Raw genomic sequence first — 72,089 nt, 5'->3', positions numbered from 1 at the left:
ATATGCTCACAGAATTAGGGAAGACAGATATGGTATTTTATAAATAATAAATATTGTTGACACCTAAATCCACATACTATATAACAATTTTGATGATTTTTTGACATGTGAATTTTTCTAGATTACAATCTCATTATTCCATCAAACATGCATCTAGATCTTACTCAGATGGCCTTTAATAGATACAATAAATTTGTATAATATATCAACTTAAAGAAAAGAAATTTCTCTAGAAAATCTGGATATCAGTTACCCAGAAACACAAGAGTATAAAAGACAGACTGAATTAGTCTGATTACCCTATATTAGAAAATAAAAATTAAGCCATCATGAAATCCAATACAAACTTCTGATAGTCCTTAATTACCCAAGATTGAATATGGGTGAAGGATTGAGTAACTGTTCATGAGTGTTTTGGGGACATAGATGTTCATTCTTTGAGATTATCAAAAAAAAAGTTCTTGACTCAAAAAAGAATCACTGTATATTTTTCACTTGTCCTCTGCAAATGGCTTTATCACATTAGGCTACATTGAGCTGAATTGCTATAATTGTACACGTTTGTAAAGTGCCTATGATATACTCTAAATATTCCGTGTCCTTCTTTATACTCTAATTCCAAGAGAGTCATTCATTTATTTCCAAACTTGTAATTTACCTCTACATTGTAACACATAATTGTATGTACCCTGATATGAAGTTGAATAAGATAAACTAAATAATCATTTACTAGCCAGTGAAAATATAGACAAAGAAAAAAGAGCACATTGCATTTCTTTCTAATCCTTTGTCTTTCCACACAATGTTTATGGTATTAACAAAACCATCAGCAACGGTGACAATAATTCTCACTTCAGACTCTTAAATGGACTATACATTGGTAACATGGAATTAAGCTCAATGGTAATTCTCCTGTCTAGTCCTTATAACTATTGTTCAGTTGCTGCTCGCTGATTTCTGCCTTTCTGACTTCAACTGACTAGGGCATTTATGCATATAGAAGGGATTTTTAAATTCAGTTTTGACAACATATTTTCAAAAATCTATCCTACTATAGTTCAGCTCTCCCAACATGTTGGGTGGGGCATGGAGTAGGGGTTGATCTTATTACTAAATTTCCAGGTGAACCATATTCCTCTTCATACCCATCACTGCCATTTTCACAGTTAACAGAAAAATTCTGTGTGTACACTCAGTTCTCCGGTTACAATCACTCATTAATTTTTAGAAGTTGATAATCCAAAGTGATCTCCAAACATGTTTTAGTCCTTAAGTTTACCCCGACTTTGAGTAATAGTTCCACCAAATATAATCAATATGTCATGGCTATGACTTTTAAATATATATTTTCAGACTTAAAAGCAGATACTAATTTTCTCCCCTTGGCTTTTGAATGTACATTTGACTCACACAATAAACCTGTGATATAAGAAAGTGGTACAGTTCTACCAAATAAAGACATGTATTTCTATTAAATATTGTATATATATATATATATATATATATATATATATATATATATATATTGTGTGTTATGTCAAATAGTTATACCATGGTGTCTTCAGAAAAAAAAAACTCTCTACATGAAAATCATAAAACTCAAAATGAGGTGGCTTATTGTAGGCAGTTCACTCAAGATATACAATGTGTCAATTGTAAAGTATTAGAAATTGCACACATTTTTACAATCTCTCCTGTAAGTAAAAGGTAGAAGAGGTTATATTTTTATTAAAACTACTTGAGAAAAATTAAGTTTTATAAAAGAACTATGATATTGTTATTTAAGTCTTTTATTTCTTATTTAGAACAGCATTCCTTTTTTTATTTCATTTTATTTTTTGTAGTTTTTAAGAAAAACAGGGAAAACTCTTGGAAAAAAATCTTGATCAGGAATTTGAGATTTCTTTTGAAGTCTATAATTTATAGAGGAAAAATCTGTACTTGAAAATAAAACAGATGATAAAAAACTTATTTTTTAAAATAAAATAAAAATATAAACAGTATACAAGTCTTTCATTTTTTAAAGTCCTTCAAATGACTCTTTGTTATTGTATTTTCTGTAGTTTATAAAGTATCTTTCCTCCATGGACACAAAACATTCTTGCTTTGGCTATACTTCCTTCTAAAAGAACACAGTCTGCTGGGTAGAATTCATGACCATCATTCCTTGAACTCTGCCATTATACCTTTAATAAGATTACACTCAAGTTTCCCAATATTGAATTTTACCTCATAATTCAGGCAAATCTTCAAATTAAGTGATTTACAATAATTCCTTACATCCTAACATGAAACTCACCTTACGTTTAAAAGGTCTTTCCTATATTTCCCTACTTGTTGACATAGGATTAAACTAATACTTAATACTTCACACTGCATTGGTATTTTAAATTTTAGAATGAAATAGATCACAGTCTTTTGTTACTATGTACACTCTGTCATTTTTGATGGTCTATTCTTTCTCTAGAGATTCAATCTTTCAATATTTTTCGTTGGACACTCCTTTTACCATTCAGTGAATGATGGTTTAATGAGGGGAAACCATGGGAAATGTTTTAGTACAACTTATCAATACTTGCTTGGGAACAGTTTCAGATGTCTCAGTCCAAAAGGAGCCAGTTACATTGCTCAGGACTGTACGTAAGGCAGAACTTCATGATGGAACAATGTGATGGACATGTCCACAAAGAAGAACCCAGAAAGAGAGGTTCCACTTACCAGATGCAAAGTATAAACCCAAAGGCATGCCCTCAATGAGCTCTGTCCTCCAGATACACCCTACCTGCCTTCAGTTACCACTCAGTTCATTTCTATCAGGGATTAATTTACTGATTGGGTTAAATCTCTTAATACAATCATTTCATGCATAAACCTTCTTGCATTGTCTCACACAGGAGCTTTTGGAGGACACCTAATATATAAACAATAGCACAGTCAGAGAGACATGACTTGCAATTTTTTTCTAGAAAAACTCAGCAGAAAATGGTAGACACTATTGAGACCACATTTTATCAGTAATACTAAATACTCAAAGTATAGTAGAATATGCTTAATGTAAATAGTAATACTGAAAACAGTATTTATTACCAAACATACACATATACCTAATACATGTGCTAAACGTCTTTTTTAAAGAGAGAGAGAGAGAGAGAGAGAGAGAGAGAGAGAGAGAGAGAGAGAGAGAGAGAATTTTTTAAAAATATTTATTCCCTAGTTTTCGGCGGACACAACATTGTTGTTTGTATGTGGTACTGAGGATCAAATCCGGGCCGCACGCATGCCAGATGAGGGAGCTACTGCTTGAGCCACATCCCCAGCCCATGCTAAACATTTTTAAACAGAATGAAACTTTTTTTTTAAATGAGCAGAAACCTGGGAACAATATTTCTCCCGTGATGCTTCCCACACTGCTCTAAACTCTGTCTTCTGGACAGTGTCTCCAAACTGTATCATTTTACTGTAAAAACAAGCAGATTTTCTTTCCAGGACACAATCAGCCTAGTGGTCTTCCATAGTATAGTAATGATAGGCTGGTTAGAAATTAAGATAAGGATTTTTCCAACTGCATCAATAAAACATGAAAGTGTAATAAAAAATATTGGGACAATATAGCCCAATTCAAACGTTTCAATTTTCAGTTTTCTGGGTTAAGATTTTCAAATTCATACCTCAAAGTCAAAGGTTGATCTAAAAACAGTTCAATCAGCATGGTATGTGCAACATTATTGCCAGATGTGATAACCAGTTAAACTGAATGCATAAACTACTTACAGATACTCTTAGGTAAAGGTTAAAAATATAAGCCCAAATTTTCATTTCCTCTTATCCAAATAATTCTGAAAGTTTGCTAATCTGGGAAGTCAGGTCTATGCCAATGGATTTACTTAACACATTTGGTCTTGATTGATTGCTCCTTTAGTTAATGTCATAGGGCACACTGAAGTACCAAACAGATTTCCACTGCAAGTATCACTACTATCCTTGTTACTATCATGAATAGGTCTTGTTTTTCTAGGTTCTACATGCTGGTTTGTCCTTTTCTGTCAAATGTTCCTTTTGGCTCTCTGCCTTTCTCTTTGCTTTCTGCCATGACCTTCTTCTTTTCCCTGATTTTCTTCAAACTCATCTGTTATCACCTTATTTCTCTTTATTTTCTCTTGAACTAATTCCCGCATGCCCATGTTCCCTGTCCCTACACCCTTTCACATTTCAAGGAATGTGTTGTCTGCTCAAGTTCTTTCACATATTTTTCTTCTTCTCAGCTTGGTAGGAGGGTGTACTTACCTCCCTTTTAGGAAACCACCATCAGGGCACTTTGGAAGAAAAGAGGCTATTGCCACCAAGAGGGAAATTATTGCTAAGTATCAATACAAATCTTCTACACTGTTTTCTATTTCTTTCAGTATAAAGCATTTCCCAGTAGAATAAAAGCCACATATCAAATGTGATAGCCTCATGGAACAGCAGAAAGTGGGTTCAGTGCATTTGAATCATGGCAATTACTCTTTTATATTTCTCCTCTTTAGTCTATTTTTACCTTCAATTCTCCTTGACATTCACTTTTGACAATTAGCTGTAAAAGTGCATTGACACAGAAACATATACTCTGCTTTATCTGTAAGTGGAGGTGAAATGGAGAAGGTGGCGTTGAGATAAGGAAATGCTAGTATAGATAACCCGATACAGGGTTGAAAATCCTTTCAGTAATCCCAATGTGACTAGTAGTTACTGATATGTACAAGTCAGAAACACCTGCCTGGTTTCATTGAAGAATCTTAGATAAGTTGATAAGGGAGCAGAAGATAAAATCTCTAATAGGTAGAGTTCATATGAGTAACTAGGAGTTAATGGGAGCATTAATGGTGGGGGCATGGAGGAGGATAAAGGGGAAGCAGATGACACAAGGGCAGACATGGAAGCAGTCAAGTACTCTGATTATTTTCCTAATTCTGAACTGTTTCCGTATTACCAACACTATGTTCCATGAATTGATTTCACTGAGGCAATGGGATCTCTCAAAGAAGGTAATTTGACTTGGCCATTTGTAAGTAAAATTCTTTTTGTGTCTCAGAGAAAAAGGAGGAAGCTAGGATACAAATAGGCCAGGACTTGCAAAAATGCTTACATATTGTTGTATTAGAAAAGAAAAAAAAGGAATGATTCCAATGCTAGTTCTGCAAATTACTGGTATATAAACTTAGAAAAGTTAGTTAACACCAGACATTATGAGTCCCTCAAATACAGAATAAGAAATCTCCACAATATTAAATTCCACATGCATAAAAGAACTTCATAAAGTATGTTTAATGATAAAAATAATTATTAATATTTATTAAGATTTTATGTCAGTCTTTTTGGTAAGTAATTTACATACCTTGTTTCATTTAATCCTTACCATTTATCAATATTTTGAGCTCTATAAAGTATTCTAATTTTATATATAAAGAAATAGAGGAACTGAATAACTTGGACAATATTATATATTTGGACCTTCAAATCTGCCCTTGTCCAAAGTCCAGAATAGTAACCATTAGAATATAAATATTCTACTATGCTTGTCTCTTCTTCAGATTGTCCTTCAAAAACAATACATTAATGGCAATCAAACTTTCCACTACAATATGTTCATGAAATTTGGATTATTTTAATATTTTGGAGATATCTTTGGTGTTCATAAGAAAATTATCTAATCCCTATAGAATTGGATTTGTATTACTTATGAATATTATTATGTTATATATTATTTTATATTATCTGATGAAATTATGCTTATAAAGATAGGAAGCTTAAGTTGCTGCAAGTCATTTTGCCACCAAGAAGCTAGACTATGAGGGAGGGAGGAAGAAGATAGAGTTAAATTGGATCTCAATGATTATGTGTGTGCATGTGTAGGAAGCTACATCTAAAATCAAACCTTCCCCTAGATAATTTAATCACATGAGCCTGTGCATTCTGGGTAGCCCACAACTTGAATAGAAAGTCATGGCTGATACATTTCTCCCTCTGGATAATCAACAATGAATACAATACAAATCCCAAACTGTTTATGAATATAATACAAGTCCCAAACAAATATGTTCATGAATAGGAAAGCATATAAACAAATTATCATCTATTTATATGACAGAAAATTACTCAGCAATAAAACAATAAACTATATCATTCTGTTCATATGTATAACTATATTTATTTGTATATAAATGTAAATGAACATTAAATGCTTTATGTTTTATGAAAGAATCCAGACAGCAATGAGAAAATATTACATGAATCTATTTTTAAAAAGCTAAAAATTGTCTGCTCTCAGACTTAGGAAGAGGATAAATTTGATGGGACATAAAAATATTTTGGATTGATAAAAATTTCTGTGTCTACTTTTGGGTGGTAGTTTTATGGGATTATTCAGTTCTTAAAACTTAACAAATTAGACTTTTAAGACTTAAGGATTGAGGGCTGGGTATGTGGCTCAAGTGGTAGAGTGCTTGTCTGCCATGAGTGTGGCCCGGGTTTGATCCTCAGTACCACATACAAACAAAGATGTCGTATCCACCGAAAACTAAAAAATTAATATTAAAAAATTCTTTCTCTTTCTCTCTCTCTCTTTAAGAAAATACTTAAGGATTTTACTCTGTATTAATTTTCAATTTCAAAAGATGATGATTGTTGTTGTTTTGATAGTGTCCACCAAAGACCTGTATATTAAAGGCTAGGTCCCCAGCTTGGTGCTATTGAAATGGGGTGGAACAGCCAGACATAGTGGGGCACACCTGTAATCCCAGCAGCTCAGGAGTGTGAGGCAAGATAATTGCAAGTTCAAGGCCAGCATCAGCAATTTAGCAAGGCCTAAGCAATTTATCAAGACCTGCCTCAAAATTTATAAAATAAATAAGTAAATTAAATAAAAATAACTAGGGATGTAACTCAATGGTAAAGTCCATGGATTCAATTACCTGAACTAAAAAATAAATAAACAAATAAATAAATAAATAAATAAATATCAGCAGTGGAAACATTAAGAGTTAGGATCTTGGGGGTCATCCTCAGATCACTGGGGACATACCTTTGAAAGGGTGTTTATTGCTGTTTTGAACAAAGACTCTATAAGAACAATTTTAGAGAAGAAAAAATTTATCTGCAGCTTAAGGTTTCAGAGGTTGCAGTCCATAGAGCACTGATTCTGTTGCTCTGAGTCTGAAGTAAGGTGAAACACCATAATAGAAAGTTTGAGAGGAGTAATGCAGCTCAGAACAGGGCAATCTGGAAGCAGAGAGAGACTTCACCCACTAGGGACAAAATATAAACCCTAAATCCATGGCCCCAGAGCCCCACCTTCTCCACCCACACCCTATATACCTAGGATTCCCACCCAGTTAATCCATTCAATAACCCATCCATTAATGCACTGGTTAGGTTAAGGTTGTCATAAACCAATTGTCTCACGTATAAATCTTTCATTTGCTCTCACATGAGCTTCTGGGGGACACCTCCTATCTAAACAATAATAATGGGACTGTGTCAGTTGTTCTCTTCCTCTTGCTTTTGTTCCTGGCCATGATATGAGTGATTTTACTCTTCCACATATGCTTGCCATTGTGTGCTCCAACAGACCCAAAGGAACAGGTCAATTGAAAATGTATCGGAACCCCTAAAACTGTGAACCAAAATAAATATTTTCTCTTTATAAGTTGATTATCTTACATATTTTTATAGTGCCCAAAATATGACTAATTCAACATTTTTTTCTTCTCCTGTTTATATTGGTAATATCTAGATCTGCTATTCAAAAGAGCAGATATGAATCACATGTGGGTATACACTTTAATATCAAATGAAATTTAACATCAGTTCCTTAGTTGCACCTAGCCATAATTTCAGTACTCAGTAAGCACAAACAGCTACTGACTGTAAATACAGAACATTTCCATTATCATGGAATGCTCTATAAGGCAGTGCTAATAAAAAATAATGTTGTATACTTAGCAATTGAGCAATAACCATTATTTTTTGATGATTGATTTAGTTGATTCCACTGATCCTTCTGACTACCTCTTCTTTCCTTTCTTTTAATAACCAATTTCTCATGCTGTTTTCAAGTCTATCATTCATTTTCTCCTTTATTTATTCTTAACTCAGTATGACCCAGATATTCTCTAAAATCCCTTCTCTAATCATAGCCTTGACTTTGAACTTCCACTTTCATTCTAGCACAAGCTTATAATGACTGATTACTCTCTTACTCAAACTGGCATTTGAGTTTTAGTCCCACCTCTTCAAATGGACACTTTTTTTATATCTTTATCAACCTCTGTTATCTGAAAAGGGCCTGTCCTGCAGCAACTGTTATAATGTTTTTTTTTTTTTTTTTTTTTTTTTTTACAAAATGGATCTCCATGTAGCTTCTCTATTTTTATCCTCTATTTATTGCTACCTACTTATCAATAAAGATAGTGATAATAATCTTAGCCTTTTATTCAATGTCCTACCACTTTGACTAACATTATAGTTTCCACTCTCATAACAATATCAGCACCTGTTTTGGAACCAGGTATAGCCATTGAATTTTAAAGTTTACTGCATCCTTTAAAAAAGAAAGAAAAGTATTTGAATTAGCAGCTACCTGAATTATAATGTACACCAAAAATGTTAGTTGTTATTATTATGTATATACCCTGCCTTGACACCTGGCCAGAGAGCCCTTAATAATAGAAAAATATATCCCATAATTTTAGTATATATCATCAATGCCTAGAAGCATTTTATACACATATTATCTCTCTGTGCAGCTTATATAGATTAAAAATGATAACTTGTTTTATTCATATTGGTAATCAGTAAACTTCAAAAACTTTAATCACAACATATGCAAGTAATTTGAATGCAAATATGAACAATAGAGTATAATCCTCTTCTAGATGAAAGAAAGAGGTAAAGGAAATCAGCTCTAAATTTCTTAACATCAATGCCTATTGTTTATTTGATGTTTAACTCCCATGTAAACAATATTTTAAAAAAAACATAAGAGCTCATTGTCAAATCAAACATAGTTTCTTGAAACAAAGAGCCAGAACACAATGACACACTGAGCAGCTTGTCCTACAAACCAACTGCTCCAAGTGGCCTTCTCTCTCCCCTTTGGCAGATTGTACTTGTTATGATTGCTCTCAAATGAGAGAGTGGATTGAAGCAGGCTTGTATTTACAATTAGTGCACTCACATAAGGAGGTTTACTAGGGTTCTAAAGCTAATTAACTCTGTCCACATCTCAATATTTTTGGTTCTTCTAGCTCACAACCATTTTGTGAGATGAGATTTTTATAACGTGTTCTTCTTTTAAATATTTTAGGGGAAAGAATAATAGTGCAAGCATAGCAATAGTTATGAAGTCATGACAATTCAAGATAAAGAACTCGAATATTTATACACAATGATAAATATAAGAAAAGCACAAATTTTAAATTTAATTTTAGTGTTGTGACAGCCATATTAGAAATGAGGCTTGAAAGAATATATCCACTGACAGTTCCTTAAGTGCAGAAAGCTGGAATTCAGATAGGGATGATTTAACTGCTGTATAACTGATAGAAAACTTCTTTTCTTTTTTTAAGTTTAAAACATAAGTAATCCAGAATAAAATGTTGTTATAAAATCCTAAGAGTAGGGTTGGGGTTGTAGCTCAGTGCTAAAGCATTTGTCTTGCATTCGTGAGGCACTGGGATAGATCCTTAGCACCTCATAAAAATAAATAAATAAAGATATTGTGTCAATCTACAACTAAAAAAGTATTTTAAAAAAATCCTAAGAGGGTAAAGACAGGAGAAATAAGTGGAGGCTGACTTAAGTTGTACACATTAAAGCAAAAGTCTTGGGAAAAATAAAGCTAGTGAGCTGGATGTGGAGGCACACAGCTGTAATCCCAGCTGCTTGGGAGGCTGAGGCAGGAGGATTGCAAGTTCAAAGCCAGCTACAGCAAACGGGAGGTAATAAGCAACTCAGTGAGACCTTATTTCTGAGTAAAATACAAAATAAGGCTGGGATGTGGCTCAGTAGTTGAGTGCCCCTGATTTCAATCCATGGAACCTACCCAAAAATAAATATATATAATAAAAAAATAAAGCTAGTGAGCCGGTGACCATCCATCTTCATATAAAATTTAATCAAAAGCAGAAGTATGCTAAAAAATACGTTACTAATTTTAGTTCTTTTGGAAAAAAATACTTAGTAAAAATAACTGGGTCATATGGTAGGTAGTTCTATTCCTAGTCTTTTGTGCACTCTCCATATTGTTTTCCAAAGTTGCTGTACTAATTGCAGTCCCACCAATATTGTATGAGTGTTGTTTTTTCCCCACATACTCACCAACAGTTATTATTATTTGTATCCTTAATGATTTCCATTTGAACTGGAGTAAGATAAAATCTCATTGTTGCCTTGATATGCATTTCCTTTTGCTAAGGTTTTTGAACATTTTTTTTTATATATTTGTTAGTCATATGTGTTTCTTGTTTTGAGAGGAGCATGTTTAGTCCTTTTGTCCATTTATAATTGGGTTGTTTTGTGATACAGGCATATCAGTGTTTTTAGCAACATAATTCACAATAGCCAAATGATGAAAACAGTCCAATGGATGAAAACAGTCAACAGATGAATGGATAAAATAAAATGTGGTATATATCCACAATGAAGTTTTACTCAGCCATAAATAAGAATGAAATTATGATGTTTGCTAGTAAATTGGTGGAACTGGAGAATATTATGAAATAAGTCAGACTCAGAAAGTCAAAGTCCAATGTTTTCTTTCATATGCTGACACTAGACCAAAAAAGCAGAGACAAAAATAGAAGGGAGATCAATGGAGCAGGCAAAGGGAAGAGGAACAGGAAGAGAGAAAAAGTAGAATGAAATTGACTAACTTGTATTATGTGCATACATGAATAAACCACAGTGAATTTCACCTTTATGTATACCTATAAAGATATGATTAAAAAAATAAAAACTTTACATAAATAGAGGAAGGATGGATAGAATGAAGGAAGTGTAACAGGGGAGGAGGAAGAGAAGGGAAAGGGGACTGAAGTGGAGCAAATTATAATCCATGCTTGTATGATTGTGAAAATGAACTCTGATATTATTCATAGTTATAATGCCCTAATAAAACATAAACATGAGTTAATACATTCTGTTGATTATTAATAATTGTCATAGAAATAAAATTCATGTAACCAAATACAATAGATACTCTCTGGCAGATTCACAAAAAAGAAGTTTCAAACAAAATACTTATATCAATTAAAGTATGGCACTTGGCCTTCTGAATTTCAGTATCTCCCATATCTCCCTCTACCCATTCTCTAGTCTGCATTCATAAACTTTCATTACTATCTCTTCCAAAAGGAAGTCTTTATATTTAATATTTAACTTTTTGAGTCCACATACCAATCAAAAGTGTTTAAACAAAAAAAGAATGCTTTGTAACAAACATTCCATGGTGTAATAATTAGCTTTATGTTTTCATTATATTAAAAATTTTTTAAACTAAAGCACTCTTCAGTATATTTTATCTCCTCTTTTCCTCCTTCCTGATTTATTTTGATAACACTAAGCAACATTTTACTTTCTAAGTAATTCCTAATGCTCCATATTGAACTCTTAGATACTATTCTGATTCTTAACTTATAGATTTTGTTTTTCAATAAGATGATAAAAATTTGAAAGAGCAAACATATGAGTTTTCAATGATTTGTTCTTTGTCTTTCAGTCTTTAATATTCAAATGCCAAGATTTCTGGAAACAACATTCAGTACTCACACAAAATAAAAATAATGTTCACTATAAAAAGAAAATGACAGTAAGTAGAAAAGGTGTGCTCTCCAAACTTTCACCAATATGCTCACTCAAGTTTAAGGGACTTCAGGAGTATCACAAATCAAAAATCTTACTTTCTGTAGAACAAACATTTATGTCTTGTCCATACCACAATTTGTAGTCATTTTCTTAAGAATGCAACCCCATTTGTTATGAGCAAGGGTGTACTCCTATTATCTCAGTGATTTGGGAACTTCAGGCACAATGATCCCAAGTTCAAAACAAGCCTCAGCAAGTTAAGGAGATCCTGTCTCAAATTAAAAAATGAAATAAAGAGTGGGGGGCTCAGGATGTGGCTTGATGATTAAGTGCCCCTAGGTTCAATCCTTGGTACATAAATAAGTAAATAATGAATAAATAATAAACAAAGAGCTAAGGATGTAACTCATTGGTAAAGCACCCTGAGTTAGATCCCTAATCTGAAAGTAAAAAGAAGATGAAACCAAAAAAGAATATAACTCCCTAGCCCCCTAGACATCAGCTTGGTCTGTAGAAAATCTGGTCCTGCTGAGTATTTCTCAATTGCCAAAAAAAAAAAAAAAATGCTTCAGATAAAGAAATGGAGAAGATTTAGTCAAACTAGAAGTTACAAAATAAGTACAAATATTGCAATAAAGTGGTTATTTCACAGATAAAAAAGTATTATTTTGGGATTTTGGTCCATTGATAAAACTGGAAGACTTAAGCTTTGAGAATTGACTGAAAATGTTATAGACATATTATTTCAAAAACTTATAAAACACTCAACTAAATGTCAATTTGAATTTCAAAGCTCTAAACATAAATAATAGATAAAATCTAGATGATTAAGATGGTTAAAAATCTAGGATTGTGTAAAGCTGAAACTAAGAAATTCCTTAAGATACATTCTGGTTGATTTGGAATTGCCATATACCACTATTTATTAAATTGGTGGTGGTGCTATTGATTACAAACTTTAACATGACTATGCATTCCCATAATATATGGCTAATATTTGAAAAGCTAGAAATACTTATTACCTTGATTTGATTATTGTGCATATATATCAAATTATAACATCCTGCATAGAGATATAAAAAACAATGTCTCAATAAAAACTACATTGCAATTCAGCACTTCTCGATTAATTTGATCTGAATCTGACATATTTTAAATAATACTTTATAATTTTAAAGCTATCTGCAATAATCTAAACTTTGCAAATATTGTTTAACCAAATTACTGATTAACCAAATACATTAAATACCTAGTGTATAATCCAGTCCTCAATACGATAACTTCATAGTACTTCATCTTTTTAGAAAATAGCTGAGTTTTTTGCTTTCTAAAATGCTAACTTCAATGTGTTTTACTACAATAAATGCAACAATAATATGATTATTAAATTGCAAAAACATGAATTTCAGAATAAACTATCAACTTAATAAAAATCTTCTTGTATCATTACTATGAGATTTATTAGAAGGAGCAAAAATTTTTGTTTAAAGAGTTTGGATAGCTTAACAAATGTGCACAGGCCATAATAATCTCTTGAGTTAAATGATCTAAGTAAAACACTGGAAGTATCTTTAGGTGGCTCTAACTTCATAAATGAGTTCATGATGTTATAAAAGAGCTTGAATGAATATCTACTTCCTTTTGTCCTTCCATCCCTAATGTCTCATTAGGATACCTACAGAGTACTAACTATAACGAATGGAATTCCCAAAGACATTACACTTGATGGAGACTTAATCTTGGCCTTCTCCTTCTTTAATACTGTAAAAATGTAAATTTCAATTGTTTATAAATTACCAAGTCTAGGCATTTTGTTATAACAGCATAATTGGCCTAAGACATGCGGTTTCCTAAGGTGTCCTTCTATCTGGAGAGGTTTGATAGTATAATTTCAACTACTTGTGTCTGAATATCACATGGAGTCTAAAGCCAGGGAAACTATTTGCCAATTTTATGTATATGAAATCTTGAAATTAGCCAGGTGCAATACCTTGAGTCTATAAATGGTTTATTGTTATCATATAAAGGAAAGAATTTAGACCCCACAGGTTTCAATCTCATTTTTATTCCTTTTTGAAAGAATTCTTTTAGATTGGTTTCTTGGTGGTTATGCAATATTTAATGCCCTTGGAAGGTTGTTGAGAAAAATAAAGTGCTGTGCTCCTCAAAAGATAATCTATAAAGACTTCAGAGCATAGGTGTTGAGGAGTTTATGGTAAAGAGAAACACATCACTAAGGGGTAAAGCTAAACACTCCCAACTTAAGAAGGAAGTGTTACAAAATTGAGTAGGATGATATGGTTCCTTTTAGAAGGCATTATGTTGTTTACTTACTAGAAGGAATGGAGATAGAGAAACTGCCAAGAAGGCATCTATATCATTTGCTTCTTTAGACACCCCAATGTCACCTTCATATCCATTAGAACAATTCTTCCCAAGTTTTGAGACCATCTTTTGGAACCTTTAAAATTGGGCATTTTGCATCCTCCTTGTCAAGAATGTTGGCAGAATACAACAGATACTAGTATCGTTGTATGTATATACATGGCTATATAACCAATGTAATACTGCAATCTGTACACGTGGAAAAATGAGAATTCATACCCTATTTGAATAAAATGTATGATTTGTCAAGATCATTTGTATTGTCTTGAGCAACTAATAAAAAAAGAATTTTGGCAGAATAGAGTTAAAAGAAGAATAATAGAATCTATAGGCCTTTTTGTTCTAGAAATATAACTCAGCTGGTGGTTATGGTGGACTTGAGGGCCTTGTACAGGAATAGATATAACCTTGGGGAGTCTAGAAGGAGCTTTTTCCTACTCTAAATCAGTCTTCATCTGCACAGCAATGAGTTAAGTTGTTATTCTAGTTTAAACTCAGAGACATTAAGCAACTTGCTAAACGCCATAGATCTAGGAAATGTTGATCTTACACTGAATCTTGGATAAGTCCAATTTCCACTACAGTAGCTTGTCAAATGAGGAAAAAAAACCAAGAATATTGGAATTTTAGAATGAAATTTTATTGTAAATTTAATTGTGAACATTTCATAGTTACATGATTCTTAATAACTATATATCAGTTGACATTAGAGTTATTTGGCAGTCTTAAAGACAAATAAAACAATATAAATGGTCCATATCTGTACATTTTTATCATTTGCAGTTGAAAATCCATCAAAATAAATATGTACAGGAAGATATATTCAAATATTAATTTCACTACATACTTGTTTTTAAACAAACAGATGTTATACAGTTGTAAATATATCTAAATCAATCATGTTAATTATTTTCCAACCAAAAATTATAAAATAATAAAAGAAAATATAAAATATGGAATATTTTTACAAAAAATGTATATACTTTTGACTTTCTATTTTTCAGTAACTTTGCTCTATGAATTTGCACATTTATAAAATCCAAGTTAGTAGAAAGTGATGAAAAATATTGTCTCTTGAGATAAAATTCTTGTGCCTTGCACATCAGTTTTATTTATTCAGGCAATATATTCCTTTCTATGCCTTTGTATCCTCATTCTTCAGATGGTACCTAATACATGGATAGGTTATGTTAAACAGATTAATTTAGATTACATCAATTAATTCATGTTATATGCCATATGCATATTAAGTTTTTAATAAATCTCATCTAGCTATTATTGACATTGTTACTTTCAAATATTATGTGGCAATTGTGTCATTTAAAATTTTTATATATTATTATAAATTTGAATTTTTCTCTTATTTATTCTCTAGTCTTAATTAAACTGATATTAATAATTACAACTTTATGTATCATATTAATGATTATATTTAAAAAAATACAGACATAGAACTCAGGATTTCCAAAATCTTATTAAAGACAGAAAATGTATTAATTATTTTAACTTACTCTAAAAAGTTATTTTCATGTTATCAATATTTGTAGTGGCAAAAATCAGGTAATATCTATGCAAGGAAGGAATATGGTCACTTTGAGGGAAACCAAATAGAAGGTCAAAGAAATTAAGATTGATGACCCACTGCTAAGCAGGCATTATGTAAGCATTATTAAAAGGACAGGAAATAAATCACCACAGATATATAAAGTTAAAAAAAAAAAGACTACTGCTTAAAATGACCACAACTTTACTTTCTAATGAAAGTGAAAAGAAAACATTACAAAGAAGGACAGATTAAAAAGAAATAGCTTTGTTTTTTATTTAACAAAAGAGAAAGGAGCCATATGCCAATATCACAATGCACACACAATAGTTTAATTTTTCTCATGATGTAAGAAAGGTCAGAAAGGAGAACACAATGCATCAAATAAACAGTAATTAACCATTAGGTGGATGTGAAAAGGACTTGGATATTTGCTCTAGATCAGTGATTCAAAAACCTGACTGCACATTAGAATCATTTGGGGACTTTTCTAGAAACAATGCTATTAGGATATGTCCCCAAGAGATGCTGATTCAATTTGTTTGTGTAGTATATAGGCAACACTATTTATTTTTCAAAGTTTTGCACTTGACTCTAATGTCCATAAGGAGTTGAGAAGCACTGTGGTAGATTCATTTTCCTATTTAATATATGTGGATATTTCTATTAACTTCTTGCCTTAAAATTTTTAACTGAACACAAATGTCAGTCTAAATTTTACTAAGATATTTAAAACAAATGCTCAAAATGGAGTTTTTTCTATTTTTTTGCACAAAAACTTCCAAGGTTTACTATACCCTTTAGCATCTGACTTGTTCTTCATGTACAAATCCTTTAAATCTTTAACATCTTTTAATTTCCCTTACAGACAGCCTTTTGAATTCCCATTAGGACAGCCTTTCTTAACTGTAACACAATAGAAATTTTGGGCTAAATTATTCTCTTCTTGGGCAAAGAGGTCTGTGCCATGCACTGTAGAATATTTAGCAGAATACATACAACAAAAAAGAGTTCAAAATTGTCAACTGCGATGGAGTTACTCCTGTCCCTAACCTGGGCCTGAGTAATGAATTCTGGTTAATGATGATGATGGATTGAACATCCATGATTTCCTTCTCTTACTCATAAAAACCTCAGTAAAATGGCACAAAAAGTTTAATAAGGTACAAAATAACAGGAGAAAGGCAGACAGGATAGATTGCAAACCTTTATATCGAGCAATTAGTCTCCCAGATCAAGTTTTATAAACCTCCAGAAAATAGAGTTTATTGTGAAGAAGTTAAAGCATACACACTCTGGACTTAGCAGTATCAGAAAACACAGATACCTTGCCAGAGGTCCAAGACTCAAAAAAACAAAACAAACAAACAAACAAACAAACAAACAAAAAAGGCGGTACAGAGGTACAGTGACTATATTTGCTAGAAAGCATATAATCCTCTATTCCATAGACTTTGAAAATTATAAAATATTGGTTTCTGTGCTGTGGTCAGAATTTAGGGGATTTAGCTATGGAGAAGATATTAAAGAATAACTTACAAATACTAACAGATTTTTTTTTCCAACACCCCATAATGGAACCAGATAGTTGACAAAACTCATCCATAGTTGCAAAACTTCCAATAATATTTATGGTGTCTCATTCTTAAATTTAAGTGGATAAATATCACCAATCATCTGAGCAAAAACTCTAAGTCAAGTGACTAAAAGTCAAGTCAAGCGCTGATCTGACCTACTTCTTTTTCTAATCATTTCTTCTGAAAGGACAAAATCCCAACCTCTGGTCCAGTCATCCTTAATTAAGAACTCTCCAGCAGAATCAATCAACATTGGATTTTCAACGCTTTTCACCACTGTACCACCTTTTAATATCGTTGGATTCTGTTTTCAGACAAAATGATTATTTCACATTTTTTTTTTGCATTAGGAATTTGACTAGTCTATTCTTTTCCTATATCCATCATGGAACCTAGGAATAGCATAGGCAATCATTTATTTGAACTGGTACCAGAATTAGAACTAGGGGTATGTCTGTGTCACTTTTCTGATTAGGAGTATTAAAATGTTCATGAGAAAAGACAAATATGGGGTCTGAGTAACTTGGTTCCTAATTCATTCCTGTTTATCGGCACCTGGTTGCATTAACTCTCAGCAATGGTTTCATGCTTGAATGAGTGTCCTCAGTTGAACTGTATTGCTGGTTAGAGTCTCCATTCATTCTCCATTCATTCATTCATTCATTCCATCACTCAATCAGTAAGGGTTTCACTCAATCATTTGTGATTCATGCAACACATAGTACCAGTTTGTCTCTGACACCTCATTTATGAACCCTTGCTCACATCATTTTTAGAAAGGTGACTGTAAAATATCCATATATGCCACTCATGCCTGAAAATCCAGCAACCAGCTCATTGCTGATCTGACTTCCAAGACTGAGTTGTATCAATTCTTCTCAACACTCATTTGCACTTTTCTCCCATAAACAGAGTATAAAAGCCATTTTGGATTTAGGATATCTTCCCTGAAATGAGTATAGTATTATCCTGCCAGCCTCATGACAACAAGCCTTGAAGAAGTGATTTTGAATTTTATTCTAGCTTCAGAAATCTTTGTTCTTAAATTATATGGATTTGCACAGAAATAGAATAGTGTGGAAGTACATCATACTAAAAAGCAATATGGAAGCCAAGGAATTTTTAAACCCCTGATGATTATAATTGACAGGATAAATATTTAAGGGAAAAGTTTCCAACAGTTATTCTTTTATCACTGATGAGGAACTAAGATTCAGAAATAGAAAAAAGGATTTTGGCAATTGTTTGCCTGAACAAAAATCTGATGGATTTATCAGTGGGGAAATAAGGCACATGTCGTTGGCTCCTTTTTAGGTCTTGTAAGCACATTAATGAGCCTTGTTCCCTGGTTCTTAAGAATATAAAACTCTCCTAGGTTTGAATTTACTTCTATTCCTAGATGACAGTTGGAGCAATGCCTGCCTAAAGACAGAGTGAGACTTCTGCCCCACCTTTCTTTAGGGACAGGATGTTCCAGAGTGCCTGCAGATCCTCCATCTAGGTTTAACTGAGATAAACACTCCTGACATTACAGAATCGTCTTTCTTTTTGTGCCACAAATGTTTTACTTTTTTTTAAAAATGAGATTATGATATGCAGGGTATTCTTCAGAATCTTTTCTTCAAACTTTCCCTGAGTAATTCTGCTAAATGACGAATGGCTACTTTCCAAATGAGTTGCTGCATCTCAAATAGCAAACAGAACAATAATATATTGCACAGTGACCTTCCTTCATGAATAATTCTGACATGTGGAAGATAGAAGTGTAGCCACATGTGTTATTAGATATTATAAAAACTGAGCCATATATTTAAGTTTGGCCAATGAACCAGAGTACTCCTGCTCTGCATCTTTGTCTATGCCAGAACTATCCATGTGATTCCTGGTATACAGCAGCCATTATTAATAATGGTGGAATCATAGGGTAGGAGACAAGATCCTTGATGGCTTTGATTTTGACTGAAAACTTGAGTTTCTACTAACTGCAGAATATTGTGCAATTATAAAAATATGGCCTCTTACAAAAATTACCAGATAACCACCATTTGAAAGTAGGCAAAGGTCTACTATTTGTATGTTGTGTCTTCAAAACACATAGTAGGCTCTTAGAAAACAAATGCAATATTTACAGACCTGTAAGGTGAATTTACAAAACTATGTATCTTTTAAAGCACATATTTGAGGGACAATTATCTCAGACACAAGTCTTGACTTACTCATCTATTTACTCTACCTTCTAACAAATCATGCACACCTAACATTTCAGTGAGGTTATAATGTCAGAAGATATAGGACAATTCCAGGAAAGAATAAGGATGTGCATGTGACTCCTTAAAGTTAGCATAAAAGTTAGATAAAAGTAGATCATATTAATAGATCATATTAAGTATGAGTTTTATATGGATTAGTCATCTATTTGTCTACAGAAATTTAGTTTAGCTCTTCCATTTATCACATAAGCTAATGTTCATTCCACTACTGACCAGAGAGCAGAGATTCTGAGCTAAGCTATTTGAGGGTATGTCAATGGGAGACCATCACAGAGCAGGATTTCTTCCCATTTGCCTATTCTACTTCCTGTTGGGGGAAGCACTTCTCATTAGTAGCTATATAAGGAGCAGAGAATTGCAGGAAAAAATATGATGAATAGGGACTGAGGAAATGAGTAGGAAAATTTCAACTGCTAATTTGTCACATGCTGATAATTTGAATCTAAAAATGTCATTTTATATACTCAAATACTAAGTGACTACCTCTGAGAACACAGGACATATGTGTGCCAAAACACACAAAGAGATACCAAGTGAAAGGAGGAGGACAAAGGACGGATTTGGTTTCTCTATCCATTTGTAAGGGAGGCAGGAATATGTGAATTAGTGTTGACACAGAGAAAAGTTTCTGTACTCTTGAGGGTTAAAGTTCCAGTGGGTACTAATGAGCATGCCTTCTAGCATTTCCTTATTAGACTCAGATTATTTTCTTTCTGTTTCTTAACTCTTTCCACTACAATCTCTAGGTTCAATTAATATTAAAATATGCAGAAATCACTATTTTCTGAAAAAGTCAGCAAACTGCATCATCTTCAGTGTTTTCAATAATACATCGCACAATGACCTTCCTTCACAAATAATTCATTTACCAGCTAAAAAGCCACCTTCTGAAACTAGATTGGTAATCTTAAGAAAACCTCCCCAAAGATATTACAAACAAGAAGAAGCTTTTCAGAAAACTGTCACAGTTAATGTCCATGAGACATACATTCTCAGCCAATGCAAAAGGAAGCCTGGGTTAAATAAAGACTTTCTCGCCCAGCAGAGAAAATAGTAAGTCATGAAAACTTCAGTTATGGGTAATAAAAACAGCTCACGTGTACAGAGCACTACAGAGTTAAGAGGCTTTGCACATACATTGCCTGCTACAAACTGTCATTATTCTAATCATTGTTTTGCCAGATTGCAACAAAACAGGGTTCCTCAGGGTATTTTAATACTTGTCAGGCTAAAGAGACAATGCTTAGTCACAGATGGTCAGATTACAAGCAGCAAGAGATAACAAAAGATTCTGCTGAATGTTCATTTCATTGTCAGAAGGAGATGAGACCCTTCATTCTGTGTTCAGGCTTCACCTTTAAACATGGTCAGCAGTATCAAGGGAAGTCACCTTTAAAGGTATGAAGCATCAATTAAGCTTCCAAATTTATGTTTCTTTCTTTTTTTTACATCCCAATTACTGACATTCTAAGTCATCTTTGCCAAATTAGGAACTGATTAACAAATTTTCTGAAAGATTTTTAGACATGTCAAAAGAGAGGCATTTCTGACAGCTATATAAGTTTAATCTTAACAACAATTTTACAGATTAAAAAACTAGAAGATAGTTCTAAAGGAGTCCAGTATAAAGTAAAGTCTATATACATTTTGGGGTGTGTGTGAAGGTGGTGGTTTTTTATTGGGGTAGGTAGAGGAGAAAATACACAGGGCAAGAAAATAAGTAGAATAGATATTGGCCAAGGTATCTTCAAGTTTGCTTCTCAGGTTGGATTTCCACACTCCACTCAGCCAATCCAGAACAGTACCTGAATATTTATTTATTTATTCCATTTCATTGTTTTGGAACATTGGGAAGAAAAAAATTAAAAATATAGCAACTACAACAATTTTAATCCCCAAATTAACAAAAAAAAATTAAGGCTGTATAAATATCCTCATCCTCATTGTATTGTCTCCTAGAAAAGCATTCTTCTAAATGTCATTTTATTCTTACTCTTTTTAAATTTAAATGAAGTAACTCCCATTTCCTCAGTGGCTGACCATATATTAAATAAAGAGCAAAAGGAATCATATTGAAATACAGGATTTATACTCAAATTTGTATGTCTATTGACCTAGTAGTCAAGAGATGATGGTATATTTATTCTTTCAACAAAAATTTTTATGTGTCTACTATATATCATACTCTATTTCTAGACCCTGTAGACTTATAGCAGTGAATAAAGATAGACAAAAATCATTGGCCTCTGAAAATTATGTATGAGGGCCATAGTGTTACCTAGACCATGCAGAACAGTCAAGTAATATTCAGAATTCTTCTGTGATGCACAATGTAACAAAACAGTACCAGATTTTACATCAAATTTATATTTAAAATTCACTTACAAAACTTTATATTTTCATTATAAAAGTTTTTAATTCATCAGGTATTTAATACATATTTGTAAATCAAATATTATGCCTGTTTAGCCTTAATATATTCAGAATAAATTGCTATTAAAATATTTTTATATGCAACATTAATTAAAATAATAGCATCCTCTAACGCAAATGCTTAAGTTAAAATATTTGCAAACAGTTAACAACTCCTAGAGGCAATAATTTCTCACAAAATCTCTGAAGGACTATTTTTCTTAAAAAAAAAAAGAAAGGAATGATGTTTATTCCCAATTATTTGCTTAAATATCATCTATTTTTATGAAAGCATTTTGTTTTATATCCTACAAAGATGATAAAAACGATCCTATTACTTTTATACTTCAAGTGCAGCATTTTCAAATACAAATTCTTATATTTTATCATTAATATAGATGTTGCTATAGCAGAAACATGTGTGGGCAGTAGGTTTCAAATCTGTTACCTGGGAACTGTAATAGAAAGATCCAGAGAATTACCTAGAGTGATCTCAATACCTGTCACTTCTGAAAGAATATTTGTTAAAGTTAGTGTGTTTGGGAAAAGTAAGTTAAAAAATACTCTGGAAAAAAACCTTGGAAATGCCACAAATTAAATTGCAATCCTTCAGTGTCAAGAGCCCATGTCTTGTATTTGCTCTTCCACTGTCAAGAAGTACAGTTCTATTTCAGGGCAGAATATAGGAAGAACCAGCTGGAATTAACATCACTTAAATTTTTTTAAATTAATATATGATGTGTTTTTTTTTGTGTGTGTGCGTGTGTATGTGAATAAAGTTTCCAATGTTTGTTAGGACCACAGTACCACAGAATACATTCATTAAAAATATCCATGCTTAAATAGAGGGAACAATAATAAAATTAATAAGAGAAAACTAATAAAATGCTTAGATCCAGTTCTTTTTTGTTGTTGTTGTATCTACGAATTATTAATTGCCTTCTAATTCAGAAGAAAGATTTGGGTTTCCAACTCCTCCCTTGCCATGACTTCATGATTCCTTCTACATGAAGTAAGATTTCTGCATTATCTTCTGTGAGGCCAGAAGCCCAGGAGCAACATGGGGAGTGGAACTCTCTAAAACCCAGTTGTCCTACATTATGGATCTTAGCTTTGGCTCAATGGCTGCTCTTTTCAAGTAATAATGAAACATAAGAATTAAAGGCATAAAACAATTACATGTACATCTAGAATTTCAGTGCCTAAGATAAGTTAAGAATTCTAGCATAAACATCCTTACCAACTGAACATACATAGAGAAAAATAACAGTTTTGCTTAATAACACTTAAACAAAATTATAGTGAAATCATTTTCCAGAGCCACAAGTCAAAAACATGCTTATTTGATTGATTTAATAAAATATAAGTTTCTAGGCTTTAAATCAAGACTATAATTATGAATGGGTCGATATTTTCCATAAGTTCAAACTAGAAGGATAGTGGTATATAAATACTACAAAACATTTCTGAGCATATCTTGGAAGGAAGAGAATAAACTGTAGAAAGGCAAAGAAACAATGAAAGCCATGCCTTTAAAAATATATGTGGGGGGGGGAGAGAAAGAGAGAAAGGGAGTTCGGGATATTCCAATAAAAGGTTCTGCATTTGTAAATTGCTGGCAAACTATCCTAGGCCTAGATCAGAGAGCCCCTTGGATTCAAGAACAGAAACTAAACTTTCTTTTACAAGAAATGTTGAATGGGTATCTCATCCTGGGTCTTAATAAAGAATAATAGTAATTTTCTTTTTAAAATTTCCCATGATAGTGGTTGGCTATAGTTGGTAGGTAAAGGGCATGAGATAATGGCTCATCACCATGGGAGCACACACAGGAATAAGCAGGTGATTGCATCTTAAAGTAGAATCAGAGAGAGATGGCTTCCCAAAATCCCTTTCAAGGGATTCACAATGGCTTAACATTCTCCTACTGAACCTCACCTCCCAAAGATTCTGCCACCTCCCAAGAGTGTTCTGCTGAAACCAAACCTGTAATTATACTAATGTGATGGTGTTTAGAGATGGGGTCTTCGTGAAATAGTTAGTTATGAGTTCAATAGTGTGGGATCATCCTCAGGATAAGATCAATGCTAGTAAAAAAAGGCACCAGAGAACACAGTTCCTCGCTCCCTCCTTCTCTCCTTCCCTCTCTGTCTCTCTCTATTTCTCTCTCCCTCTTTCTCCCCTCTCTCCTGTTTTCTGTCTGCCACCATTACCACATAAGGACACAATGGAATAATGGCCAGCTATAACCTGAAGAGAGTCTTTACCAAAACCTGACTATGGTGATTTTTGATATTGAAATTCCAGTTTTCAGACCAATTAGAAAATTAATTTCTATTGTTCAAGCCATTCAGTCTATATTTTTTGTATTTTTAATTTTTGTTGTTGTTATTGGCAACCTGAGTTGACTAATATATAGGCTTGCTTATTATACAAATAAGTACACATGATGCAAAATAACTTTAAAGGAACACGTTGAATTCAAAACCCCAAGGATCATCTCCAATTTGAGGATGCCCATTTTTAAAGGTAAGCCAGTCAGAGTACACATGTTTTCAAGAGGCCATTCAGGGTTTGTGTCCAATAGTAGAGAGTGTCAGGGCTTGAGAAATGCCTTCCCTACAGTCTACTGGTTTGAGCTTCATTCAAAGGACACTGTTTATGAGTTAGTTCATCTGAAGGACCAAGGAACATGTCCGTATAGGGCACTTACTATCTTTGATACCCAAAAAATCCAACAAGTTTTAGACATTCTTTTTAGTAAGAGGAAGCTAAAACGACAGCAGTTTTGTTTGTTGTATTTAGTGTTATAAATCAATCATTCTGTCACAAATATCTTTACTTGATGGACTGTTCTCTGAAATTTATTGTAGGTATTTTTGTTTTCATATTACTCAAAATAAGAAATCAGTCGTCCAACAACATGAATGCCCTAATAATGTATACAGACAGTCATGGTGAATATTAGGAATTGATTTTGAATATTAGGAAATAATGTCATCATGGTTCCAAGAAATGTTGGCATATTTGCTTCTAGTTTAAAATGTGATATTAAAATATAATACACTATTTCATAAAGGACTGTTAATCTAAGGGTATAAGTAAATTTAAGGACAGATTCATGATTCACAATAGCCCAAAATACCACCCAAAATGATAAAGATAATCAGACATAGTTTTTTTAAATAAAGGAGAAGTATATATTAGTGGTTATTTATGAAAAAAATGATTAAATGTGACCCAAAGATTATTCCAAAGAATAAAACTTTTTCCATACAAACTGCTCCAAAATATGTCAAATGAAAACTGAAACAGGTGCAGCTATACAGCTTCAAGGGTACATAAATTGGAAGAAAAAATGAATCAACAAAATTATTAAGTCTACACTAGTGAATGCAGTAACCCTACTGGGGCAGTAATAAGGATGAAAACGACAAGAAGGGCCCTCTGATGTACAGTGCCAGCCACCAGGCTAGCACTTTGCTTTCATTATCTCTAATTCTGGCAACAATCTCAAAAGGTGATTATTATTATCTGCTTCACTGAGAAAGAAACTGAGCCTTGGAGAGTGCCAATTATTTGCCCAAGTCTACACAGGTAGCAAGGAACAAGCCATGTTGAAGCCTAGCAATCTCTGGGTCTGCATCTCAGAATCTTTCTACGTGACCCCTGCCTCACTGTCACAAAGATAAAAGGAATCCAATGGGACAGGAGGGAAAAAATAGGAAATTTCAAAGAGTAGGGGAATTTCAAAAAAAAAAAAAAGGAGTAAGAAACAGGCGAGCAAGGAATAAACATGAAATAAGGAAGAAAAGAAAGTAAGAGCCAGAACTCGCAAGGAGACAAGGGGCTCGTTAGCAGGAGAAGTGCATTTTCCTATATTCACAGAGTGTGGAGGAACAGTGTGAGGAAAGACATCTAAAGGAATAACAGCAGAGAAATACCAAAGGGAAAAATAACCAGGGGCCCACTAAAAATAGACAGAGGATCAAGTGAGTGGAGAAGAGAGAGAAAGCAATCCCATCAGGCCACTGAGAATAAATCAATCAAAGGAAGTGAAGTACGGAAAGCTCATATAAAAAAAAGCAAAATGACTTCTGTGTTTCAAACCCAACAAAAGCCGAATGTCACCAAAACACAAACCTCACACACACATACACAAACACACACACATAAAGATAGAGATCCATATAGAGGGGAGCATACAAACTTAAGTGCCCATTTGCTCTCCAAGTTTATCTGAAAATAAAATTTCAATAGTATTGTGAAGAAATTTGAAATTGTATAATCGTATTATGAATTCTAGGAAGTCAGAGGCCAAAGTAATATGTTTAAACTAAAGAAAATGCAGTTTACTAGCCAAAACCAATTCCAATAGTACATATTTGAATAGCCTGTAAGTAATGGTGTATCTATTAGTATATATTGTTAAAATGGTTGGCTTAAAGTTACAGAGTGATCATCCTACATACCTACACAAAATGGCCTGTTTCTGTATCTGTAGAACTTAAGGCACTTGTCTGTGGAATTGATTTCTGTGAGATCTATAGTCGCTAACTCTTGTGATTGATTTCAGGAAGAGCCATACTGGCTTTCACAGTCCCCACAAGAATTCCCAAATTGTACAATCCACTCTATATTTATGCGCACCAAACACTTGCATAAACTAACAATATTCCTTAAGAAATGTGGGAGTTAGAATTTTTATGTGGTTATTAATTATAGACCACAATTTTTAAAAGTTGATCCAGGTTCTTTGCTTTAGGTGTTCAGTGCCTCATGGACTATGGTACACTCCACATTTGGTGCTACTGGTGGGAATTCATTGTCTTTGTGTCCAAATTGACTCAGAATGTTTGCTAAGGACTTATTTACATTAAACCCTCCACCACTCAAAAGCTGAAATCTTTTATTTGTCTGCTTTACTTTTTTAACCTCAATATTTAGGTTTGTCTGATGATAACAATGCAAAATGAATTCTTAGAAATAAAATTTAGAAACTCCAATTCTAAAAAGGTGTCTTTCCTTCAACATTCAATAGTACATTTTGAATAGCCTGCATGTTCCAAGTTCTGTGCTCAGTGCAAAGAATGCAAAGTTGAACAAAGAAGACATGCTTCAATCACAAGGATCATAATGCATTTAGATATAGAATAAATAATGATGATATTTTGTGAGGGTATAAGTTAGCAGGATAAGTTCCAACAGAAGTTTATGTCAGAGACATCTAAGCTATACTTGGAAAATTGTGGAAGAGTAACAGAAAGACAAGACCTCAAAGCTGAGTCAATCAAAATCATCAGACATTAGCTAGAGGAAGAACATAAGGTTAGGTGGTTGGATAGGCATATCCCAGGGGCATAAGGAAACTGATCAGACTTGAGTATAATTTTGACATACATTGCGACTGATGAAAGAAAAATCTGGAAGGGCAAGCAAATGCCACATTACTAATGATATAAAAAAACCGTGCTTAGGATTTTAAGGATGAAAGAGGTAATGAAGAAGATTATTGTAAATTAATAAATTCTTGCAAAGGAAATGATAGAATGAAATTAGTCATGAAATGCCAGAATCATGCTTGCATTTTATAAACTTCATTTTTCCAGAAGCATGGAAGAGGATAAAACTGGAGAAAAATGCTATGCTTTCAAGGTAACCTTTACTGGAATTGACAGTAGCCTAAAAGGAAGTTAGCAATGGGAGTAGGAAGCTGTGACAACTTTGCTAACCATCTATGACCAAAATATGCTGGATCAGAAATGATGAAAGTGTGTTCAAAATCGAGGGAGCAATTAAGATGAAGACAAGTTTACTTCCTTAAGAATTTAATGATTCTGGGTGCCATTCAATGAATATGGAACAGAACAAGACAAGCAGGTAGACTAAATTCCAAATATCTATGGGGAAGTGAAGTGATGATATTTAGGATTTGGGTTGTATTTATGTATATAGAGTAGGAGCAAGAGACAGATTTGAGGTATCAGAGTAAGAACATTTGAGGCAGAAACACTTTAGTTTCTTTGTGGAGGTGTAGTCTAATTACTAGGAAAACACTTGTGAATACATGAATTCAACTTACAGTTCCATTGTATGGAACTTAGGAAAAGAAAAGAAATTAAATATGTTTTCTATGACTAGAAAGTTAGTAGTATTTTACACACATAATTGAAAAAAGAATAAGTAACACTAAAGATCTCTAGTTCAGGACCATCTCAGCACAGAGCCTAAGTGAGGTGGGGGTAACCCCAGCTGTGTCCTCTGTCTGAGGAACCTGCTTCATTCCCCAAACACCTCCTATTCAAAAAAAAAAAAAAAAACCTCCATTCATAACAAAACTCTTATCTGTCAGCAATGTGCGAGGCACTTGGGGTGGAAAGGAGAGCAAGGTCCTGCCTTAATGGACGCCCTAGGAGAAAAAAGACTTTTGAAAATGCCATGATAATTGTGTCAAGTGATAAAAGGGGAAATACGTGAGTTTCTTGAACCTCCATGAAGACACATTAAATGCCTTGTCCCTTAAGTTATCTCTCTCTCTAGTGTCCTTTTAGCCATTATCATGAAAATAGCTTTAGCCCAGAGTAGTTTACTATTTGTATGTAGGTATTTGGAATAGATGTCTAGAATATATGAAAATTTTATTTCACATTTCATAATCCACATTCACAATTCCAGAACTCAGGATGGGAAAATATCAGTGTTCTAAATTTGTATAACATCAAGAAGTGTTCTAAATTTGTATAACATCAAGAAGAAATGAGAAAATAAGGATACCATTTCTACATATAAGACAGTTTAATTATTAAAAGTTTTCATGCCATTGTGTGAAATGTATCTTCCTGAAATTACTGTCTAAAGTAAGAAATGAAAAAAATGAACTATCTCACCATTCACAACTTTAAAAATATCTTCTAAAGTACACAAAGTAAATAAAATTTGGACAATTTTAGAATATTTGGAGAAATAATATTTATTTTTTTAATTTAAAGAATTGTTTTAATTCTTAAAGATTATCTGAAGGTAAAACAGATCCAATAAGATAAAAATCAAAGGTCCATAAAGTAATGGACTAAAATATACATAGAAAACAGTTTTTGAACAGAAGTTAGTAAGGACAAGATTTCTAACAGAGAATGGCATTATATTTGTTTTATTAATTAATGGAAGGTTAAGAGTTTTTAAATGACACAAAAGATACAAAACAGAAAACACAAAATGAATTAAGAACATTTTTTAAAGATATCAAGAAGACAGAAACCCAAAACTATATAGAAAATCTTACAAATAACAGACCTTCCATAATATAAAAAATCAAATATTGTGGTAGAAAATTTTCAAAATTTCCTAAATAAACTTGAGAAACTTATTAAAATAGTGGAGAAGTTATTTATTGAAATGAATATATGAAGAGTAATCTTAAGGACTTCATCTATTACTTTGTCTAATACCATCGAGAGGAACCAATACTTAGAAGCTTGGCAGTGTATTCAGGGAGACAAGTGTTTGTGAATTTTATACACTCAAAAGCTGCATATGTAAAGCTCTTTTTCTTTTATTTATATTTGTAATTAATAAACACTGAACAAGTAAAAAAGAGAGAAAAGATGACTAGCAAACATAACATAATAGTATATGGCATCATTTCTTTCATTCTTTCTCTGTCTCTAGAGAGAGATAATTTTACAAACTGGAAATATTACACAACACTTGTGACAACACTGTTATGTTTTAGGCATTTGTTGGGTGGTTGGAATAATAACAGTCAACAAGTTAAATATAGTCATCTGTGTTCATTACATATATGTACCTTATTGCAAAATTCTTTGTATATACCCACATAGCCATTGTGTCTATAAGAACAATTTTACTCCAGAATTAAAGCTGGTTACTTTTTGCTTATCAGACTTTTATAAGAGTTAGTCTCCTCATTTTTTTTCCATCTTTCTTGAAAGGTACAAAATATTTAAGACTATTAAACCTTCCACATAATACAAGGGGATGTTTTACTTTTGCATAATCTTTTCATCCCCCAATAAGAAAATCATTCCTGTGCACTATCTAATTAAAAAACATATAATGTACTTTTCTGGGACATCAGGTCCCTATTCCTCCTCTCAATTTCTGTCTCAGTCAGGAGGGGATAAGCTGTTCTGCAATTACAAACAATCTGAATATCTCTATGTAATTACAGCATTTACACTGCTTGTTTGTATGTACTTAGGAGGATCTGCTCATTTTTTTTCACCTAAAAACATCAGCTGATAGAATCTGCATTTCAACCCAAGATTTCATGTCCAAAGAATGGGGGAAAAATTTCATTAAATACAGCATATTCATTCTTAACAGTTATGCCTGGGAGTGAACCTGTTTCTTGCATTCACATTTTATTTGTCAAAGCAAGTTATATTTCCATTTCAGAGTTCAAGTGCATGAGAATGTGTAATATCACTTCAGGAAAAGCATCGCACATATCTTTGAAAATTAATACCAACTCCCACATTTGACTCTCCTACACATCATGCCTCAGCACATGTTTCCCTTGTCCCTCCAATTACTGCAGCTCTACATCACTTTTTAATAAGTGGTCTGGAATGTCTGTTTTAATAATCCATTAATCCTCTTCTCTCTGGTTGACTTGACTGAAGTTGTTGCTGAATTCTCATCAGTACATGTTTCCTTAATTTTATTTACTAGGCAACTTTGTCCCTTATCAGCCTCTGGTCTTTTAGATCACATATGTGCCAAAAACATTTTCATTTTCTCCTCTGTCCTTATTTCCCAGAACATATCTTTAAGTATCATATAATCAAAACCATGCTATGCATTTTACAATTCTGATTTCATTTTCTCCTTCCTGATCACAAAAGAAGACTAGAGTTTTCAGGATTGGAGCTTGCATTTGAGCTGAGGTTGGGTAAGGGAGTTCATGGAAATGACATATTTGTAGAACAGATGCAGCTATTGGTGCGGGGGTTGGAAGGCGGTGCTAAAATCTCCTTTGTTTGCCTCTTCCTGGCTCTATCTTGACACAAGGGAGCACATATATAAGAAGACAGCATCATGGAATCAGATACCTTTGAGAATATTGAAAATTTTCATATGAGCATCGATTCCAAGGAAAGACATAAAGGTGTACCAAATACAATAAGAACAGTAAATCTATGTGAAGTTCATCCTGAGATTTTAGTCTATTTGTTACTGAATTTTAAATTATTCTAATTTGTCTAATAAAACATAAAAATGAGTCAAGAAACATATACATATAACCTGAATAATGATATCCATGCAAAGAAAGAGCTACATTCTGTTCTGTGGAATTAAAATTATTATAAATTTTGCAAATTTTAAACTTAAAAAACTGATGATATATTAAGGTAATTACTAGGAAAACTAAAACCTGAGAATTATGCACAAAATACAAATTTCAGAGGTACTAATATTTGAATGAAATATGGGAAAAATCATTAAATTTAATTTCCCTATAGCAATCAAATGATATCCAGCATTCTAAAGAATTTCAGTTTATATGGACATACTTAATATGTATAGACTTAGCTCTGGTTTCAATTTGTTACTAAAAAGAAAAAAAAACAATATTTTCTGAGCCTAGTTCATCACTGATATCTCAGAATTATTCTCTCAGCCAATTATCCTCTAGGTCTTATCAAAAATCTATTATGTATAGCTAATCTTAATACTAAATCCAATTTCAAAGAATATGTGATAAAGAGTCTCTCAAACAAATTACAGACAATTGCTGAGCCTGACTCAATTTAGATTGAGTTCAAAAACAGCTCAGTCGGGCTCTGTACTGCAGTGTTCTGAATGATCTCACTCTTGTGTAACTCCACCATCACAATCTTCCTCTTCCTCTCTCCCTGCACATGCATATAGCCTACATGCCAGTACCACTTATACCTGAAGCTCATTGTAATTACCACTTGGTTTCGTTCTTTCTCTAAGAACATCTCTTCATCTGAGTAACTGCATCAATTTCCACTTAAAATTATTTTTTTCTATCTCTTCAGATTCTGAAAGTTCTCTTCCTTCATTGTATTGAAAAATTCTTTCTAGGATCAAGTATGATCCATGCAGGCAAATCTAAAAATTCAATCAATTAAAATTAGAGTTTGGAAGCTGGGAGGAATAAACCTTTGTAGTCTTTTACACCAACCTACCACACAACCACATCCCAGAGAGTGAGGTCGACTCTTCGATAGAAATATTTTCAGAATGGTAGCCCCCCTCTTTTTACATAAAGCTACTCACTGATTGGAAAGATGTGTTTACATATATTGCACTATAATATTCCTCTTTAATAAGGACCCTACTTGTGTCCTTATAAGAAGAGGAAGAGATACCAAAAGTGAGCATATACAAAGGACAGGATATATATCAACCCAGTGGGAACAAAACTGCCTGCAAACCAAGGAGGGTAGTTTCAGGTGAAACCAAACCTATCAATGCTGTTTCTGAGACCTTCAACCTTTAGAACTTTGAGAAGTAAATTTCACTTAGTCTATGGCACTTTGTTGCTAGCCTGAAAAGGCCAGTGCTGCCATTATTAGTCCACTTTCACTAACAGAAAAAGCCTTTTTATGCTATATTAGGAAGTGCTATCTACTGGGCAACAGAGGATTGCCATTATCTAACTTAAAGCTGTCTGCATTTTTCAGCCTCTTTATAGTTATACTTTATTTAATATTGAAGTCATATGACAAACTTTCTCTCTATATGTTAATAAAATGAGAATATGAGGAACACATATCCAGGAATTTTGATAAAAATAGGCAGTTCAGTCACAGGAAACACACAATTCATTAAAATCCAAGACTGGCTAATGAAGCTAAGTAGTGTTTTGTTTATAGTTTTTCATTTAATATTAAAATAGAACAGCTTAATTACACCACCAATGAGGTCTTTATGAAATGAGGGTAGATATATCAACAAGGTTGTTTTTAAAACCAAGGAGAGAGCAATAATGACATTTTTTAATAGCAACAAATATAGAATATACAGGAAATACAGGAATAAACAGTAGACAGGGAAATACTGAATATGTGTTTACCTTAAATGGATATATTCTGAAACTTATAATAAAATAAATTGTTTTTCAAAGGCTTAACAATATTATTGAAACCTCTAGTTTTACTTTCATAAGTGAACTGATTCATTTTCATTTTACCTCAATAAACAGCTAAGAGTTTTGGGTCAATTGGAAATTTATTTCTATTGTCACATGGGTTCAACTTCTACAAGCCCTGTGGAGATTGAGCCCTGTAGAATTCACTCAAATATTATGCACTTAGGTTTCCATTTTTGTAGAATGTGAATAACAAGATAATATGTAAGAATATTGTGTTAAATTAGCTAAAAGATGTTATAGAACGGGCTGAATATCTTACAAGGATTATCTCTTATTATTATTAAATGCTTACTCCACTTTCAATAAGAAACCCAAAATATTCCCAAAACATTCAGAAGTTTATGAGGGTTATGATCATGATAATCACCCTTGAACCAAACTTCTTGTTTATAATGAATTCTTAATCTTCTCTTTGCATGTTGCCTTCTAATATCTCTATCTTTTTTTTATTCCAATAGCCCCATAATGGGTAAAATCGCAGTTCATTCATTTCATCAGAGTGCACACTAACTAAAAGCCATTTTGTTAAGAATAGAGAATCACACACACACACACACACACACACACAAAAAAAAAAAAGAAACCTTTTGCTGACATTTGAGGAAAATCACAGCAAGGTAATAGCACTGCAAAGTGGCTATTTGCTGCACTTGCTATGGTGTCATGAGTGTGCTCTGTCATTAACATAGAACACATTTGTGTCTTTCCAAAATGTTACAATCTACAGAATAACAATAAATTCATAGACTACAACACTTTCATCAATGGTAGTTCATTGAATATTTGTGGGTCACTTGGTAATTATAAGCTGGGAAAAGAAAAATTATTTTATTCTAATCTTAATTTCTAATATCTATAATATTTATGTTACACATACTTCACTCAATATTGTATAAATAGGCCACAGAAAGACTAAGAAAGGTTTATAAAGCCATCTCAAGGTTACAGGATGCTATGCCAAAAGTGCACAAAGAGAAAGATGAATGGAGTCAAAGAGTCACTGTTATTGGTCAAATAAGGATTTTAAATGAACAAATTTTGCTGAGTTGTCAAAGCAGCAGTTCAAATGGACAGTAGTTGCAATTTCAGAGTGTCAGCTTTAGGTGTCAGCTTGGAGTAGGCTATATGTGGTGATCTCAGGCAGGAGTAACCACACTCTGCTGAAGCCTAATGAAGACAGGAAATGGATGTTGGTCACTGTGGCCATTTTTCTGAGGCAGGTTACAAGCTCAAGGCCTTGGGCTGATTCTCTTTTTATGGGCCTTGAGTGAGTGGTTCTCATCTGGTGAGGCTGATAAGTCACAATGTCTGCTATTCCTGATGTGATTTGGTACCTCCACATGTCCACTTACCCCTTGATTTTGTTTGATAAATTTGCAAGTATAAGTCATTTTTCAATTTGTGCCTTATGATGGCGCTGAGAATATGGTAGTTGTTTATTTGTACAAAGTGTGACATCATCCTATCTTGACCCTTGTACTCAAAATGGAGTCACTTATGGCAAATTTTACTCCTTTACAAAATTGAGTAACTCAGCTTTAGGCACAGCCTGAAAACTGCTCTTCTATACATCAATGAGTAACCCAGAGTGGGGTATAGCCTAACTCTCTACATATGGTAAATATAAGTGTGTATATCACTTTTCCAGTATCAGCTTGCCTTGGTTATGTGAAATCATCCTGGATCATAGCAGCTAAAGTGGACTGATTGCAGAAACAATCTCTCATATATCCTGTAACTAAGTTCTTTGTCAGTACCAGCCTATAATTTCTCAAGGCTACATGATGTAAAAGGTCTTGGAAAACAGAAATATGAAGCAAGCGGAGGATAAGGTCCTGCACAGGGGAACTTGCCTTTTTGCTATTATATTAACTCTAAGACCTTTCCCATAAATAAGCTTGGCTAGTCTACTGGAAAGAGCTCTATGTCCTCCTAGCCTTTCTAACTGAAGCCATCCTAATCCAGCCAGTTCTTTTCCACATGACAGCTGACCAAAGTCCAGGCAAGATTATGCAAACATAGCCCATATTGGAATTCAACACTTCTAACAAACCTTCAAAATGTGAACTAAAAGTTTGGTTATTTTAAGCCTCTGGATTTTTGTCATATTACACAGTAAAATCTAACTGATAAGTAAGTTTATGATACTCACATTTCTAATTCTTCTTTATGCCTAACACCCTAGTTTGTAATACTCACCAACACATATCAGGGTCAGGATTGATAATTATATAAAACTTTATCAAAATCCTCTGATTAACAAAAGCTATCTGTCCCATATCTTTACACTTTAACTACACAACAAATGAACAGAAACAATGAAACTGTGTTTTACCTTTCATTGTGACAAAAATTTTAGGCAAAATTCACTTTTTTCAACAATATCTATAAATAGAAAAACTGTTTAGAATTGTTTTTTCCTGGTGAAAATTCCTTGTTTACATGTTCATTTTTTTGTTTTCTCATTATGTTTAATTGATGTGCATATTAATTTGATATTCCAAAAATATACAGTGACATTTTTAAAAATTTTGGTTAAAATCAAACTACACTTTGTCTTCCAAAACTGTCACCCTTTTTTTTGTCTAATGCAAAAATATGTCACCTCAATTGTCTTAGAAATCCCATGAAAATGTAATCTTGAATAGTTTATTCTAAGTTCTTTTCTAAATGAATAGAAAAAAAATTGAACATGGTTGGAATTTGTACTTATGTGTCATTTAAAAAGGTCTTTCTACATTTTTATCAAAAACACTACAAATAAGCAGCTATGAGGAAGTCATAATGTACTGAGTCATATATGTACCTCTATTCCACCAGGACAATTAGAAACTACACTCAAATGTCTCTCAGACATCACAAATGGTTGTCATATACAAAATATCAGTAAGAAAATCTACTCTTGCAAGATTGAACCAGGAATTCTTCTTTTCTCATTTTGCATTCCATCTGTAGCATGGGTAACCACCAATATATTGAGAGAATAAAAGCTCACAATAAGAAGAAATTGTCCCCATACCCAATATGGTTCAAGAGGTAGCATGACTGGTCCTTGTTTTGGAACTTAGTTTTGCCTTCTATACATATCATTTCTAGTTGTCCCACTACCAACACATTTCATATCAGTTAATTTGAAAATAGAAGTACATATTTGATCATTAAGTAAACAATTAACATTTAATATGTAGTATTTTATTCTGTTGTCAGCAGAATAAAATAGACATTATTATTGCTGTGGGTATGTACGTGACTGCATGACCAATGAAATTCTGCAACCTGCACACTCAGAAAAATGAGAAATTATATCCCATTTGATTCAATTGTATATGCCAAGATCATTGTGCTGTCATGTGTAACTAATTAAAACAAATTTTAAAAAATCTTCAAAAATATGTAGTATTGCTCATTGTGTAGTGTGAAATGAAAATTTTGATAAAAATTGACATACAATCATAATGTATGCAATACAGAAGTAAAGTACAAAGATAATATTTAAACTCACTACAAGTAATATTCTAAATTATTCCATTCTTCTTTATTTTATAATTTTTTTAAATGTTGGTAGTAAAATGTATATTATGACCTAATAATGGATCAATTTAATTTAAAAAAAAACGATTATTTTAACATGAACAAATTCACATGCTTGAAGTTTCTTCTTATTTTTTTTAATAATTCTTTTACTCAGTATTCTTTCTATCTTCACCTTTTTGTGTTCTATATCATCAACTAAAAAGTATCTTTCAGGTTTTGTGTTCTTTAATTCAACTATTCAATCCTGACTTCAGACCTAAATCCCATTCAGATGCAGTTGCTCTAAGAAGTTATCAGAATTTAGTTAAAAAAAAAAACTGGTTTTCTTGTTTCTGTCAAGGCATCTGAGAAGCCTAAAAGATGTACCTCTATCTCTCCATCCTAGCAAGAAGCAAAAACTATACAAACTGAAAAAATCAAATCTCCTTAGAATTGTCAAAAATGTAAGGTTTAAGCACAAACCACTGTCTCCCAAAACCTGAAAGACATAATGGGGCTGGAGGTTATAAGAATCACAACTTACTGAAGCAGAAACTGACTAACTCCAGGGCAACTAGCACAGAGATGGAGAAACTTGAATTGAAATTCACAAAATTGCTAGAGGCTGCCTGTGAAATGGGTTTCAGATTTTTTTTTAAATCCAGGAGGACCCAGTAATGGAGGGATGGGACTTTTGTGATTTTTATATCCCAGGTATTCTACCAGATTTTCTCAATGATGAGAGAATACACCCTTATACTTCTGGTAGGAACAGGAGAAAAGGAACCATTTTAAAATATCCCAGAGCATTCTGTTCTTAACGCCTGATCATCAGGTCTCTCTAGACCTGACCTCAAATCACTGTGGTATTCCTACACTGGAGTTAAACTCCATTTGTTAGTCTTCCACTGAACCTATACAGTTTAAGGAAGTTTTATACAACCCCTGGCACCAAAGTTTTGAATTGCATAGCCATGATTGGACTAGAATATTCCCCAACTGTTTTTACAGTAAGCACCTCTTGTTCTCTGATTTATTCATTATCATGCCACAGGAATGGTTTAACTAATTATGTTATTTTTGCTTAAACTTATTCTGTGATTTCCATTGATTTCAGTAAAAAAAAAATCCAGAATTAGTTTGTACTAAAGAAAATAATCATAATTCTTTTAATGGGTACGATGCTAAAGCTATTGCAATCATGGAAATAATTGATTATTTTATAAATTTCAATTGATCTAAGGCCATTTGGTAGAGTGCAGAGGAATTGATGGTTCTACACAACAGAAGCTTCCACATTAATATGTCATTAATGTTAATTTATTCCTTGTATTCCAAGTACATATAATGCATGGATATTGAATAATCTAGTGAATGAATTAAAACATGGTATATTATGAATTGTAAAACTTCATGTTTGTATCCATTCTATGTTACATTTCCATATGCACATTTAAATCTTAACATTGTGATATGAAATATGATTATTAAACAATCTCTTTAAAAGTAACATAGATGGTTTTAATAAGTTATTGAGATAGGTAGATTCTCAGGGAGAGAAAGACAGAACCACACTAGATGGAAACCTAGACATAGAACATCACCAGACATGCTTGTCTCTTTAGTTAGATAAACAAAACCTCTTGTGTGGGCCTGGATGACATCAATTAGAACAAAAACATAATCAATTTAAATGTCATCAGACTCAAAAATCTATATAATATGCCCACAACTGATTTGTCTCTAGATGGCTTAACCAAGAAGAAATGTTCAGAACCCCAAATATGAAATGATTAACATTGCACTTGATTATCACAAAGGCTTACCTGGAAACCTGTACTGTTCTTCCCTGAAAAATTCTATATACAGATATCTCAACCCTGAGTGAGTCATTTGTCTTCTTTGAGACAAGGAGTGTACTCACCCTGTTGTTGGGTTATGTACACCTATACTATCCTTTAATAAATATTTGCTTACGATCTGTTTTCAACAAGTTCTGAAATTATTTTAAGTAATATAAGTCAATAATCCATCTTGGCTGAGTTGATGTTCTAGCATACCCTTGGAAGTACCTGCAAGGAACCCTGTGCAGTGACATTGCTGTGCAAAAAATAATAATAATAGAAAATGCATAATATGGCAATTTCTTTTTGCTTTAAAACAGAATTAAAGTTAAACATATGTAAATAGTTCTTTCTAAGACCTCTCAGAGCAACATTAATTTTCTCAATATTGCAATGTTTAATCTTCAAAAATATATTATTTGTTAAAAGTGTTAAATGTAAGAAAAATAATTCAAATCTGAGAGTAAAAGAAGTTGAACATGAACTTCTGAATTGTTCGACAAGAACTGAGAGATAGCCACAGGTGAGAAACAGTCCAGTGAGTCACAGTCTAGTGAGTGCTGTCTTTGGAGACAAAGAAGAAAAACAGGGAGTAATATAAAAGTATGAAAAGTTATTAGAAAACAGAAGCTAAGTGCTGAGAACATTAAACAGAAAGCAAAACTAAGCAGTGTCAGAGAGCTATAAATAGAATTGAAAGAAAAGTTTAAAAAGCAGACATCAGATTCATTCATTCATAAATGCATATGAAAGTAATAATTCCTTTAAAACATACATTTCCTGGAAGAAGTTTATGCTTCATAAGAAGACAATGGTAAAATTGTGCATGAGTGTGTGTGTGTGTGTGCAAATACATGTATGTTCAGACAGATAAAAGCAAGAATTGTATGCTCTCAGAGTACTTTGTCATCTTCCTTAAATATCAGAATATTTTAAATACTTTAGTAGAAAACCAATACTGAAGTAAAAACTTATCTGTCATCATTTTCAATTGACATACTGATATGCCATACATTGAAATGATTACAAGCTTAGGAGTATATTCAATGAAAAGATAAATATTATGCCATAAAATGATGATCAAGACATTGTTTTTATTTGAAGTCTCCAAGAGCAGCATTTTTTTCTACAATGTAAAATTGCTCCTGAGTGAGTTAATACAATTTTATTTAATATAATCACACCTGCTCTTCCATCATTTCTTAAATTTGAATATGTCATTCTCCACATCCTGATTTACACCAGTGTCATCCTGCTAAAGTAATAGTGGCAAAGTAAATTATCTGCCTATACAACACCTACTCTTTCTTTTTTCTTGGTTACAGATGCTTATTCAGATGGGATGAGAGACAATATGCCCTGTCCCAAGTGATGAATCAATTGATCTATGCCAACTTTATTAGTCTCATCTCTTTTTGCAATTCTAGGAGTAACCAGGTGAAATTTTTATGGTCAAGGAAGAAAAGAAGCTTAGAAAAAAGTTTCATCACTAACCCAAATGGAGAAAAGAAGGGAGAAACATTTCTCTCTGACTCTTCCTCTTCAGTCTTCAGAACAGAGTTTTGGTAAGAATGGAATACTCTAAGTGTCACTGAGAATCTAGTGAAAATATATAAGATCATAAGGCCCAGTTGACATTGTGATGTTTTTGAATGAACTCTCTTACATATCTATCTCAAGCTTAATTGTTAATTGTTAATTTTATATATATATATATATATATATATATATATATATATATATATATTAAAACATGTAATTCACTCTTGGGATATTCTGTTACACAGAGCTAAAAGCACAGCAACTGATATTTCAAAAGCCTTAAAAGTGAGGGAAAAACAAAAAACCAAAGGCTGAATGATGCCTCTGATATGCAAAGGCTGACTCACAATAGGCATGGGGAAGAAGTAGGGTAGGTTCACAGGATTGGACAGCAAGGACTGAGGGGAAGGGAGAGGAGATGGGAATGGGGTAAAAAGTACAATGAATTGGACATAATTTTTCAATGTTCATATATGAATACACGACCAGTATAACTCCACATCATGTACAACCACAACAATGGGAAGTTATATCCATGTATGTATGATATGTCAAAATACTTTCTACTGTCATATGTAAATGAAAAGAACAAATAAAGCACAATTAAAGTGAAAGAAATAGAAAATATTTAATCAAAAAATTTAAATGTCACTTGTTTGAAATTTTCAAACATTTCTTTTTTAAGAAACAAAAGTTTCTTATTTAGAGAAATAAGAATTCAAAAAATAATAACTCCAAATCTATATTATTGAAAAGAAGAAAGGCAAATGGCCAAAAAAAATGTGAAAAAAGTGTTCAACATATTTATCAATCAGGGAAATTCAAATGAGACTACACTAGAATCCATCTCACTCTAGTTAGAATGGTGTCATCAAAAATACAAAGAACAATATATGCTGCTGAGAATGTGAGAGTAAACGCCCACTTAAACCCTGTTGGTGCAAATGCAAATTAGTATAATCTCTTTGGAAAGCAGTATAGATATTCCTCAAAAGACTAGAAATGGAATGACCACATGACACAGCTATCCAACTCCTTGTATTGATCCAGAAGAACTAATATCAGCATACTATATGGAATCAAAGCTGCACAATTCACAATAGCCAAGCTATGGAACTAGCCATAAAAAAGAATAGACATTGCCAGTAAATGGATGGAACTAGAGAACATCATGCTAAGTAAAACAAGCTAGGTTCATAAAGCCAAGGGTCAAATGTTTTTGCTTCTTGCGGAAGATAGAGAGAAATATAGAATTTTTTAAAGGGGAGGAGTAGAATAGACTAAAGAAAAGAAGCAGAAGGAAGAGGAACAGGGAAGAGAAGGAATAGCTGAATGAAGTAATCAAATCATGTCATGTGCATGTATGAACATATGACAATGAATTCCACTCATGTGGATAACTATAATGTACCAATGGAAAAAAGAAAAAATTATATTTCATTCATTCAGTGTACCATTATTATGTTAGCTGAAAATATTGATATTTACTACAACATTTCACTATATTGCCTTATTGTAACATTTCTTTTCCTGCTCACATGAAAACAATTCTTAATCTGCTTTGATGTAAACTTCATGAGATCATGAAGGGTAGTGGTTGGTGTAGTATACCACTAAGATAATATTTTACACAATATAGGTGCTCATTCTCTCAGTTACTGAGAGCTGCTGCTGCCATGCATAGTTGATACTCTTCCTTGGCCAAAGAAAGATGCTTTCTCTAAGGTATGCCTCATCACTAGAGGGCAGCCTGAACCAATTGGCTGGATGCAGAGCATCTCTGAAGAATCATACAAATTTTAGAAATTCTCCAGGGATCAACTGAAGCCTCTGTTGCCTTTGTATAGAATCTGAAAATTCTCCTCGACTTCAATCCTGCTTTCCTCACTCTCTTCCAACTGTTACTCCCAAGAGAAATAATTTTTGCAGATTCTTAATTCTGCAATTGAATCTATAAGAGTAGGTATAGTGGGATTTGGGAGTTGGATTACTGGTCAGCCAACTTACAACAACGACCTCACCAGGAGGCAGAGTGTTAATAGCCCTCATCAAGCAGTAGTGAAGAAATAGTTGAGAACTTTGCTGGTTAAGAATGGAACTTATTTATTTATACAACATAAAGGAATGCACTAGCAGGTGTGATCATGACCTCTGATAGATAAAAGTAGTTATAAAATCTGTAGATTTGAATAATTAGTTTGAGTGTGTGTATGCTCACATATATATTTATATATGTATATATATATATGTACACATATATACACACATATATTTAATTATATGTAATATAAATATATATTCACATATATGTTATATATATATAACCATATTACAGACACACACACAAAATATGCTTTGAAGGATAATAATAAAAGAAAAATGATTATATACTAACTTAAAATATAATCAATCAATCTCTTTCATCACTTGCAATCCATTTCTTAAGTGTATCCTGCCTCTTTGTAAACATCTTGCTCTGCTACTTATAAAAATAATGCATAATATGAAGGCAACAGCATCCTCTTTGATGCCTGCTTAAGAGTCTACTATCTCCTGCAGTTAGAAGATTACAATAAAAAAACAAAGGTCTTGCTGAAGAATCTCTTATAAGGGTTAGTAAGCTAATAAATTATTATCTTGTCCCTGATTTGAAAGGAGTGCTTTCCTGATAGAGAAATTAGGCTTTTTACTTTCACATTTTTTTTGCAGTTTGTGTCTATCTGAACTTTATATTTTTTTGAAGAGATGTGCTTCTATGTTAGCAGTAGTATTCTCTCCTTCCTTGAATATGATGCCGAAGCCATTGGATTAATAGACTACATGTCACAAACCTCAAGCTCTCTCCTCACCTTCCATGCTAACCTCTATACCAATACCTAGAATTGTCAATATAATTTGATCAGGAAAATGTCATGTCTCTTAAAGGAAAAAAAAAGAACATTCTCTACAAGAATGGAAATGTAGGTACCCAAAGAAGTAACAAAAGTATGTTTCAGAATGGCTCCTAAAAGTACTGGATCAAGGAAAATGGTATATAAAGTTGGATTAATAAGAATTTATTTCATTGTGGGAGAACTATCCCATGATAGAGAATAAAATAACTTGGCAAGGCTCCAGAAGAAGGTGCTAAAATACAGCTAGAATGACCCTTAGAAGCCTTCAGAGATTGATGACTTGCACTAAATGAAAGAGAAATAACAGAACTGTTTTGGCAGAGAGGAAGAAATAAGTTCAAAAAAAGAATCATACTAGAATTGATATGATACATAAAGCCAGAAAACCTATCAGCTGAATAATATCCATAAAAGGGCCAGCAAACATTCCTTTTATTATAGAAATTAGAAATGCTCCAGGTAGAACAAAACACTTGATTGAGAAAATCAATTGAAACTGTCTTCTGTAAGCTCGAACCGAGGGTAGGAGATGCTAATGTAGAAGAGTCCCCTAATAATAGAAGAAAATAGAATCATTAAAGTCAGACATACTTAATGGATGAGTGGCTAGACTAGATGGCAACCATGATTATTTGATACAGTTATGGAGATGACTAATAAAACACAACAAGCCTTGGAACAACATATATGGACAAGAAAGGTATTCATCTATTGGACAAAAAGAAATCAAGGTTGAATAAGCAGGAGCTTACAGACTTCAAGGCCCCAAAATATGAAAGATTGATACAATTTTTAGACTCATAATTTGTTGAATACAAGAACAGATTTCCCAGTAACAAGGACCTTGCAATATTTCAATAAATATTTCAATAAATAATTCAGTACTCTTATTGAAACCTATGAATCACTTATTCATATGACAATGCATTGAAAAAGAAGAATGGATAGAATGCTCTGACATTTGAAGGACCATTATTCACCAAAATATAAATTGAAATTTATTCCCAATGACCTCAATCGCCATGGGAAAATAGGTTGCCATTATGCCATGGGGGCAAAAGAGAACATGTCTGCCATAAAGGGATCCACTAGACACCTAACAATATTCCTCTGCCCAAATTTAAACATAAATTGAAAATCTAGCAGATAAACAGGAGACATACATGAATTGATATGCTGACTCATCAGCAATAATTGGTAGGGTTTTCCCACCAAATAAGGCACAGAGTTACTAAGCAAATATGAGAAAAATCTAGAATTGTTAGAAGGGGAGAGAGGTGACGGGTATTATTTGAAGCCTTAACTCTAGCTGCAGTATGTGGCTTGTACTTTATCCCATTAGTCTTCCTCCTGTAAATTTTCCAAGGATTAGAGACTAATCTGAATTCCTGAGGATTTGATGAAAATTAAAGTCAATTAAATGAAATAAAATGGATCTTAGAAGCATAAGAAATGAACTGTAGAAGATTCTGTGATGTTCCCTTTAGACACCTGTTAAGGTTGAAGCTTTCATTCTCCAAAAAACGATTCTCCACCAAAAAGAATTGCTTCACCAGAGCCTAATGTCCCCTTCCCAGGGGCAATTCTCATTCTGTGTCTGGTCAATGCAGAAATATAAAATCCAGACCCCCTTGCCTAAAATAAATACATGTCAGATGCAGTGCTTCATACATAGCATTACAACTTTCCCTCATCTCACTACATAATTGGTATTGATCCCCCAAAGCACTCCCTAATAAACTATCAGCATGCAAATTTCCATCAAAGTCTGTTTAAAGTCTTAAACCCTGATTAAGACAAGTGATATTTATTTTTAATTTCAGAATTCTTAAAATATTTTTGGGTAAACTGTAATACAACTTGGCAACTGGAAGTCTAAATACCAAAGTTTAAATCAATTACAAATTATTTCTTTACTGCCCCATTCAAATCCACGTTTGAAGAAGTCAAAATAATATTTTCTTGAGCACTGAATTTAACCAATATCTCCAAGGTCCATCAGGAAACAAGTATTTGAATCTAGATCAGTTAAATTCAATACCAAACAACTTCAGTTATGCTTAAGGACAAAATCCTTTGTGAAAAGAAGTATGAAGTACAGGTAGGATCAAGAAAAAGTATTTGAAATGCCTTGGATCTTATAAAATGATTATGTTAAATGAATTAAGGTCATCATCCTATAAGACACATTCACACTCATATTTATAGCAGCATAATTAGTAAAAACCAAGTCATCAAGCAAGCCTAAGTATCCATCAACAAATTAACAAATAAAAAAATTTTATTAGGGTATGAGATACTTAACCTAATCAGTGCACTAATTCACTGATAGGGATTACTTGAGTGTAACTGTAGGCAGGTAAAGTCTGTAGGGGGTGGCTGTAATAGTTGGAAAACTGGGACATGACCCTGGGGTAGAATTTTTTCCCTGGTGAAGGGAATCTCTCTGCTTCCTCATTGTCATGTCCTGAACTGTTTTCCACCTCCACACACTTCCCCCATTATGTCCCAATATATCTCTTGCCCAGTGCAATACAGTAAGCCATCTATGGACTGAGATCACTAAAACCATGAGCCCCTAAATAAAATTTTCCTCTTCTAACACTGTTCTTAACAGGTACTTTGGGCACAGCAGTGAAAAGGCTGACTAAAACAGTCAGGATGTTGCCTAACCTAGGCCCAAATAAATGGAACTGACTGAAGCTCTAAAAACATGAACCAAAATAAAATTTTCCTCCTCTAAGTTGTTCTTCTCAGGTATTTTGGTCACAGTGATAAAAATTTTAGCTAAAACTTAAGCTTTTCAGGAAATGCAACTTTAAGGCATAGAACAAATTTTTACCATGTTACAAAGAAAAGTTGTTTCAGAACTATATTGGCATTGATATTAATTCTTGACTGATCAAGGCTAGCTGGAAAGTGATGAAGAAAAGATATGCATAAATAATGTTCTAATTTTGAAAGGGTAAAAATGGTGAAAAATTATAGACCAGAGAATCTGTAATTAAACCACATTTTCAAATGGTTTGTTAAAATAATAGTCTGTTAAGTATTTGGAAAACGAAATAGTGATAGATCGGTATGAGTCATATCAGACTGACATCAATTCCTTCACAGAATTAGATATTAGAATGCCATATCAGGTAGACACCTGCAGTAGAGTATTTTAAAATTTAAACAAGACATTAACAGAGTCGCATTGTAGTCATATTCACAAGATGAAATGCATGAGCAGGATAATGGTGTGGTTAAAGCTTTCCATAGCAATAATATAGACAATAACTGGAAATCCATAGATCTTTAGCATCTTCCACTAAAAAGATCTTTTGCATATTGTGTACAATCTAATATAGATAGCACTCTTATCACTTTTAATGATAATAATGAACTGGAAAGACAAAAATCAGAGACCCAAAAGATTTATACATTCTAGGATGATGTAAGACCAAAAAAATAAAATCATAAATGATGTCTTATATTTACATAGTAATATTAAAGGATAAGGAAAACACTAATGCACTGCAGTGACTTGTATGACAGAAATTGTGATTTCCGTTAACTAAATAACAACTAAACAAGTAGGAAGATGCATTATGAAAGATCTGCTGCAATGTACAAATTGGCTTCATTGATAATAGGAAATTTTACAAATCAACAAAATTATAACCACAATTGTGGGCTTGTGAAAGTGGTTCTTGAATTCTTTGTATATTTCTGATAGTTATATGTCAAAACAAAAGGTGAGAAGTGTTAACATTACAAAGCACTCATTGTATTACAAGTACTATGCTAATTATATCAGAGCTTCCAATATTTATCTTTTCATTGAATTTTCATAAGAATTCTTTAAGGTAGGTAAAATTCTTGTTTTACAAACTAAGACTCAAAATGGCTAATAAGTTAGGTCAGGCCCACAAAGCTACAAGTGAGCCAGGCATCGTGACACATGACTGTAATCCCAGCAGCACAGGAGGCTAAAGCAGGAGGATCTTGAGTTCAAAGCCATCCTCAGCCAAATCAGGGTACTAAGCAACTCAGTGAGACACTGTCTCTAAATAAAATACAAAGTAGGGCTGAGGATGTGGCTCAGTGGTCAGGCGCCCCTTAGTTCAATCCCCAGTGCATGCCCCCCTCCATAAAAGAAAAAAGAAGTTATAAGTGAAGCAAATGAGAGTTAATCTATCAAAGTCCAATACTATGTTAACTTAAAATTTCTAAGAAATGCCAATCTTAGATCATTATTGAGGAAACTGAAGCCAACAACAAGTGTACCTTCCATATTTTGTCATGATAATAATAAATGACCTAGCAATTCTCTTATTGTGACTATATAAGAGGTCCTAATTCTGTTGGTCTTAATTGAGCCTTTTATTCTTTCTTCATCCTGTTCATTTCTTTTCCACACAGTCTCTCCATGTATTTGTCAGTCTTTCTCTGCAAGTATAAATACATATCAGAACATTATTTAAAGCAAAGGAAACAAGAGGCCAAAGGTATATAAAAACAACTGTTTCCAATTCACTGAGATTCCTATCTAGAATGATATGAATTTATAACATGGTTTCTTAAGTAAGTTCTTTCTATATGTTTTTAGTATTAAGCGAATTTAAACACACTTATGAATTGCTATATGTTTCTTCATATTATTTAATGGCCTATATTTTATATGTCTTGGTATATCTTGTAGCTTTACACATTTGTGCACACTACAAATTTATCTTAAATTTATTTTTGATATATCAGTGACAAATCCTCTGAAAGGGAAATGAGGAAAACTACCCCATTTACAATAGTCTCAAAAGAAAAAGAAAAAAAAAACTTTGGAATCAATCTAAGAGATGAAAGAGCTTTATAATGAAAACTGCAGAACACTAAAGAAATAAATCAAAGAACACCTCAGAAGATGGAAAGATGTTCCGTGTTCTTAGATAGGCAGAGTTAATATTGTCAAAATTACCATATTATCAAAAGCACTATACAGATTTAATGAAATTCCAATCAAAATCCCAAGGACATTCCTTATAGAAATAGAAAAAGCAGTCATGAAATTCATCTGGAAAAATAAGAGACCCAGAACAGCTAAAGCAATCCTTAGAAAGAAGAGTGAAGCAGGTGGCATCCCTACACCAAACTTTAAACTATACTACAGAGCAATAGTAACAGAAACAGCAAGGTATTGACACCAAAATAGACTTGTAGACCAATGGTATAGAATACAGGACACAGAGACTCATCCACAAAATTACAGTTAACTCATATTAGACAAAGGTGCCAAAAACATACATTGGAGAAAAGATAGCCTCTTCAACAAATGGTGCTGGTAAAACTGGAAATTCATATGCAACAAAATGAAAGTAAACCCCTCTCTGTTAGCATGCACAAAACTCAACTCAAAGTGAATCAAGGACCTAGGAATAAAACTAGTGACCCTGGGTCTAATAAAAGAAAAAGCAGGCCCAAATCTCCATCATGTCAGATTAGGCCCTGACTTCCATAATAAGATTCCTATAGCACAAGAATTGAAAACAAGAATCAATAAATGAGATTAATTTAAACTACAAAGCTTCTTCTCAGCAAAAGAAACAATCAGTGAGATGAATACAGAGCCACATCCTGGGAGCAAATTTTTACCACTTGCCCATCAGATAGAGCACTAATCTCTATGGTACATAAAAAACTCAAAAAGCTAAACAAACACACACACATACACACACAAAAAAAAATCAATAAATGCACCAAGGACCTGAACAGACACTCCTTCCTCAGAAGATTTTATACAATTAATCAACAAATACATGAAAAAAAACTGTTCAACATCTCTAGCAATTAGAGAAATGCAAAATCAAAACTACTCTAAGATTTCATTTCACTCCAGTCAGAATGGCAGCTATTAAGAATACAAACAACAATGAGTGCTGGAAAGGATATAGGGGAAAAGGCACATTTGCATTGCTGGTGGGAATGTAAGTTGCTGCAGCCAATCTGGAAAACAGTATGGAGATTCCTTGGAAGACTGGGAATGGAATCACCATTTAACCCAGCTATCCCATTCCTAGGTATAAACCAAAAGGACTTAAAAATAGCATACTACAGGGACATAGTCACTTCAATGTTTATACTGGTGCAATTCACAATAGCTAAACTGGAGAACCAACCTAGATGCCCTTCAGTAGATTAATGGATAAAGAAAATGTAGTATATATATTCAACTGAATATTACCCAGCAATAAAAGAAAATAAAATCATGGCATTTGCACACAAATGGATGGAGTTGGAGAATATCATGCTAAATGAAGTTAGCCTATTCTAAAAAAATGCTGAAAATTTTCTCTGATATAAGGAGGCTGACTCATAGTGGGGTTGGGAGCAGGAGCATGGGATGATTAGACAAACTCTAAATATATGAAAGAGGTGGGAGGGAAAAGAAGAGGGCATGGGGGTAGAAAAATGGTGGAATGAGATGGACATCATTACCCTAAGAACATGTATGAGACACAAATGGTGTGAATATACTTTGTATACAACCAGAGTTATGAAAACATGTGTTCTATATGTGTAATATGAATTGTAATACATTCTGCTGTAATATATAACAAATTAGAATAAAAAACAAATTTAAAAAAATTATCTTTGAATTTCATCTCTTGAGTTTTATCAGAATTGCCAATGTACCAAATGTTTCCAAAATTTCAATAGTGAAGAATCATCTGCAACACCACATGTCTAACCTTCAGGATGTTCAGAAAGGCAGATTGATCAAAGACAACTGAAAATGACTTAAGCAGCTAGCCATCAATGATAGAGGTAAATAGGCAATTATTTACTCTACTTGCTTAAAAGAAAATACATGAAAGACATTAACTTTTGACATGAGATCCTTTGACTAAAATAATACTACATATTCTAGAAGGGCCACTCCATTTATATTTGACCTCAGACCATGATTCATCCTACAGTCCTTTAAGGTTGTTCATTTGTGCCTTAAAGTACAAAGGACACCATTCCTTCAATTGTGGCCTAATCTATAGCTGCAGGGTGACTGACCACAATGCCCTTCCAGGATATTAATTGTTTTAATCTTAGCTATAATCTAGATATTGCTCCATAGAAACCTTGAGGCTGTGTAACAGCAGTAGGTATTGTCAGACTTGCTCAAAAACAGTATTTTTCAAAATTTATGTATTTAAACCATGCTTTTTGGTTAAGATAACTTATAACATTTTGGGGTTTTTTTTCAATGTATATAAAAAAATGTTCTTTCATTTTGATACATTAGAAAATCTTATTTGCACTTTGTTATGGTTTGAATGTGTCACCCAATGCAATAGTGATGAGGGGTAGTACCTTTAAGAAATGTTTAGGTCTTGAGGCCTTTGCCCTCATGAGTGGATTTGTGTTATTGTGGAGGGAGTGGGGTTAGTTTTCCTGGGTGTGGATTGGTTATGGATCTAAGCTCATATGCTGTATTGCCACAAGATACATTTTGTCGTGTTATGGTGCAGAAAGTAGGTCCTCAAAAGGTGAAGTTCCTTAACCTCAGACTTCCCAGACTCAAGAACTGTAAGAAATAAATTATTTTTTTATAAACCAATTACCCACCCTGTGTTATTCTGCTATTCTAGAACAAAACAGACTTAAGACAATTAAACTAATGCATATTAAGCTCATACAAAAATATTTAAATCTTTTCTCAATGAGCATGTTCTATTTCTAGGCTTTAAGAGTAGTCTACAGGGTCAAAGTAGCAATCAGTGACCTTAAAATGTCATCATATTTCTAAAATGAAGTTCCTGCAGAAGTAGTAGCTTCCAAGCCAGAAACAAACAAGTATGAAAGTCTTAAATTTCAAGAGACTCACATTTGGAATAGAAGTGTGTTAGTCAGCTGTTTGTCACAGTGATCAAAATGTCCAATAAGAACTTCTTACATGAGTAAACTTTATTTTGGCTTATGATTACAGAGGTTCAGTCCATAGTCAATCACTTTGTTGCTGCAATCCCAATGAGAGGTAGAACATCAAGGTAGAAGGATATGGTGGAGGAAGTGTGCTCCATTCATGATGGCTGAGAAGAACAAGGGAAGATAAATAAGGGTGGTAACCCACCTCCCCTAGTCACACCCTGGGCTACCTACAGTTGCCACCCAATTAGTGCATCATACTAGGATGAACTGATTAACATACAGCTCCCATAATCAAACCATAACACCTCTGAGTGCTCCTGCTTAAACACAGGAGACTTTGGAGGACACTATATATCCAAAACATAAAGAAGGTTCATGTTATTCACTGTAGAATTGATTCATTCTATTTATTCATTAAATGCCAAATTAAGATAATAGATAATTTTCCAGACTTGAAATGCATGACTTATTTTTTTTTATTTTTGTGGTCTATGATGTTTTATTTATCAATGATTTATGTTTAGAAATCAAAGTAAGATAACTCTAGCTTTCTATATATAAATTCAAATATTTTTCTTCAATTTAAGAAAAGATAAAGGCATAGATGCAAAAAAGCAATGTTTCTATATTTTAAAAGAAAAAAAGACTGAAAATTTTTGGTATTTCTTTTTTTTTGAAATATTTTTATTTATTAATTTCTAAGTGGTGCTGAGAATCAAATCCAATGCCTCACAAGTGCAAGGCAAGTGCTCTATCCCTGCGCTACAGACCCAGACTATAATTTTGGTATTTCTTTGTGAAAATAAATTCTGATCACTTTTCAATCTTTTCACTACTTCTTTCATTCTATCATAAATTACTCAGTTTAAATAATAATGTTGCCTATTAAATTTGTGCTATTCTGCAATCAAATGTAGTCCCTGTATATATTAATCTATCCAGAAATTGCTGAGATTAACATCATATAGGAACCGCATGCAATATTTTCTCTAGTTGCACCACTGAAATGTGGTAAGAACTTTTGCTATAGGGGAAAAAACAAAACAAAACAAATGAATATCTGCTTTGAGATGTTTAAAAAGTGAAAATTATTAGGATATTAATGATGAGCATAGAAGTCTAAAATCAGATATAATATTCTTATACATGTGATTAATTACACTAAAACTGAAATTAATTGAAGGAATAATGTTGTATTTCACCTGTGCCAAGTACTTAATTGAAATAGAAAATCTATGGGGTAGTTAATTTCATTATCTATGTTTTACAGATTAAAAAACTAAAACTAAGTATTTAGATAATTTTCTCATTGCCTGCTTTCAGATAAATAGAGGAGTCAAGATGAAAGCTAAGGTTTCTGACTCTAGCCTTCTTATGCTTGAAGATGCCTTTATTTTACTCTAAACAGATTCTTTCTTTTTCAATCACCGCCACTCTAAATAACATTTTTTAAAAAACATAAAACAACACAAATATATGTATTTATGTACATATATTATGGATAAAATGGCTAATTTAAGAAAAAGCCTTAGGAAGAATGATTTGTTATATGTAAAATAGGAAGATTTAAAAATTATAAATTATATATATATATATATACACACACACACACACATATACTATATATGCATCTTTCAAATATATCTGTGTTACAGTTTTGCATTGCACATTAATTCAAAGAAGCAGTATTTGTTTGGCTCCTAGTGAGATAAGTGGGGAAAAAAATTGGGATGAATCATAAACCAATCCTATCTTCAAAAATCTTTTTATACTTAAAGAAGATAATGTATTACACCAAAAATTAGAACAGAATGTGAAGATGAAATGCCAGAAGGAAATCATAAATAAAACAAATTCTGTGGGTGTTGTAATAGAGGCTGGAAAATCATCAACTTGGAAAATGATGAGTAGTTTTATTAGGGAACAAGTTATTTTAAAAAAAGGAAGGAAATTACATTTCAACTACCTGAGAATATTGGCATTTCAAATTGGAAGGAATAGAATGATCAAAGGGAGGAAGGCTAATGAAAGCAATATTTCAATTTAGTAAGATGGGCATAATTTAAAGTAATATTAATCTAAGTCTGAAAGATGAGAAGCTGGAATTTGAACTTTCCTCTATTATCCATGGAAACCCCTATAAATATATATGTACAGAAAATCAACATGCACAGAACTGTACTTCAAGGGCACTAGCATGTAAAAAGGATCAGAGCTGAGGCTACTACCATATTCTACTTACATGCAACCTAAGCTTTGAATTTAAGGTTAGTTTCTACACTGTATAGATGCCTACATATTTCTTTAGTGATAAATAAATGTGTTATCTCTGTTGTCATCTAGAGCAGGATCAACCCATAGGAAAAGTTGCAGGTCCATTGACGAAATCCAGCCTTGTCTCTTTCTGTAAATAAAATACAGCTACGCTCATTCACTTATGTATTTTACAATGCTCCTTTTTCCCTACAATGACAAAGTTGAGTGGTTGCCAGCAAATCCATGGAGCTACACCAATGTGTCTTCAAAAGCAGAAAAAGGGTTTGGTGAAAACAGAAAGTATTTGAAAATAATACCTTCAAAAAATTGTGAGAACACATTTCTTGTGTAAATCAAAAATATATCCATATTAACTCTAAAAAATTCATGTGTTTTCACTCATTTAATTTGCTCATTTAGTCCTATAGTAGTATAAATTGTCAATTACTATATTTACTTTCGATCTAACCTATAGATTATTCTTGATCTCCTAATGATAAAGATACTAGAGACATTGTTCAAAAGACATTAATAATCTCATACAGCTCATCTCAAACATTGCCTCTCCGTTTAGAAGAAAATATCACTTTATTAGGTGTGTATTACTCAATTGAGTTTTTCTTCTATTAAAGGTTTTATTTATTTCCAAGTGTTGAATAATAAGATCCCACAAAAAGGTGACTTAAAGTAGAAATCTGTCCTATCTCTATTTCTTTTAGTTCAGGTCTACAGTTTTGTACTCATATAAAATTTTCAAAATTCTTAATTGTCTTCTGTTGAAGTCTAGGGAAACCATTACATTATAAGAATAAGGTTCAAAGTCTCCTGGTATATACCTGAAATCACAGATAGTAACAAATTCTATCTATATTGTTTTTTCCTATATACAAATGCCTATGATAAAGTCTTTTTTATAGTTTAAGCACAGGAAAAGATTAACAGTACTTATATAAATATTAGGAACTTCAACATATGATATTTTTTTCTTTCCTATCAGTTCAGGAACTTTTACATTTTCACTTAAAGACAGTACTTTTGTCTTCTCTTCACTAAATTTGAATTACTACCACCATTATGTTGTATTTTGAGCCATTATTAATTAAAACAAGAGTTACTTGAACACAACCATTGCAATACCACAACAGTATCTGATAACTGGAAAGCCAGTGAGTTACTGAGTCAGCAGTATATGTATTGTGACTATACTGCACCAAGGGATCAATCAAATCTCATATAGGATGGAGGAGGAAATAGTAAGATTTCATCACATAACAAGAATGGCCCATAATTTTGTGAATTATTTATTTATGGAAGTTTCCAATTAATATTTCCAGATTGCAGTTAACCTCAGGCAACTATTAAAAGCAAAACTGTGGATGAAAGACCTATTGGATTACCACAGCCTCATTATAGTTATTTTACTTTATTTTTTTTATATCAGGATCCAACTTTCCAGCAGCAGAATCTTAATAAAAGTGTTTCCCTGAGATACGAACAAATTACACAAACTTGATAGCTTAAGAAAGACTTTTCTGTCTCACAGTTTGGGAGATTAGAAATTGAAAATGAGCAGACTAAGGTCCCTCTGATGTCTGTGTGGGAGAATCTTTCCTTTGTTTTTCCTTCTTTCTTTGAGTATCAAAAGTTTTAATTTTCCTATGGCTTTCTTTATTGTGTATCTTCTTATCAGTGTCCAAATTTTCTTCTCTTTGTAAGGACAGATATCTATTGGCCTTAGGGCACACACACACGTGTGTGTGTGTGTGTGTGTGTGTGTGTGTGTGTGTGTATGTGTATTACTCTTAATATATATATAATATCATATTAGTTCATTACACTTTCAAACAACCTATTTCCAAATGAAGTCACTTTCTGCTCAATTTTCTGTCACTATAAAAAAAAATACCTGAGATGCTTAATTTATGAACAGAAAAGGTGTGTTTTTCTCAAGTTTTAAAGTTTCCAGAGCATGATTTTTTGGTCCCATTGCTTTGGGCCTTTGGTGAGGTGGCACATTATGGTGAGAGTATATGCTGAGTAAAACCACTCACCTCAACACCAGGAATAAAAAGTTTCAAAAGACTGAGCCAGAGTCCTACAGTTCCAAAAAGACATAAGGATCTCCCATTTGGCATTACCTCCTGAATGTTCTTCATCCCCCATAGCACCAATCTGGAGACTAAGCCTTTATTACACTGCTCTTTAGGAGACCATCGTCAACATTCAAACTTGAACAGTCACAGTCACAGGTTCAGAGTGAACATGAATTTCATCAGGACACTATTAAACTCAGTTAATAAAACTATGTTGAGAAAACCATGGAAATTTGATTTGGAATAACCTTTTAATACCTTTTGATTTTTCTCTCAAAAGGAGTTATCCATTCATTGCTAACATTCATTCATCTCTTTCCAGAAAAAGATATTTCAGTCTTTATATAAGTGGTAAGTCATGTTTGGATTTCCATTTTAATGGAAGAAAGCCAAGCATGACAGTTTAGGAGGGTGTGTATGAAATCCCTTACTAGCAAAAGGAAAAAAACAAAAATCAATTTTAATGAATAAATTCACAGGAGAACTGATATCTGCAACAAAACTTAAATTCAGTTCAAGGTAAGAGGCCATTTACACTTTGAAAGGCATCAATTACCTTTAGACATAAGTTTGATCAAAATAAACAAAAGAATATAAAACATTCCATTGTCTCCCCTTCTCTAAAGCCATTTTGCTGCAGAGGTTGCTTGGTTCTAAGAATTGATGCTTCTGTGCCAAGGGTCTTTTTGTAAATATCAGGTTCTGTTATAGGTCTAAATGACACAGATCTTCTTTTTTTACAGGTGATGATGTTGGCATCCAAACATGAGCTGCCTTCAAAAGTCAAAAACAAAACTCCCATACCAGATAGAATGCACTGTCACTGAAGAGGGACTTTCTCAAAGGGGAAAAAATGGCACATACTGTGCCAAAAATGTTGCCAAAGCACTTGTCTCATTTGTATGCACTACTTTATGCTACTCCATTATACTGTGTGACTGTCACCCAGAGATTCCATTTTCTCTTCAGCACATTCTACCTCATTGAAAATATAAAATTGTCATTCTACATATATTGTGAGGTATTCTAATATAACAACAAATAGCTAAAACAACTTTTAGTTATTTATTGTTACAAAATCATTTTTGGTTATCTAGAAAGTCAGTGATCCACTTTTGTATCTATTCATTTTTTTATTAATGTATCCTTACTACATTCCAGGTGTCTTTGTCTGCATATAAAGATATTAAGAGACTGCTTTGTTGTAGTAGTTGTTAAAATTTAGTTCTCATCAAATAACAGAAATTTTATTGTGTAGGATTTTAAAAGTGTTTTTTTCTTGTACACAAAATACTCAAATACTTTGATTCATCTATGTTGAATAAAAAATTGTGCAGGCATATTCTGAATACAAGTAAGACAGAAGTTTCTAGAATGTTGGTATAGATTAACTGTTGATGAAATACATCCACACAATGAATCAATATAAGAAAATCTCCACAACATAAGAAAGAAGTCATTCTTCTCACAATAATGGTCAGTTTAATTTCAATAAAGCCTTCAGAAATATCTACTACATATCCCAATTTAATAGAAATTTCCACCAAGCATATAAAGTATCAGCCTCTTTCTCAAAAACTAAAATAAAATTAAATCTTCCAAGTAACTTTAATATGTGAATATTCATTTATTTTATTTTGCTTGTTATGCTGTTATGGTGATTGTGTGTCATATGCCATACTAAATTGTTCCTACACTTTAAAAAATCCAAAATAAATTAACCGATGAACAAACACACCATTTGCTAATTAGCATCTTAACAATTATAATATGGAAAGGAAAATCAAAGAGAAGTAATATATAACCTTAATTTATTATTGGTGTGAAGAGAGAATAACATGCACTTAGACCCTGCAAAATAATCTTCTATACTAGAATCTGGGTCCCTCATAAGTTCCTTGTTGTTGCTTCATTTAAAACACATTAAGATCAGATCTTCGACAATACTGTTGTCTTTTAGTTACATACTTAAGAAACAAAAAACCCATGAGGAGAGAGAGAGAGGAGAGAGAGAGAGAGAGAGAGAGAGAGAGAGAGAGAGAGAGAGAGAGAGAGAGAGATTGATTATAATTTAAAGGGAATCAATATAGATATTTTTCCTTATTAATATTTTTATTCAAAATATTCTCTTATTTAATTACATCAACGATAAAAATGTACCTTGATATTTGTGATTCAGACACATCATCAAATGTTTATATTGTCTTTTGGGTACAGGTATTTAGTTTTCCATACAAATCCACACAACATTTACTTACTGCACCCTGTCAGAAAGTAGATTTCAAGGTAAAACTTTCTGTTATTTTAATTTATTTTTTAATTTAATTTATTTTATTTTTAAAATATATGACAGCAGAATGTATTACAATTCTTATTACACATATAGAGCATTTTTTCATATCTTTGTATATAAAGTATGTTCACACCAATTCATGTCTTTATACATGTACTTTTTTTTGCATTACAATTCTTATTATCAAAATATCAGCATATTTCTTAGAAGAAATTCAAAAGACCAGAAAAGCATGAAATCATCTATTTCCATTCCCAAAATAAAATAACTAAACTGTCAATAATGATTACTATACCCAGCAAAGTTATCCTTCAGAATCAAAGGAAAATAAAGACTTTCAAAGATAAGCATAGACTAGCCTGGCAAGGTGATGCCCACCTGTAATCCCAGCAACAGGAGGATCCCCATTTCAAGACAAGCCTTAGCAACTTAGTGAGGCCCTAAGCAATTTAGTAAGACCCAGTAATAAAATTAAAAAAAGGGGCTGGGAGAGTTGCTCAGTGATTAAGTAACCTTGGGTTACTTAGCTTATGCAGTAATATTTAAAATGAACTGCTATGAACTCCCTGACTCCTTCTATTCATTTCTTTTGATTGTGGGCTGAACATATTCTAAACTATCTAGAAGTTGCATTTTGTTTTGGGAAAATTCCAATTTCTGTGTTAAATTTTTATTGATTGTAGGAATGATTTGGACTTGTTCCTCTTTAGTCAGTTTTGGCAATTTATATTTTTCAAGGAGTGTATATAATTGTCCAAGTTAATTTTAATATATTCTAATATTGCCATTGGAGTTATATTTTACATTGTAACACTTTTGCATTCTAGTATTTTTATTACATTTTAGTACTTTTATTGCATTGTTTTGTTTCCTTACTTCTACTTAAAGTTTTGTCAATTTTTATTAATCTTTTGAAAGAACCAAGTGTTCTACTGCAGAGCAACATCCCAGCCCATGGTTAAGAAATTTTTGTCTGTATAAAAAAAACTGTTGTTTAGAATTTTTTGGCTCAGACCTTAGTGAATAATATATGCTCAAGTTCACACTTTAAAATGTGTATTTTATAATAATTAGCTAAAGCTGGGCACGGTGGTGCATGCCTGTAATTCCAGTGGCTTAAGAGGCTGACACAGGAGGATCATGAGTTCAAAGCCAGCCTCAACAACTTTCAAGGCCCTAAGCAACTCAACAAGACCCTGACTCTAATTAAAACATTTTTTAAAAGTGCTGAGGATGTGGATTAGTTGTTAAGTACTCCTGGGTTTAATCCCTGGTACCATAAATAAATAAATACATAATTCCAATTTAAAAAAATCAGCTAAAGGTGTTTTATGACAATTGTAACACATGTTAATTGTTTCATATATATTTTTTAAACCAAAGAGCAGATGAAAGCTCACCTCTGACCTATAGATATATAGATATAGATATATGTTAGTTATATATGATAGATATATATGTTAGTTATAGGTGGACACAATATCTTTAAATTATTTTTATGTGATACTGAGGATTGAACCCAGTGCCTCATGCATACTAGGCGAGCACTCTACCTCTGAGCTTCTAATTGGTCTATATTTTAATGTGTAGTTATTTGATAAAATACTGAGATATGTATAAAAGTCTTCAAATATGAAAATGAATTTATCATATTCTCTTGTTGCAATTATCTGATATATGCTTTAGATATTTTGAAGCTTCCTTATTTATATCCAGAAAAATCTGTAATAACTATATCCTTCCATCAAATTGAAACTTTACCTTGATATAGACACATACAGATTTCTGATATTGTTTTTTAGCCTTTAAATTTCAATGGCAAAATAAATATCCAACAAAACATATTTAACATTTTTTGATTTTAAACATTTCTCCTCTCTTCAGTTTCATTATGTCTTTTGATATCAACATATAGAGTCTGTGTGTGTGTGTGTGTGTGTGTGTGTGTGTATTCACTAGTTTGATAATCTGTGCCTTGCAAACTGAGATTAAATCCATTTATATATTTTTAATAAACTTGATAAAAAATAAGTTCATGAATTTGGCTTAATTGTAGATTATCTCAAGCTTGTTTTAAGCTACAGCTTATGAGCGGCAATAGTGTTAAGATAGTGAATAGTTTTAAGATTTCAAAAAAGTTTCAGCAGTTAAGCAACACACCAGGTAGTTAACACCACATTTTAGCCTCAAGAAGAGAAGCAATCCATCATATATTAATTGCCCCAAAATGTGCAGAAATTATTTTCTAAACTAAAATTAAACGTGAGACAGTTGAAGAATTCTAATTACAAAATTAAAATTACTACAATTTTCTATTTTATTCATGTATAATATCAAAAACATATGAGAACCTAAGAGGAAACATCTATTACATACTCATCAAAGGATTTTCTAATCTCATTAGTCCCAAAAGACAAAAAGATGTGCTGAGCTGAATATCTATGAGCATAAAAGAAAAATTGAAGAAATATTTGAGAAACATATATTGGAATTATATTAAGTCATAACAATAAAATGATAATTCTTTTGTTAAAAGGAATTACTTGAAAATAATAGTATAAAAATGATTGTTGTTTGTAAAATAATTCATTAATTTTTTACATTAACATTTAAAATGTATTACATATGTACTAGTCTCTTTCTTTAAGCTACATAATCTTTTTTTTTTTTTTTTTTTTTTTTTTGGTAGGGGAGATTGAACCCAGAGTGTTTTCCCATTGGGCTACATCCTCAACTCTTTTTATTTTTTGTTTTGAGATAGGTTTTCATTAAGTTGCATAGGGTCTCACTAAGTTTCTGAGGGTGGCCTTGACTTAATCCTCTTGCCTCACCCTCAAGAGTCCCTGTGATTACAAGGATGGACCACCAAGTTCAGATTCTGCTACATAATCTTTCCTATTTGGAGGTGACTGTGTTCCCATAACAACCTGTGCCTACCTCTACATTAAAAGTTATTTCATCATATTAATATTTTATATTTACCTGCTCTTTTTCTTTGCCAATTTAAATCTAGTGAAGGCATGAACTCACTATGTGTTAATTGTCAAAACAGCAATTCCTGGCACAAAATCTAACATATTAAAAAGGTCACATTGAAGGTATTAACCTAAAGTCATTTTATATAGTTTAGGCCAATGCTGAAATAAAAAGTCAACCAAGTAAAAACAGGAACAAGCAATTTGTTCAGAACTTGTCTCAGCAGAGAGTCAGCTGCCACCACTTGTGTTAGGGCAGAGTCAATGACAGGCAGAGGAGTGGCAAGACACTGTGAAAAAGAGGGAATGTTTTACAAGTGGCATAAATGGAGGATGTTGGCATAAAATGTCATGGAGCAGGTTAACTAGAAGTGGAGCATCTCTGTGATTTGTTAGGGATGTATTTTTGCTTTATCTAGTTGATTATAACTTGAAAATGAGTCCAAAACACTAGGGAAATTGTTAGTTAATATCATTAATCATGTGCTGGCCATTCTGGACCAGTTGTTACAGTCTAGCTATCTGGACATCTCTAGAGATAATGGTGACTTCCTACAAGTCTAACACAAGAAATAATGCCTTTCTGGGCTGGATACTGTAATTTGTAGACTTGAATCCTATTTTTTCATATAATCTCACTCTTAGTTTTTCATTTAGACATCTAACTGATTACATTAGAAGTATAATGGATATTGTCATCATTTGTAATACTTTACAAATGAATAACATTATCTTATTTATTTCTGCAAAGAGGTGTAAAGATGCATAAAAATAAACAATGAAGGTCCTCAATATCAATATTTGTTCAAACTTTAGCTGCAATATACAAGTAATTTTAAAATTTTATTTTAGACCTTAATAAGATCATACATCTTCCAGTACTTACAAAAGTAATCCAGGATAGATAGCCAAATATTTCAATTATGAAAATAGAAATAACAAATATCACTAAAGAGAGAAAAGACACTGGACTTACTCATCTATGCTAAATCAGATATTAAAATACACAGATAAACTGATGTGGAATACAGTAGTTCATTGCTTTCCTTGTTAAGTAACTAAAATGACTTTACGAAATTCAAGAATAGCTGGAAAAGCTCATTTATCATGCTATGAGAACCAAACTAAAGAAGGAAAGTTCAGAAAATTCTGGTTCTATTATCCAGTTGATATTTAGAGACTCATAAGTAAGAAAAATCTTTTAATAAAGGTGTACATTTGGTTTGAAAATCAAAGATAATTATAATAATTAATATGCAAATTATATTAAAATACAGCCTTCCAGCTAAGAAGAGGTAGATTTGATAACAGTGACCACAGAATTAGCATAAGGCTAAAAACTTCCTTCATCAATTACTCATAGGCATTTTAGTATGAATGCCTCATGGCAAAAGATCAAAAAATATGTTCATTTCAACAGTAGAGAAAAAAATTGTCTACCTTTAAAATGGTATTTTATTTCACCCAGTTTTTAGAGGACATAATTAGAATAATAAAGAAATAAATTCAAACACACTGTGGCTTAATTACAGTATGTATCATGAAAATATATGTGTAATTCAAACCACAAGAGACATTAATCATGATATCGCCTTCTCTAATGCAAAACCCAAACCTACTTGGGTAACCAGAAAAAGAAAAAAAAAAACAAGAAAAACTTTTAGTTCACTATATTTAATTTGATTTACTTCCTTTTCCTTTGAAATGTGTCTCTTCTACTTATGCTTCTGCAACTCTTCTTAAAATGTTCCATCATAGAACTATTCCTTGAAATCTCCCTTCCTATGCCACTTAAATGTTTTTTAAATTAGCCAGATTTTTAGAAACAATATTAATCATTGAAATATAAGAACTGTTGCACTTATTCTTCTAAGTATTTTGTTAATATTATCCAACTCCAATAGATAAGTATTATTTATTCAAGATGCTAGTGTCATGATCAAACATGATTTATTCTGTTCTGGAATCAGATAGTTATCAGGCTTCCTTTCCAATGAACCTTAATAAACTACCGGATTCTATATTGGAGTTTATCTCTATGTTTTCAAAATAAAATTTCAATTAGACTAATATTAACTGACTTCATACAATGTCCCAGCCACTTTATTAGGTGCCCTTCTAAAATTTCCTTGACTGTTTGTATCTGGGGAAACAGTAATTGCCATTTAGCAGATGATAAAACTGAGTGTCTGAAGGTTAATTGCTTTGTGAAAGGTTGCACAGGGAGTAAGCAGTGATTCAGTCCAGTTCTTGTCTGATCTGTTGATATTAAGGCCAACATACTTTATGCCCTTCCTCCCACTCATGCTTTAACACAGACAAGCAAGATAGCTGATGAATCTCAAACTTTGCCTGGAAGAAAAACATATTAAAATAGAACAATATTTCCTATGTCTACCCAAAAACTTTGTTGGCTTTCACATATAGCAGGAATTTTGAATGTCCTATATGCCAGGACATTTACTTTTGGAAACTAAACTCAGTAAACGTATGAGTCTCCTTCAAGTTGCCAAAAACTTTAGCATACACAGGCTCAAACCTGGGGCACTACTGTACGTATACAGTGTGATTACACTGTACCCTGAATACCTCAAGAATTACATCTGTAGTGTGACAAATCTCCCCCGAGGAAGGAGTGGGCATGTGTCATTGCAAATGCTCATTTGTTAATATCATTCTCTTTAAACAAACATACCTATTGCTTGCATGTTAGACTCAGGGACAAGCCACATGCTTTCCTTGAAATATATTTAAGTGTCTATTTACATTTTTAATAATAGCCATTAAAGACTTTAACCAAAACTTGGAGAATTTCTAGAAAAGAAGCAGTAAAAGACATGAAAATGTCTATGAAGCAGATACAAAACAATGCTTTGGTTTCACTTTTTCCTAAATGGGCCCTCCAATGCAGCAACCTTTACATATAGGAAATAGAAAGCACACTTATGCCAGTGAAAATATGAAGCAGTTACTTTTTGGCTTAGAATCAATCAAAATGTTCTTTAGTATTCAATAAAATCTGTCTCTCTTTTGTTAAATTTAGTATTGTAATAAGGAATTAATGATCAAAATTAAATTATTTTAAGGTTGATTAAGCAGAGGAAATTAAAAGTAAATTTTGCTCTTAGTAGAAGGATAATAAATGCCAAGCTATGTCTCTTGTCATGAGGAGATTTCAAAAGGTGATTGAATTTTTCTTTACTACAGATCCCAATGTCATAGAGAATCATTAATATATGTCATTATTATTTTCTATAGTACCATAAATATCCACTAGATCTACATGATACCAAAGCAGCTTTAAAATGTGTATGGTTCAGTTTATTTTGAGTCTGAATATTTCAAACTCCACTATGCACCTAAATTTATGCCTATGTTTAAACTGATCAGTGACAGTAGAACCCAAAATAAATATTGATCAATGACAGTAGAACCCAAAATAAATATTCAATATTTGAACACTAAAGTTCTGTACAACATATATCAGAAAAAGTATATATATATATATATATATATATATATATATATATATATATATATATATAGAGAGAGAGAGAGAGAGAGAGAGAGAGAGAGAATGCATATGTAAGTATATATTTTTTCTGTTGTCTTTTTCTAGTATAAAACATCTGACTATGTGTGCTAAAGCCCACTTTATGTGACCCACATCAATGAAAAACAATGCAATTTATTTTTGTTCTATGATTATTTAGTATAAATTGGTATTACTGAGCATAGAAATATACTTATTTAAAGGTATTTGTAGAAAGTATGCATAAATTTACCTGGATATAATTACACACAACAACAACAAAAACAAGTCTTTCTATACAAATAAGCAAGGATTTTTATGTCTCTGAGGTAAATCAAAGGAAAGCAGTGCACAGCCAGCATGATTGCTTTATGGTATCACTATTGTCCATGTCCCTTCCATGGTTTTTCTTCAGATTATTCATGTCAGTAGATGATTCTCCATTTCTAGTATCTCATCACCTTTCTAGTAAAGATAAATAGGAAGGGAAAAGGAAAAAGGTGATGGCCAAAGGTCATGATAGTAGACAACACACTTTAATGGGTTTTTCCTGCAGCCCAATGTCATAAATTATATGTGTTTAGCACCAACTATAGGGAAGTAATGCAACTTTTGGGAGGTGTCTCCACTCAACTTAGAATTTTCCCTTTAATCAAGAGAGAATAAATATTATGTAAGTAATTATTCATCTCTGGCACAATATTCTATTATTCTGCCACAAAATAGGGTAAAAATTAATATATCCAAAATACAATTGAACAAAAATATAAAATCTTACCACTGTCTGATAACTATGATCATTAGTTAATCTTAGATTTTGATTAAGCAAACATTTATTAAATGGTGAAACATGCAAACAGCAATATACATATGAGTAAATATTAAAAGTTGAGGGAATGGAGAAATTAGGTATAATAGAAAAGCAGTAAGTTGTACTTGACCCAAAATATTTTGGATTCTGTCTTTTCTTTAGAATAAAAAGAAAATATTGTTTGAGCTCTGTAAATTTACACAGTCTAATGCACACTGTGCTTAGGAGATGTTTGTCCTGTTATGTTATAATGCTGCAATGATATACTCCTAAAGTATTTTGCAAACAAGTGGGTTTAGTGAGGAAAGCTGTAGATCAACAAACCAACTAGACAATGAGAAAATGGGTCCTTAGAATAGAAAGCTCAAATTATTAAACTAATTCCACTTGTCTAGAGTGGGGAGCATTTCCTGATCTACAACAAGGTCATGGTGATGACAAAAAATGAATTCTCATAGTTCTGTGGAGGGAAGTAATCTATATCAATAATTATAAATGAATATAAGAACAGATTTAAAATTTTAATTAATGGCAGTTACTCAACCATAACAAGCAAAACCATAACTGATTTCATATTTAATTGATCAGTGACAGATCACTACAGTGAGCTTTTTTCTGAAAGTAAATCAATTGGTAGCTGCCTCACATTTTGAAAGTTAGTCAATCTATGGTGGATTCACTCTGGTCAACAAAATTCTATAAGTAGCTTTAATTCCTTCTTGCCTATTCACCAACACAAATACACTTCTAAGGCATAAATCAACATGATCTTTCCTCAGCAGACAAAATCAATTCCAAACAAACATTCTGCAGAATCCTGTTGTTAAGTTTGACTTAGTCTTGAAGCAGATCTTGCACAAGGATGGGAAGAATCTTTTCTTTTTACTGCTTTCCCTTTGGTTTTGCTCTTGATCAAACCTGCAGTAGGGGTCCTCAGGAATGGACTGGTCCTCACTAATATTGTTGAAGTTAGTTGAAAAAAGATTTTATTTATGGAAGTATGCTCCAAATATCATTCAACATGATTTCATTACATGTTTTTGTCCTTGAGTCAGTTGTCTGAATCCTTTGTAGGGACAGTAACTGCAGCTCTGAAAAATTAATGTAAAAGAATTCTTAGAAAAACAAACTTAACTGAAGATGATACATTTTTATCATAACATATTGCTATCTGAATATAGTACTAAATTTTGCTTGCTAATGCTTTACCAAGGCTGTTATTATCAGTGTGAATTACTAAGTTTTTTATATAATTTTCTTCAAGGAATTTTATTCATTGGGTTTGGGTATAAGCTTTATATGAAACTCTAGAACAATTTATGTAGCAATTCTGGGGGCTGGGGATGTGGCTCCAGCAGTAGCGCACTTGCCTGGCATGTGTGGGGCCCGGGTTTGATCCTCAGCACCACATACAAAGATGTTGTGTCCTCCGAAAACTAAAAAAATAAATATTAAAAATTCTCTCTCTCTCTCTCTCTCTCTCTCTCTCTCTCTCTCTCTCTCTCTCTCTGTCTCTCTCAAAAAAATTCTCTCTCTTCTCTCTCTCTTTAAAAAAATATTCTGGACTTAAGTGTTACTAAATATCTGTGCCTAGTATATTTTTCTTATTTTTTTTAAATGTTTCCTTTGTATTTTTTTTTATTTTTGAGATTTATTTTTTTCCAGTTTTTTCATTTGTTTGCCTATTTTATCAATTTTAAATGAATGTGTTGATTTATTAGTTGTTTATGATACCTTTCTTTGTTCTGTCTCACAAACTTCTCTTTTTATATTATTAACTATATTTGTTTCCTTTTAATTTATTATTCACATTGCTTAGATTTTATAGAGTAAAGAATTAGCTTTTCCTCTATCCACTGCTTTAAGTGTTCCCACTTTATATGAAATGTTTATATTATCACAGTTTACAAGGCTTTCATTTTAAACTTGCATTTCACCCTTTTACTCAGGGGCTTTTAGAATAGAGAGATTTCAAATTTCCAAGTGGAAAGACTTTGCTAGATTTTTATTAATTTCTAGTGTTCTAATAATTTTATCAGAGAGTGTAAGTTTTATTTGATATATAATTTAATAATGCTATTTTAAAATATAATATTTGAGCAAAATTTTTGTGAATGCTCTTTGCATGCTGAATGTACTCACTCTTAAAATGTATAATGTTTGAGACATTACCTTAAAATCTGTCTTAAGATTTAAGTTTTTAATGATTTTGTCCTTATTGGCTGGTTCATTCAGCCTGTTTTTAACTGTGATTGTTGTATTGGTCTCTGATTAGTGTTTCTAATTATTATTATTATAATTATTATTTTGTATCCCCTATATTTTCTGCTTATGAAGATCACTATGTTTTTCTATATAGAAATATTGATAGTTACACCTCAAAGTGAACTGGAGCTTTCAGAATCTCAAATTGTTTTATTAACCATATATACTTCTTTTTCATCCTGAATTTCTATCTAATATTGAAATATGACCTTTAATTTCTTCATATGTAAACAAGTACATATATATTTGTGACCTTTGTGTGTGTGTGTGTGTGTGTGTGTGTGTGTGTGTGTGTGTGTGTGTCTGGCTTCTGAGAGTTCTTTTATTTTAGAAATTTTTTCATTTAAAAAGGTACACTCATACATTGCTAGTGGGACTGCAAATTGGTACAACCACTATGGAAAGCAGTATGCAGATTCCTTCAAAAAACTTGGAATGAAACCACCTCTTTTGACCAAAAAAAAAAAGGCTGAATGTTTTCTTTATAATGAGGATGCTAATTCACAATAAGGGGGGCAGGCACTAGAGAAGAATAAAGTTACCTCAGATTTGATAGAGGAAAGTGAAGGGAGGGGTGTGAGGATAGGAAGGATAGTAGAACAAAACAGACATTATTCCTTTATGTATATGTGTGACTGCATGCCCAATGTGTTTCTATAACATGTACATTCAGAGAAATTATATCCCACCTACATATGATATATCAAAGTGCATAAATGCATTATACTGTCATGTATAAATAATTAAAACAAATTAAAAATATTTACAAAAGAAATCTTTTTATTTAAACAACACAGAGTTGATTTCTGTTAGGGAACCACACTTAAATATGTGAGTTAAGTCCATTTACATTTACTTAGATGACCAACATACATTGTTTCAACTCTGCCATTTTATTTTGTTGCCACTATTATGTTATCAAAAGTATTATGGTTCCTTCTTTATGTAGTCTGATTCTTCAGCTTCCTTTTTAACTCCTTTTAATATACAGATTAATGTTAAGTTTGCTTTTGTTATTATGTATTATTTATTTGACATTGTTTTGTTTTATTTCTTCATCCTCATAATCTAGTTGAAAATACTTTAGATTTTCTTTTGAATGTTCCTTTCTGATTTTAAAATTTTTTATTCTTCATTCTCTTATCTGTTTTTAGGAATCTTGTCAATGTTCCTTAAATTTTAAGTGAATATACTATTGTTTTGGTAACTTGGAATTTAATCTTTACTTTTTTAAGATGTGGTTTTTTTGTTCAAGAATTTTTTCTAAGTTTGATGAATGCTTATTTGACATCCTTCTGGTTTTTACATATTTTCCTGACTTTTTCAGTTCTCAATTTGAGATGTTTTCCTCACATAAAAATTCTTCTTGAGTATATTTTATGAGGTTAGAGTATTGTGATGCAGTTGTCTTCTGACTTGAACTTGTGCTTGTTGAAAGAATTTCCACAATTTGAAATATTTTCACTTCAGTTTTCTGATTTTTTCTTCTTTCTGAAGCACTTCATAGATGTCGTCTTCCCACTCTTTCTTCATTTCCTAATGCCCTGCCTCCTGCCCTGGGGACCAGTGATCTTAGTTGTATGCAGATGTAGGAAATGTTTGAGGGTCTAACTAGTTTTCTTAGTTCAAGACTGCCCTCTTTCATTAGTATAGAAAAGTGCAGTTTCTTTTATGTTTCATTTTATACAATTTCAGTAGGGAGAAGATAGTTAATTTCAATTGTGGTCCTCCAAATATGTCTGTGTCTTAATCCCCAGAATCTGTGAATGCTGCTTTGTAAGAAGAAAGGGACTTTTATAGTCAAACCAAGCATTTTGAGATGGGGAGACTATCCCGGGTTACAAAGGTGGAGCCAGTGTAATCACATGGGTCCTTGTAAGAGTGAAGCTGGGGTGAGACAGAATGCATTGCCCTTGCTGAAGGAGGAATCTGATTGACACATTTTGAAGAGGAAAGAAGGTTGCAAAGGCTGAGTATACAGGAAACCACTAGAAGCTTACAAAGGCCAGAAACATTTTCCTGTAGAATCTCCAGAAGGATCATTCTAGTTGACACGTTGACTTCATCTTGCTGCAATGGTTTCAGACTTCCAGCCTGCAGAACTATAAAAGATTTGAGTCATTTAAGTCGCCCACTTGTAGTCATTTATTACAGAAGCAATACAATAGGAAACCAATATAGGCTGAATTTATAATGTGCTTGTGTTTCATCAGGACCATTAGTTTCTTTTTCTGCTCTCTTCCTTTCTTCTACCACCCAATCTTCTGGATTGGGTGGTAGAAGGAAAAAAAGAGCAGGAAAAGGAAGATGCTCTTCCTTCCAAGTGACCTGCTTACTCTAAAGAAGCAGTGTGTTCACAATCAGCTCCCACAGCTTTCTGAGCTTCTTCCTTTCAATCTCTTAATAGTTGTCATTGGATCTATTAGATCTCAGCATTGCTCTAAATATTTAGCATTTACTGTGGGATGTGTCTGTTTAAGACAACTGTGCCTTTGCCCACCACACTCATGTGTGGGGTCTGGAGCTCAGGCTAGTGGATATGGAGTTTATTTTCTAGATGTATACATACTGTGAAGTTGATAGTGTTTTCATCTCTTAGCATTGCTGAAAATGTGAGTTATTACATTTTTTTATAAATTTAAATTGTACTAGCATTATTCTATGGTTAAGAAAATCAAAACAATTTCTACTAACACCTGGATAGAAATGATGAGGATTTTGCAATCTTCAAAATTTGCTATTCTTAAAGGACTATTTATGTATAGCCATTATTTTTATTAATTATTCTTGTGAATGTTATTCTTGAAACTCCATCAACATTTGAAAAAGTCCTATGCTGCAGCATTATTTTTTTCTCCTTCTTCACTGCTAATATTTTCTCAGCAACACATTTATTTTCTCTTTTGTATTACATTGGTCGTAGAGAAAATCATTTACTTTTTTCTTTAACCACTTTTTCTTAGATTTACTCTAAAGTTTTGACCCTGGTAAATTATATTTACATAATAATGATTTTTAAAATATTACTTGATCTGAAGTCAAGTTTTGACTTGGAATTATTTTCTTCAACCACTGATTGCATATCAAGAGCCTGGCCTTCTGTAAGAGCACTGTAATATCAAATTCAAACTTTTACTGTTTTCATTAAGTCAGGCCACATTTTACTTAATTAATACTTCTTTATTTAGTTTTCCTGAGTTATTTTTTATCCTATCCTCATTTTTCCTTCAGCTCTTACATATTGTTTTCTCATGTATCCTGCATTATTATTATCATTGCTTTATTTAAAACAATTCATTCCTACAATAAAATCTTGTTATTCTAATTACAGATAACAAAAAACTAAGGGACAGAATTATTGAGCAGTATAACACTGGCTAGAGTTTATGATCTTAAATGAACTCTGCTATCCTGGCTATAGATTACATATTCACATAATCTTTTAATTCCCTTTCACATTTTACACCAAGCCCCTCCCCAGAAATCTCCCTTTTAGAGCCTTTTCTCCCACTATTCCAATCTATATTTCTCACAAGTAAGGCTGAAAACATTGCTGACCTGTGACTCTCTTACCTTATATACAGTGCCCTTCTGAATGAGAGCCAGAGCTAATAATTCGACCAGTGCCACAGCACATGCTGGCATTCAATCCAACTGGTCTGCACCTGAGATCTACAAAGTATGCCTGAAGTATTTCCTAGTTTTCTTGGAGAATATACTAAAAGAGCCCCCTAAGAAAAAGTACCCATCAAGTCAAAGTACTAAATTTATAACAGTTTAAAATTATTTTATTATTTAATGACAATTCCTGCATAAGTTATTCAAATATGAATTATAGATAAAAAATTTCTTTTTTTCTAACAATTTCTGAAAATCTTTTTATTATGCCAGATAAGTCAGTTGCATGTTATGTTTAGATTTAAATCTGCTAAAACCAACATTTGTTCTTCTTGCATATCCCAGGAAGAGAAAAACTAGACACTAGAGACTGATAATTTTCAGCTAATATAAAAGCCTAAACTCTTTTTTTATAGACCTAAGATTAACACAGCTCATTAGCTTATTTTCCTACAACAGTCTATAGATTAAATGAAAAATAAAATGTTTTGCAAATTAAATAACAACCTTTCGCACTTGTCTGATACATTAATAGCCTTCTGGTTTTACTATGCTTCTGAGATTAGAGACTTTAAATATCTGTATCTTATGAGCATACTGATATTTTATTCTCAAAGACTGTCAAATACCTTCAGACTATCATTTTAATCAAGGTAAAAGTGATCAGGTAAAATTTTACTTCTACATGTCTTTTGACATCTGTTGTCACCAATGAGAATGCATATATCAGTCTGTCTTCCTTCCCTTCCAGAATAATTGCTTTTTTGTTTATATTAGTTTGAGTTGATTTTTTTTGGAAGCTTTTAGAATATCTTCTTATGTCTTTATTGATGTAATTTTACTTTAGTATGACTAAATGTGGTTTGAATTCAATTATTATAACAGCAATGAATGCACACACTCAACTTTGAGAAATTTCTTCTGTTGTCACCTTCCCCTCTCTTCATAAAAATAAAAAACTGGGTTGTTCTGATAATGGCTGTCTTGAAATAGCATACCTTTCTCATTATCTTCTCTTTTTATCTACCTCTGTGTTTTGCTTTTGCTCTTTGATCTCGGTTATTCTTAAAATGTATATCTTCTCTCAACTTTTGACTTTTATTTCATGTTGGCTATCTGGCATTCCATTTCCAGAACTTCTTTTTTTTAATACATATTTTATATATTGAGTATATATTTTTAAACATAGCAATCTATTTATATATTTTGAAACATAATTATCCTTGACTGTCTTTGAAAGACTTCATACTACTCAAAGGAATCTACTGATTCAGTACAACCACCATCAAAATACCAATGACACTTGGCACAGAACTAAAAACAAAATCTCTAAAATTCAAATGGAAGAATAAAAAATTCCAAATATCGAAAAAAATC

Source organism: Ictidomys tridecemlineatus, chromosome 6, assembly GCF_052094955.1.
Source record: "Ictidomys tridecemlineatus isolate mIctTri1 chromosome 6, mIctTri1.hap1, whole genome shotgun sequence".
NCBI lineage: Eukaryota > Metazoa > Chordata > Mammalia > Rodentia > Sciuridae > Ictidomys > Ictidomys tridecemlineatus.
The sequence above is the reverse complement of the archived record's forward strand: the minus strand, read 5'-3'. Positions refer to the sequence as shown.